Raw genomic sequence first — 72,089 nt, forward strand, 5'->3', positions numbered from 1 at the left:
AAAGTTATACAAGAAAGTTATGAAAAAGAAGTTAGGGGATTAAAAAACAAGTCATGGGATAAAAATAAAAATAAATAAAAGCAGGCCCCTGTCAGCAAAGCCTGGAGAAGTGGGGCTGGAGTCTCTACCCCACCATGTCCCTAACACCCCTTCCCAGTCACCCCTTTACCATTAGGGTAGCAAGATAAGACCCCTGTTTAATGGGGGCAGACAAACAGATCCTTTATCACCTTGACGAGGGCTGAGTCCTTAAATTTCTGGATGATGATGTTTGTTATTTACGAGCCAGAGGCTGGTGGAGTTGGTTTGTTTGGAGGAGGCCTAATGGCCTCCTTACTCTCATGGAAGCAACTTTTGCCTCTGGGGGGCTCCCATCTTCTTATTCAGAGGCACAGCTGAAGCAGGACAGTGGGGCTAACTGTAGACTAGGTGAGGGCATAGGCTGCTGGGGTGGCCCCACTTCCCAGTGTACATATTGTATCTGTGCAAAGTTTTGTATATTCTGGGGGTTAGGGCCGCCCCCTGTATTGTACCCAGCAGAGGTTGGAGCTGGTATACAGGGAGGAGGTTCTAATAATTATTTGTGGCTAGGAAACTTATTTATTGATAGCATAGGACAGGGGAAGGAGGTGGGGATGGGGTCGTGGCTCCCTGGTGATGTGACTCTTGTTTATTTTGCTTTTTGTTTTGGAATAAATGGATTTAGCCATACTGCTTGGCCTGGTGTGTTCCTGTTTCCCTCACTGGGTCCTGGAGTTTGTGCCACTGAACGAGGAGCCCCAGAGTGTCTGAGCATGTCCAGCTGGGCTGTTGGGACCTTCCAGGCCTGTTACCTGTATGCTGCCTGGTGACACCTGGGGGATTTCACAGGGACTGCCATGACACCTATGGGGTGAGCCCAGCCCTGACAGCCAACAGGCTCAGAAGCCTGATCTAGTGGTGACTGGGAAGGCAGGTACTAGTATCCAAGGGCACTGACTTCCATCCACCCCAGGCGTCTTCCGTTCCGTCCCCTTGCCTCCCTCTCCTGTCTGCACCTGGTGGTCTGTTCTGTCTGTCCCTCCAGAGTGCCAGCTGCCCCACAGGCTCCCTCCAGCCTGAGTTCACAGCCCTGCCCTCTAGTGGCCAGAACCAGCTTCACAAGATAAGAGCCAGCTAAGCTCCAGGGGCTTTCCAGGAAAAGTGTCCCTTGCAAAGGGTGTGGCCTTTTCACCACTCCCAACAGCACCCTAGAAATGGCTTGAACTTCCCCTCCCCAGAGCTCCGCAGAGAATACAGCCAGCAGAGGACACATTCCCTGTCATCCAGAAATGGGTTTGATTCTCAGCTGAGGGACAGCAGAACTGGTAGAGACTGTCAGGCCACACAGCTGCCTGCACTGCAACCCCAGGCTTGGTGGGGGGCAGGAGGGGAGGGATCGTGGGGGCTGGCTGTCCGCAGGCCAGGCATGACAGCGAGGCTCACTGGAGGTGGTGCACTGTGGAGGGGCAATGTCAGGGGACAGCTTTCTCTTGTTGGGCTACAAGACTCCACAAGGACAGCACAGTGACTGATTCCCAGCACTAGAGGTGAGGCAGTTGGCCAGGTATGTGTGTGTGTGTGTGTGTGTGCGTGTGTGTGTGTGTGTGTGTGTGTGATCTATAAATATATATATGCATATGAGTATTTATAGGTTTTTTCTTTTCTCTTTCTTTTTTTTTTTTTTTTTGAGCCGGACTCTCGTCGTTCTGTTGCCCAGGCTGGAGTGCAATGGCACGATCTCGGCTCAGTGCAACCTCTGCCTCCCAAGTTCAAGCAATTCTCCTGCCTCAGCCTGTGAGTAGCTGGGACTACAGGCACCTGCCACCAAGCCTGGCTAATTTTTGTAATTTTAGTAGAGACGAGGTTTCACCATATTGGCCAGGCTCGTCTCAAACTCCTGACCTTGTGATCTCCCTGCCTCGGCCTCCCAAAGTGCTATGATCACAGGCATGAGCAACCGCACCTGGCCAATTTATAGATATTTATAGAACAGGGCAGGGGCATACCACAGAGGGGGCACAAGTTTTCAGCAACAGTCACAGCTGGATGTGTCAGCTCTCCACTACAACAGACTAAGTCACAGATGAAGGGGGCTACCTTTGGGGCTGCGGGAGCCACTGTCAAGTCACAGAACAGCCGCCCAGGCAGACTTGGAAAGGGAGGTCTCTGAGAAGAGGAGGGATCTGTTTAGAGGTTGAAGTGGGGCCTCAGGCTCTCAGGATGGGACGGATTTGCCTGACCCGATCGATTAGCTGTCAGTTGCAGAGAAAGCAGAGAGAAAACGGGAGAGAGAAAAGTGGGCAGAGAGCTGGTGAGGCAAGCACAGAGCAGGGGCAAGCCGCAGCAGCTGTGGGAGGGCTGGGGAGAGGAGGGCACAGGTGTGGGTGTGGCAAGGTTCCTGGAAAAGAGGGGCTGGAAGGGAAAGGGGAGGAAGATGGAGGGAGGAGCCGGAGCTTCACAGGTAGGTCCTGGGGGCTGTGGTGGTCCCCCACACCCTACACACACTGGCCTCTCCCATGGCACCCAGGCAGTGTACCCACAGTTCAGACCAATGCTCAGCCCCCTCGGGCTTCCCTCTTCTCTGGTCACCCTGTCTTCCAACCCACTGGCCCAGGGCCGCCTCTCGCCTTGGGGAGCCCCACACAACAGCCACCAGGCCTGATAGAGAACACTGCTTGAACCAGGGTGGTGAAGCTAAAACGGATGGATGGCTGGAGGGTGTGCCTGAGGCCCATCTGGGTGGTCAGAAAGCCCAGGACCCTCTGAAGGGACCCTGGGGGAGGCAGGAAGAGCAGGCAGCCAGATGCCACTGGCCATAGACTTATAAGTCTAAGAGGGGAACCTCAGCTGGTTGGGAGGCTGCAGGTTGCATAGGTGAGGCTGGGCGCTTCCTGCTGGGAAAAGTGGAAGAGGGAGAGTCCATGGCAGGGAAGGCAGGCGGGCTCATTGGGCGGAGCTCAGCTGAGCCAGTAGGCACTGTGGTCCCCTTGGCTGAACAGCATAGGCAACCCCTAGGAGCAACAGGCCAAGGTGCATGAGCCCGCTGGCTGGCGGTAGTGCTTCAGCGGGGGCCAGGGACCCTGCCTTCAGTCACATGCTAGCAGCTATGATGGTACCTGGGAGGGAGGGAAGGGGACTGTGTGTCCCTGCCTGGCCTGTGAGGTGTGTTGTGGGATGACCATGCGCATGGGAGTCTCAAGGTTTTATCCTAGATCACCACTGGATTGCCGACAGATAGAGGAGGTGGGACCCTGACTATTACACCTGCTCTGCACTCCCAGGCTGGGAGCCGGATGCCCTGCCCTGCCAGCATGACTCAGACTGCACGACAGGTGTGCCCAAGATGATGTTCATAGGTCTCTGGCCGCCTCAGAGTCCAGCCCCACACACAACCCCTTCCAAGTTCCCAGCCCCTACACCATAAAACACAAGCTCTCTGCCCTCTCTGATCGTTCCAGAAAGCACCCATGCCTGCCAGGTTGGGCATGAAGTCTGTCCCAAGAGCCCCCAGGCTCAGCCATGGAGGCTGGTGGGCTTTGGGGCTGTGGGAGCCAGCCCTGGTACCTGCGTCCAGCTGGGATGCTCTGCACTTGCAGCCAGGAGTCGTCCACGGGTCCCCATGACTGTGCTGATGGTGTTTGTGCTGATGTCACTGATGATGCTGAGCGCCTCCTTCAGCACGTGTTGCATGCACAGCATCTTGTCATGCCGCCATGACTGCTCTGCGGACTCCTCCATCGGTGTGTTCTGGTCCCCACACGAGTACAGGTTGTCCAGCAGCTCTGAGAAGATGAACCCCTTGGTCTGAGAGTGGGCAAAAAGGTTGGGACCTGATGCCTGTGCCACTCTGGCCGCCCCGTTGGGCCCTGCTGGGACTGTGTGCTGGACTTGGAGCCCTGAGTATGGCTTTTTAGATGTGGCTTCTACACTGCTTAGACTCGAAGATCTGCCTCCCCACCGCCTTTTCTCATTCAGAAGGGGACACTGAGGTCCAGAGGAAAAGTCACTTGTCCAAGGTCACAGATCTGGGAGGGGGCCTAGGACCTATCATTCCACCAGGACACCTGTCTACTCAGTTTTTCCTAAATTGTTTTTGGAGATAGGATCTCACTCTGTCGCCAGGCTGGAGTACAGTGGGCGAGATCACCGCTCACTGCAGCCTCAACCTCCTGGGCTCAAAGTGATCCTCCAATGTCAGCCTGTCGAGTAACTAGGACTACAGGCACGTGCCACCACTGAGCCCAGCTATTTTTAAAATTTTTGTGTAGGTACCAGGTCTCACTATGTTGCCTATGCTGGTCTCAAACTCCTGGGCTCAAGCGATCCTCCCACCTTGGCCTTCCAAAGTGCTGGGATTACAGGCATGGGCCACTGTGCCCAGTCCCATGTTACATTTCTATGGGAGCTCTAGTCTGGACGGGGCCTCCCTCCCTGGACCTGGTCCCATAGGCCTGGTCGGCATCTCCCCCAGGCCAACATGGCCACCTGCATCCCCAGTGACACAGGAACCCCCTGCCCCCATGAGGCGGTGCATGCATGTTGTTGATCATAAGGTGCATGATGGTCTCGGGCATGAGACCAACCACGAGGTCCAGCAAGGTCTTGTTGACAATGGCCATGTAGGAGTCTACCAGGTTCTGGGTGGTCTCCATTTGCCACTCCAGCTGTGGGTCCATGGAGTGCATGAAGGTGTCGGAGGCATTCTCCTCAGCCTTGCTGGCCTGCTGTGGAGAACACAAGGGCATCAGAGTGGCCAGGCCATGCAGCCAGGCTCCAGGAATCCCCAGGATCTCAGCCCCTCCAACGGTACCGGGAACAGTGAGGCACAGAGAGCAGCAACTGGCCTGAACATACACCCAGCTCCCCACACACTCTAGAGCCCCAACCCCACCCTAGAGATTCTGAGCTAATTGGTTGGGGGACAGGCTGGGCACCAAGAGCTTTCAGAGGTCACCTGATGATGGCAACGTGTAGCCAAAGTTGAGAAACACTGCCCTGTGCTGTCTCCACATTGTGTCTGCCTTGGTTTCCCCATATTCCCCCAGGCTCCAGGCTCTGGGAGAACTACAAGAATTGAGAATTAGTCCTCCCATCCAGCCACTTTCCTCCCCTGCTGGGGAATCTCTGAGCCCTCCTTTTGGCTATAGGCCTCAATGTAAACTCATCAGTCCAGGGAGTGGGGGTAGGAATGGGGCTTTTGGGAGAGAGGAGAGTGTGAGCTTTACAGTTACACAGACCTGCGTTCATGTCCCAGCTCTGTGATTTTAGGAAAGGATCTGATTTGGTTACCCTGCAAAGTGGGAAAAGTTCCCCCTAGCAGGCGGGATCCTTTTAAGACTGAAATGAGAGAAAGCTGGGCAACAAGTGAGTCCCTTCTGCCCCACCTCTGTGAGCCGGCCTTGTAGCATCTCCTTGGTCCTTTGAGTTCTCAGCTTTAGCTCTCTTGCTCCTGCTCCTTCTCCTCACTCTCTCTCTCTTTTCCATCCTGGCTAAGAGCCCTGCTTCTCCCCACAGTTTAACCACCCTCCCCCGTGCCCAGTGGGTGATGAAAGTCTTCCCTGGCTGTGCCAGCATCTCCCTGATACCTCATTTCTCTCCTGCATTCAACCATGATGAAGCCCAAGACAGTCTCCCACTCTCCTGCCCCATTTCCACCACTAGGTCACTGTCAGCTCTTACGGAGACCTCCCCAGTAGCTTCCACTTTGGCCTCTTCCAACCACCCATTCTGGTATTATAGCCATATTCATCTTTAAAAGTCCAATATTATTAAGTGACTCTCTTGCTAAATTCTGCAATGGCCTTGACTCACCATTGGCCTGCAGGATCCGGCCCCTGCCTGCCTCTGCAGCCTCCTCTTGCTTTGTTCTTTCTCTTTCACTCACCTCAGATCCTTGAGGCACCCTTCCTCCTACTTCAGGACCTTTGCACATGCTGTTCTGTCTGCCAGAAGCACTTCTCTTTGACAGTGAACGCCCTCTCAAATATTCCTCATCTGGGGTGCTGACTACCCACCCCATCAGATTAGGTCCCTCACTATACTCTCTTATATCTCCTTATACTTTTTCAATTAAAAAACTTTTGATGACATGATTTATGGCCATCTCCCCAACTAGATTGTAAGCCCCATGATGTCAAGGGCTAGGTTGGTTTTTGTTCACCATTGTAACCCCAATGCTTAGCACTGTGCCTGACACAAACTAGGAGCCATTTGGACCAAGTGCATAGGCTGTGTAGGCTTGCAGCCCCTGTGGAAATGTATGGATAAACATGAGAAATAGGGCTGGGTGTGGTGGCTCACGCCTGTAATCCCAACACTTTGGGAGGCCAAGGCTGGTGTATCACCTGAGGTCAGGAGTTCGAGACCAACCTGGCCAACATGGTGAAACCCCATCTCTACTAAAAATACAAAAAGTTAGCCAGGCATGGTGGCGGGTGCCTGTAATCGCAGCTACCTGGGAGGCTGAGGCAGGAGAATTGCTTGAACTCGGAAGGCGGAGGTTTCAGTGAGTCAAGATCGCACCACTGCACTCCAGCCTGGGTGAGAGAGTGAGACTCTGTCTCAAAAACAAACCACCACCACCACCAACAAAAAAACCACGAGAAACGGAATGACTGCATGCCCAGCATGGCCTGAGTGCCTACTGGGTGTGTCCAGGCAGGTGTCACATGCTGGATAGCATCAGAGGACAGCCCTGTTTTTCTTTTATACGAGAAGGAAAGATTAGAGACTATGAACAGTCCGCTGTAGGATCATACAGTGTCTGCCCTGCCCCACTCAGGTCAGGGCCCCTGGGGACCAGGGACATGGGGCAGGGTGCAGGGGGTTGGGGGAGAGGCTTTTGGAGGAACAGCGGTGAGAAAGTTCATTCTTGGCCTGTGATGCTGCCTCTGCAAGCATGGAAGGTCATATTTCCCACTCTCATGCTCAGCCTGTTGGATACCTCTAACTTGAGCCTGTGTCACCTGTGGCATTTGGCATGTAAAAGATGCATTCCTGGTTTTTCAGCTTGGATCTCACGGTAGGTGGAGGTTCCAGGTTTGAGGAGGATGAGTGTTTCAGTGGAGATGTCTGGATAACTTTTAGGATAAGTATATCCCAAATATTACATAGCACATACTCATACAAAAAACTATTTGTGGTTTATCTGATATTGTAGGTTAACTGCCTATTTTATTTGCTCAATCTGGCAACCCTAATCCTGGGGCTTCTTCACTTCCCCATGTGCTGTTGTGCCCTCCATTCATTACACCACACTTGGCTCTCAGGGTACAAAGAGGAGTGAGACCTCCCTTCCCTCAGGGAACTCACGGTCACAGAGTTCCCATTCCTCAGGGAACTCACGATCTAACATAAGAGATAAGAATATGAACAGAGATCACCAAAGCAATGAAAACTCTATTTCTGAGAATTTGGGAGCCCTTGTTGGAATAGGGACAGCTTTAGAATTTAGAAAAGATCACCGATCATGGAACAGAATAGGAAGTCCAGAAACAAATCTGAATTTTTATAAGAACATACTTTTTAGCATGTGATAAAGGTGGAGTTAAGACCCTGTGAGCAAAGAAGAATTATTCAATAAATTTTGTTAGGGCAATTAATTAACTTCCTAGGAAAAAATCAAGCTAAAATTATTACTGCTTTAAACTTCATGCCAGAAACTAATTCAGTTGTTGTAAAGATGTTAACAAATAAAACTAAAACACACTAACAAACTAAGAGATAACAAAAAAATGAATATTTACCTGATCTTGGGGATTATGAAGGACTTTCTAAGTGTGATGATCAGTACTGTACAGAAGGTATAAAGAAAAATTGTTGTATTCATTGTAAATTTGTTTTTCTCAATAATTTCTTCTGTCTTTTCATTTGTTTTGATTTTTATATAATGAAGTATATCAGTGTGGGTATTCCCACTATATGAAGGTACTCATCAACAAATGGGAAAAAGACAAACACAGTAATAGAAAAAAATGAGTCAAGGAAATACGCCGGCAATTCAGAAAAGAAGAAATACAAATGGGCAATGAATATATAAAATAATATTCATCTAGTAATAACAAAAAAGAAAAAGCAAACAGAGTTAGTGAGTGTTAGTGAGTGCTATAACGAAATATCTGAGACTGGGGAATTTCTAAAGAAAAGAAGTTTAGCTGGCTCACAGTTCCACAGGCTGTACAGGAAACATGATGCTGGCATCTGCTAAACTTCTGGGAAGGCCTCAGGAAACTTACAGTCATGGTGGAAGGCGAAGGGGGAGCGAGACATCTCACAAGGTGCAAGCAGGAGCAAGAGAGAGTGAGGGGGCAGGTGCCACACTTTTAAATGACCAGATCTCATGAGAACTCACTCACAATCGTGTGGACAGTGCCAAGGGGATGGTGCTAAACCATTCATGGGAAATCTGCCCCTGTGATCCAATTACTTCCCAGCCCCATCTCCAACATTAGGGATTAGAATTCAACATGAGATTTAGTGGGGACACATGAGATTTGGAAACCATGAATATGGTTTCCAAACCATGAGGGTTTGGAAAAATGAGCCTTTCATAACTGCTGTCTGAAGGTAAACTGGAGCAATTTTTCTAGAAAGCAATTTGTTTTGAACATCTTAAATCTGACCAGTAACTTCTAGTATTTCATTATAAGGAAATAAAGTTGTATATCAGCTATGACTTAACTGGGGATATTGGCTACAATGTAGCTGATCATATTTTGAAAGCTGAAAACGATACAGATACCTACAAATAAGGTATTAGTTGAATGCATCAAGCACCATTCCCATTGTGAAACCCCATATGCAGGACAGCCCAGGCTTGAAGCCAGTGTTCCTCCCCTTGCTGGGCTTACAGTACCCCCCAGTTTCTGATATCCCTCAAATTTGTAATAAGGCATAAACAATATACCTTAGCTTGAAGACAAAACAAAACAGTACACCTTTGCATTAGGCCCTTCCTGCATTGCTGTAAAAAAATATCTGAGGCTGGGTAATTTACAAAGAAAAGAGGTTTAGTTGGCTCATGGTTCTGCAGGCTGTACAGGAAGCATGGCACTGGCGTCTGCTTCTGAGGAAGCCTTAGGGAGCTTATAGTCATGGCAGAAGGCAAAGGGGGAGCAGGCATGTCACATGGAGCGAGCGGGAGCAAAATTGAGGGGAGGTGCCACACACTTTTAAATAACCAGGTTTCCGAGAACACATCCAATTATCACCAAGGGGATGGTGCTAAGCCACTGATGAGGGATCCACCCCCATGATCCAAACACCTCCCACCAGGCCGCACGGCCAGCACTGGGGATTATATCTCAACATGGATTTGGTGGGGACACAGATGCAAACCATATCAACCTTATAAAAATAAGCATTTATTTCATTTTAAACATCAAATGCAAAGTTTTCTTTTCTGGAAGATGCAGGCCAGTGAGCTAGAAGAAATACCTTACAACAGAATAGTTCTATAAAAATAGCTACTTTCGACTGGGTGCAGTGGCTCACGTCTATAATCCCAACATTTTGGGAGGCCGAGGCGGGTGGATCACCTGAGTTCAGGAGGTCAAGACCAGCCTGGGCAACATGGTGAAAACCCGTCTCTACAAAAACACAAAAATTAGCCGGGCATAATGGCAGGTGCCTGTAATCCCAACTACTTGGGAGGCTGAGGCAGGAGAATTGCTTGAACGCAGGAGGCGGAGGATGCAGTGAGCCAAGATTGCACTAATGCATTCTAGCCTGAGCGACAGAGCAAGACTCTGTCTCAAAAAAAAAAAAAAAAAAAAAAGTAGCTACTGCCAAGTGGCTGGAGAACATTTTATTCTGCTAAAGGGATTAAATATCCCCCACAAAAATTAAGAAGTCCTCACATCCATCCCCAAACTCATTGCTTACACAGGACTTTCCTTGGAAGTGTCAAAGTAAAATATACTTGTATCTAACTTTGAGACTCTTCAACATCCATGTGGGAGTGGCAGGACTCTGTGTGGCCTGAGGGTGGCCTTGAGTGTATGTCCGAGTGGAAGGCCCAGGATCTGGGGACCCACCTGGGGTCAAATGGCACAGCCAACTTTTTTTTTTGAGACAGAGTCTTGCCCTGTCGCCAGGCTGGAGTGCAGTGGCACACTCTTGGCTCACTGAAACCTCTGCCTCCTGGGTTCAAGTGATTCTCCTGCCTCAGCCTCCCAAGTAGCTGGGATTACAGGTGCCCACCACCACATCTGGCTAATGTTTGTATTTTTAGTAGAGACAGGGTTTCACTATGTTGTCCAGGCTGGTCTCGAATTCCTGACCTCAGGAGATCCTCCCGCCTTGGCCTCCCAAAGTTCTGGGATTACAGGCGTGAGCCACCACACCCAGCCAGCACAGCCAACTTCTAATGAGGCCACCTTAGACAAGCTACTTACTATCTCTGAGCCTCCGTGTTCTCATCCATGAAATGGGTTTAATCACCCAGATTTGTTGAGATGATTAAAAAAGAAAATACCTGCAAGGCAATAGCACCATGCTAACACAGAGCTGGTTAGTCAGTTCCAGTGCTGGTTTGTCCTCTCTCATGCTCCGATTGCGAGGCCCCTTGCTTTCTTTTCACTTCCAGCAGTAGTGTGTTCCCCGGGGAGGCTGCCTTCAGTTGCAGGTTTCTTTGCACTGTTTCATATGTCCTTTTCCCAGGCACCCGAGCAAGGGCCACTGGTTAAGACACAGGCACTGAGGCAGAGCCTTGAATCAAGGGCACAGCTCTGACTTTAACCTTTGACTCCCCAGGTGTGACCTATAGCCAGTCCTTGTCTGATCTGTGCCCCACTTTCTCATGTCCAAAATGAGAAGACTGAACCAGTCCTCTCCAATGCCTTTCCTATGGCTTTAAGATGAGGTATGTACTTCTCACTTGGAGGAGGGGCTGGCAAAACCACTTGAATTTTAATTTGAATTGAGGCATATTGGCAGAGGTTGTAAAATGTCCTCACATGGTTCAAGGAAGAAGATGATGCCCTGCCTGCTCCTGGTGCCCCTTTCAGAGGTTAAAAGCCTTTCCATTATTTTAACTTTTTTTTTTTTTTGGGACAGGGTCACGCTCTTTTGCACAGGCTTAAGTGCAGTGGGGCGATCTCTTAAGTGCAGTGGCGTGATCTCGGCTCACTGTAACCTTCGCCTCCCGGGTTCAAGTGATTCTCGTGCCTCAGCCTCCCAAGTAGCTGGGATTACAGGCGTGTCATCACGCCCAGCTAATTTTTTTTTGTACTTTTTAGTAGAGACAAGGTTTCGCCATGTTAGCCAGGCTGGTCTCGAACTCCTGACGTCAGGAGATCCACCCACCTCAGCCTCCCAAAGTGCTGGGATTACAGGCATGAGCCACCGCGCCCGGGCTCTGGTTCTATTTTCATGATGCTATTTACAAGAGTAGGTGGCGCGCTCCTTCTGTGGAGCTTTTCATTTGGTAAACTGTATGACTGTGGAAGTAAACCATTTCTGAACGTTCAGGTATCTTCTTTTCGGTCTCAATTTCCTTTCTTTCTCTAAAAGCGAACTTCTTTCGCCTATTTTGACCCTCGAGGCTTCCCATTTCTTTTGCCCCCTGGGCGCATGCGCGAAAACGCCCTGACCTTTAAGCTTCGCGCTCGTGCTTTTTTTTTTTTTTTTTTTTTTTTTTTTTTTAACAATGGCGGTCCCCGGCGTGGGGCTCTTGACCCGTTTGCTCCTGTGTGCCCAGAGAAGAACTCGAGTCCAGCGGCCTAACCTCAGGCTTTTGAGTTGCCCAGGAACTGTGGCCAAAGACCTTAGGAGGGACGAGCAGCCTTCAGGGAGCGTGGAGACAGGTGATGGCGCCGTGGCCTCGGTTTACTCTGTAGCTCCGTCCCACAGCGGGCGAGGGAAGGGGGAAGAGTCTGGGATCACGGGGAAACACGTGGCCTGTGGAAACGGCTGTGGACCCTTTGGTAAGAGGGTGGGGCTATGTCCTGTCCTCCTCTCCTCTGATCTCTGTAGGGGAACACAGGGTCGCCGCCGTTGCTGAGGCAGAAGTGAGATGTGTGATGTTTCTTCGGGGCGACTGCTGTGTACAGTAATGGAGTTGTTTAGACTTACAGGAAATTCAGGTCAGGAACCCAGTTTGCTAGCACTTTACAGTTTGACGAAATAGTGTTCTCAATGATAGTAATGCTACACACCTCAGCCAGTCGCTGCATGATGTACGTATATTTCTGATTTTGATACATTAAGTTGTATCAAAGTTTGATACATTAAGTTTGATACATTAAGTTGTTGCTGGAGGCCGAGTTGTAGTCTGATGAATCAAGAGGATTCTTGGTTCCTAGACATAGGGTTCTGCCTATGAAATGTACTGCCGTTTACTTTATTCTTTTTGGCCATTTTGAACCAAATCAATCTGGTAACAGATTTGAATTCACTGCAACATGCTGTTGTTCCGCGTTCGTTCTACATTTATATACTTCTTTGTGTATTGAGAAGTCAGTGTTATTGAACCTCTCTTGTGATTCAAGAACTTGTGTATTCTATTTACAGTTCTTAAAACAACTTTGCACGAAATGTATCACTGTGTCCATTTTACAGATGTAGAAAATGGCTCAAAGGGGTAAATAACTTAGGCAAGGTCACTAGCTCAGTTAATGTAGACGTTTAGTCAAATTATTAAACAAAATGTATTGATTTCTACGATTCCTTGGAGCTATTTTTTCCCTAAAATAAGCTGGTGTCTTTACCAGACTGTATAAAAGACTTACATTGGCAGGCAGTGAGAAATCTTTATATATTTCATTGAAATATTGATTGGATTGTATTTGGTGGAAGCTACTTCTGTTGAAAATTTCTAAGTAACGCTGAAAATTTGAGTGAGGATTCTGCCAAAAAAGCTATTGTAATTTAACTTTGTATGGGTGTTTAAATTTGAGAGTGTGTTCATATGCTCTTTCATGTATGAAACAACCCTGTAGCGTAGATGTGGAAGGAAATACTGTTACTACATTTTATGAAGGAACAGGCTAGTCCAAGGATAGCTTGAGTAGTTCAAGCTAAACTCAGTTATTCGGTGGCAAAAATAAAAAAACCCACCGGTTTTTTTTTCTTTTCCGGGACGGAGTCTTGCTCTGTCACCCAGGCTGGAGAGCAGTGGCACGATCTTGGCTCACTGCAACCTTGGCCTCCTGGGTTTAAGTGATTCTCCTGCCTCAGCCTCCCGAGTAGCTGGGATTACAGGCACGTGGCACCACGCCTGGCTAATTTTTGTGTTGGCCAGGCTGATCTTGAACTCCAGACTCAGGTGATCTGCCTGCCTTGGCCTCCCAAAGTGCTGGGATTACGGGCGTGAGCCACCGCGCCCAGCCAGTAAAACCCACTTCTAATTCCAAGACTATACTCTTCATTTACTGTAGCTTTGCTGTTTTTTTTTTTTTTTTTTGAGGAAATGTTTCATTTTGTGTCATTAGAATAATACGACTAAATATTCAGGGATTCTTGCAGGAAATAACAAAATCCTCATTTGGATGTCTTTACCATTTTAAAAAAGGTCAGGTAAGTACACCTTATACTCACCTAGAAGCATGTGATTTTATAATTGGAAGGAACTTGAGAAATATCCAATTCAGTTTTTCATTCAGTGTGAGGATTCATTACCAGTTTATAGCAGTAAGGAACATTGTTTCATAAATCAGTCAATTCCATTTTTGGTCAGGCTCTGATGGTTGAAAAATATTTATGGTGAGCTAAAATCTATTAATTTCCCATTTCCACATTGGTCTTAGTTTTGACATAGGTTTCGTGTTAGTAGTGGAAAGAGCTGTAGTAGAAAGACAATAAGAGTATGTGGTGTATTATTCAGGATTCTTTCTGATACAGGTAACAGAAACTAACTCAAAATAGCTTAAGTAGAAGAGGGAGACTATACCAATCTGTGTAACCAAACTCCAGAAAGAGACATACATCATACTTTAAGGTCAATTGGATTGATGTGGTCAGTGTGAGATATTTTCATTTTCCGAAGCTATTTTTTGGTGGCCTTATAATCTTGGGCTCTTCTACGTGGGATGTTGATGGTGGGGGTGATGGTCACCAGCAGCTCCACGTTCACATGCTTGTGGCTTCTGATTGATCACATGCCCACCCTTTGGGTGAAGAGGAGGTGTCCAAAATAGTCTGATAATCCGTGTCTCATGGGGCGGGGGATAAGTGTGACAGTTCCACCACAACCACATAGAGTGGTTTTTTACTAGCAGGGGTGTGCTGTTTCCAGAACTGTTACCTGAACAGGTTTAGCTGTTGTTTGGATGCCAGCAGCCAAACCAACAACAGCTAAACTGCAGGAGTCTACTCAGCTTATTAGGTATTTGACTTTGGGCAGTTTTTTCACCTATAGTGCTACCTACTCTGTCTATCTTAAAAGGTTATTGTGAGTTTCAGAAGAGTGTATATGTGACAGTGCTTGGAAAACTGTTAAGAGAAGGTGCTATATTATGTTTAAAGCCAGTGCTCAGCTCTCAGATTCTTATTAGTTTTTTTTTTTTTTTCCAGGCTGTAAATCCTCTCTTTATCTGTAGTAGTTGTATATTAGAGTTTCTAAACTTTTTGTTATTCCTCTCTGGATGCTCTCTGGCTTCTTAATGTCTTTCATATCCATTACATCCAGAGCAGAACATATACTCATATACTCCATATATGGCCTGATTAGTAAGTAGCAAAGAAGTGCTATTACCCCTTAAATTTGGATTTTTAAAAACATTTGTCTTAATAAGGCCTGAAGTTCTGTATATGAATTCATTCTCTTCCTATCCTCAATCCAGAAGTTAAGACATTCCTTTGATGCATCAAACTTTCAGGCCTCTTTTATAAAACTATGCTAGGTTAATTTTTCCCCCATTATGTGCATGCATCTTTATTTTGTTTTTAATTCTAAATACAGGATAGTATTCCGTCTGTTTTGTTTTCTTTTGAGAAGGAATCTCTCAGTTGCCCAGGCTGGAGTGCAGTGGCACTATCTCGGCTCAGTGCAACCTCCGCCTTCAAGCGATTCTCCTGCCTCAGCCTCCTGAGTAGCTAGGATTACAGGCATGTGTTACCACACTTGGTTAATTTTTTGTATTTTTAGTAGAGATGGGATTTCACCATGTTGGCCAGGCTGGTCTCGAACTTCTGACCTCAAGCGATCCACCCTCCCTGGCCTCCCAAAGTGCTGGGATTACAGGCATGAGCCACTGCACCTGGCCTATTCAGTGATTTCTTAATGTTAGTTTTGTGCTTTACCATATTGTATTATCAAGACCATTGCACATTTCAGTCATAAAATATTAGCACTTATTAGTTCATCCTTTTAATTTGTTACAGATTTGATAAACCTTTGGTGAGGCAATAAATTACCTCAACTTTCTGTTCCTGCCTTCACAACTTTGTCATCGTGTCTACATCATTCTTAACCTACTGTTGTTTATGGCTCTAGATTCTACCTTTTTCATCTTCTCAAGCACATTGCTCCATTTTTTTAATCAAACTTTTCTGTCTCATTCTCAAATGTAATCCCTGCTCTTTGCCAGCAGTCCAACTGTAGGGATGTATTTGCATAAATGTGCAAAGACATTGCATACAGATGACACTGCAGTGTTGTTTGTAATAGTGAAAAAATGGTAAACCACCTAAATATTTATCAATAGAGATTTGGCTAAACTGTGATAAATACACATTTAAGAGTATATAATTTTTAAAAGAAAGTAAATATGTATCTTCTCATACGAGAAGAGGTCCACAATATATTAAATATCTTATAGCATGTTACAGAATATATAGTAAGATTTCAGTAAATTTCAGTTGTGTAAAGGATGTGTATCTGTGGATACAAGTGTATATGTTTACATATACTTTGAAAATGTCTGAAAAGGTAAGTACCACAACTTAATGATTGGCTGTTACGGTAAGAGGACTGGGAGAGGACTTATGCTTCTACTTGAGAAAATTCTACACTGTTTGGGCCGGGTGCCATGGCTCATGCTTGTAATCCCGGCACTTTGGGAGGCCGAGGCAGGAGGATCACCTGAGGTCAGGAGTTCAAGACCAGCTGGGCCAACGTGGTGAAACCCCTTCTCTACTAAAAATATAAAAATTAGCCTGGCCCAGTGGCATGTCCTGTAATCCCAGCCATTCGGGAGGCTGAGGCAGGAGAATTGCTTGAACCCTGGAGGTGGAGATTGCGGTGAGCTGAGATCACACCACTGCACTCCAGCCTGGGCAACAGAGTGAGACTCTGTCTGAAAATAAAAAAAGAAAATTCTACGCTGTTTGACTTTACTTTTTCAATAAGCAGTTGGACATCAGTTTAGACTCAGTAAAAATCACAGACGAGTGTGTAGGTGGCATTCACAACTGAAAAGGTGGTAAGGTGGTCTAGGCAGAGCCTGTAGCATAAGAGAAGGAAATAAGGACAACTTGGAGGAAGGATAGTTGGTAGACTGAGATCTAATTGAAAAGAATAGCCTCTGCCCTCAATATGGAAGAAAGTATTCTTCCATATTGTTAAATAAATATAACACTATGAATTACATTCTTTCATAGTTGTTAAGGTAATACAGAGGTGGAAGAGATTCTGCGATGGAGAGTCAGAAGTCTTCACAGACCTGAGCAAGATTTGGAGGGTGAATGGGAGTTTGCCAGACAGAAAATGAGAAGGTGGACATTCCAACCAGAAGGAAGAAGACATAGATAGTTCATAGCATGTGATAGTATTGTGTGTGTAGGGTACCATATATGAAAAGTACAACAGAAAGAAATGGTATAAGTGACATGAAAGAGGGGAGATGGGACATGGTGCAAGCACTTTATACCCATGCTATGGAGTTGAGATGTGATCTTAAAGGCAGTGGGGAAGCCACTGAAGGATTTAAGCAGGGAAGCCAAAGAATAAGACTTAAAAAAAAAGACCATTTTATAAAGAACGCTTTGGCAGTTATGTGGAGGATAGCTTGAGAAAAACAAAACTAGAGTGAATGAGACTAGTTTAGGAGTCAGATTATTGTGATACAGGCCTGAAATAAGAGATTGATGTTAAAGAATTGTCATTGGGAATGGAGGCGAAGGCACATAGTTAAAAGCTGTATTTTCAGGCTTGGCGTGGTGGCGTCATGCCTGTAATTTCAGCACTTTGGGAGTCCAAGGAGGGAGGATTGCTTGAGGTCAGGAGTTCAAGACCAGCCTGACCAACGTAGTAAAACCCCATCTCTACTAAACATACAAAAATTAGCTGGGCGTGGTGGCACACGCCTGTAATCCCAGCTACTGGGGAGGTTGAGGCATGAGAATCGCTTGAACCTGGGAGGCAGAGATTGCAGTGAGCTGGGATTGTGCCACTGCACTCCAGCCTGGGTGACAGAGGGAGACCTTGTCTCTTTAAAAAAAAAAAAAAAGAAGGAAAGAAAAAAGTAAGATAGTGGGTTTGGAGTATTTCCTTGATCCATCAGTTTCGTAGCCTTTTGGAAGAAAATGAGGCTAAAAGTTTCTGCTGATTTCTATACATCATTTACATTTTCTGTTCTATTTAATTTCTTTGGAATTTTAAGATTTTTTTTTTTTTTTTTTTTTTGAGACAGTCTCCCTCTGTCACCCAGGCTGGAGTGCAAGGATGCAATCTCGGATCACTGCAACCTCCCGGGTTGAAGTGATTCTCCTGCCTCAGCCTCCCAAGTAACTGGGACTACAGACACACGCCACCACGCCTGGTTAATTTGGCCAGGCTGGTCTCAAACTCCTGGCCTCAGGTGATCCGCCCACCTCGGCCTCCCAAAGTGCTGGGATTACAGGTTTGAGCCACCGCGTCTGGCCTTGTTAAGGGTATTGATATCAGACTTGGTGGCTTATGATCTCTAGAGTCTACCATTCCAGACTTTTTAAAGAAACACTTTAAACTACTTAACTAGAAGTTAAAATCTTGGGGGAAGAAAATTAGTTGTTAACATTCAGGTTTGTGCTTTAATAACTCTCTTAGAACCTGAATAATTTTTTTCTCTCTATACTTAGTTCATTTGTTGACCTTCCCACTGTGGCTAGTGCGTTATTAATATTTAATTCTTGACTGTCACAATTCTTGTCTTGATTCCCTGTGATTGTAAAACTCCTAGCCTCTTTCTTTCCTTAGTAAAATTATCAATGAGCTCTTCATGGGCAGCAACGAGGTTTTAAATTCTTTGATTTCCCTGATACAGAGCTCATGATAGTTGGTAACTCATTGTTAATTGTTTGAGCCAGATCAAGACCCTTGAGAAAGAAAAACGCCTTAATAGCTTACTTCAAAACATCGAATTTCCGAACTCATTGTCTGTTTACACTCAGGCTTTGGAGTGTTACAATTTGCACAATTTTGTATGTGCATATTTGTGCAAGTATTAAATAAGTGATTTTACTTTCCTGGTTTTTTTTTTTTTTTTTTTTTTTTGGAACTCCGTTTTCAGCACTTTGCATCAAGCATAGTAAATCAAAACAGAGAAAGTGGGCAGTTTTAATAGTAGTCATGGGAGAGTAGTCAAACGAACACTGAAAGTGCGGTAATTCCACCTCATCCATGTTTTCATTGTCCACAGTTTCAATTCCTCACAGTCAACCGTGGTCCACAAATAGGTGAGCACAGTACAATATGATATTTTGAGAGAGAGAGACCACATTCATATAACTTTTATTACAGTATATTGTTAGAATTGTTCTATTTCATTATTAGTTGTTGTTAATGTCCCTCTCTCTCTTTTTTGAGACAGTCTTACTGTGTTGCCCAGGCCAGAGTGCAGTGGTGCAATCTCAGCTCACTGCAACATCTGCCGCCTGGTTTCAAGTGATTCTCCTGTTTCAGCCTCCCAAGTAGCTGGGACTACAGGCACGCGCCACCATGCCTGGCTAATTTTTGTATTTTTAGTACAGATGAGGTTTCACCATGGTCAGGCTGATCTCGAACTCCTCACCTCAGGTGATCCACCCACCTCAGCCTCCCAAAGTTCTGGTATTACCAGCATGGGTCACCAAGCCTGGCCCATTGTTATTAATCTCTTACTGTGCCTAATTTATAAATTAAGCCTTATCATAGCTATATATGTGTAGGATAAAACATTACATATATAGGGCTTGGTAATATCTGAGGTTTTAGGCATTTACAGGCATCTTGGATCATAACCCCTGTGGGTAATGGGGAGACTACTGTAGTATAGTTTAACCCTTATAAAGGAAGAGAAAAAAATAGATTAGGTGAAGTTGGTTTTAGTCATATATAAAGTCTTTAAACACCTTATCAAAATATTTTTTAAATTTTGTGTGTGTGCATTTGGTGGAAATGTTTTTGTCTCGTTCATAGGCTTTGAAGACAAGATTCCCAAAAGGAGATTCTCTGAGATGCAAAATGAAAGACGAGAACAGGCACAGCGGACTGTTTTAATACATTGCCCAGAGAAAATCAGTGAAAAAAAGTTTCTTAAATATTTATCCCACTTTGGACCTATTAATAATCATTTCTTCTATGAAAGCTTTGTAAGTATTTGAAAAACAATCTAACTTAACGTTTATGCTTTTCAAGGGTGGAGGTCTCCGTTAGTTGTTTTTTGCTGTTGCCTTTTGCAATATGGTAGGTAGGTTCTCTTTGATATACTGCATCTTCCTTATCTAGATTTCTTTAATGAGTTTTGTTTTTGATATGGGACCAGAAATTCTTATAGCGGTATTTTAGGATTATAAGTCATTTATGACTGATTTCATTATTCAAATGCTTAATTTTATTTTTTAAGAGATGGGGTCCAACTATGTTGCCTGTGCTGGAGTGCAGTGACTATTGGCAGGTACGATCATAGTGCACTACAGCCTCGACTCCTAGGCTCAGGTGATCCTTCTGCGTCGGGAGTAGCTGGGACTACAGTCCTGCACCACCACACCCAGCTTGAATACTTTAGATAGTCCCTTTAACTTGTGGATGAAGGCCAATGGGAGGGGATCTTTGTTTTGCCTTTGGATTTTTCTGCTTCAGCATTCTTTTCAGTCTTTTCAGCTTCTCTTAACTAACATTGTTTTAAGGTTCCGTTTCTTTTCTTGAGATGGAGTCTCACTCTGTTGCCTAGGCTGGAGTGCGGTGGCATGATCTCGGGTCATTGCAACCTCTTTCTCCTGGGTTCAAGCGATTGTCCTGCTTCAGCCTCCCAAGTAGCTGTACTTACAGACACCCGCCACCATGCCTGGCTAATTTTTGTATTTTTAGTAGAGGTGGGGTTTCCCCATGTTGGCCAGGCTGGTCTTGAACTCCTGACCTCAGGTGATCTGCCCACCTCCACGTCCCAAAGTGCTGGGATTACAGGCGTGAGCCACTGCTCCTGGCCCAGTGTTCCTTTTCTTAATCTACTTAAATCGAATAAAATTAATGCTGTGTTAGAATCATATCATTTGTAAATTTTAAAAACTTGATATTTTGTAGCATTATGATAATTGTTTTAATATATGCGCTAAAATAGTATGTTAGATATATTGTGAAATGTGTTCTGTTTTTTCTTCTGTTTTTGGTATAGGGTCTCTATGCTGTTGTAGAATTTTGCCAAAAGGAAAGCATAGGTTCACTGCAGAATGGGACTCATACTCCAAGCATGGCCATGGAGACTGCAATTCCATTCAGATCACGTTTCTTCAATCTGAAGTTGAAAAACCAGACTTCTGAACGGTCACGCATACGGTCAAGTAATCAGTTGCCACCTTCAAACAAGCAGCTTTTTGAATTACTTTGTTATGCAGAAAGTGTAAGTTTTTAGGTGTACTTCAACTTTTAGAACTATGTATTTTTTTATGAACAATAAAGATTCCTATAAAATATTCAAGCTACATTATTGTTTAATGTGTATAGATCTTCAGTTTTACAAGGTGAAAAGAGTTACAGAGATGAATCGTGGTGGTGGATGCATAATGAGATGAAGGAAAGTTTTTTTCTTTTTCTAGCTTTCTAAGAATGTCATCATGCTCAACACATTGAGTAGATGTTGAGTTTTGACCTTTGAGATTGTATTGATGACTGGCATATGATCTTGAGATTATATGTGGTTTTTCTCCTAATGTCTTTTTCTTTCCCCTCCTAATGTCTTAATGTAGTGAATTGTAGATTCACTGTAGATTTCCTCATGTGAAGTCATTCTTGCATTCACAGAATAAACCCTACTTAGTCAAGGTGTATTTACAAAAATGCATTACTACATTTCTCATGCTAATATTTTTATTACAATTTTAATATCTCTATAAATGGATTGCTTTTAAAAAATTCAAACTGCAGGACATGTTGAATGAAAAGTGATAGTAATCCTTGTCTACTCCTTCCCCGCCATGCCCCATTTGTACTTACAGGTAACCACATTCTTCTGAAGTTTTTGGCCTTTTGAACAATTTAGGTTTTCTTTCTTTCCAGCATAATGACATAAAATTGTACATGGTTTTCTGTCAATTTTAAAATGTCTTCTTTCTGATTCTCTCTCTCTCTCTTTTTTTTTTTTTTTTTTTTTTTGAGATGGAGTCTGGGTCTTACCCAGGCTGGAATGCAGTGGTGTGATCTTGGCTCACTGCAACCTTTCCCTGATTCAAGCAATTCTCATGCCTCAGCCACCCAAGTAGCTGGGACTATAGGCGTGCACCACCACGCCCAGCTAACTTTTGTATTTTTAGTAGTGACGGAGTTTCGCCACTTTGGCCAGGCTGCTCTCTAACTCCTGCCCTCAGGTGATGTGCCCACTTCGGTCTCCCAAAGTGCTGGGATTATAGGTGTGAGCCACCACACCCAAGATTCTGTCTCTTCTCTGTTCAAATATTGCTTGTATTTGTCTTGGTGGTTTCTTTGTTTGTTTGTTTGTTTTTGTTTTTGTTTGTTTTTTTTTTGAGACGGACTCTTGCTCTTTCGCCCAGGCTGGAGTGCAGTGGCGTGATCTCAGCTCACTTCAAGCTCCACCTCCCGGGTTCACGCCATTCTCTTGCCTCAGCCTCCCGAGTAGCTGGGACTACAGGCGCCCACCACCATGCCCGGCTAATTTTTTGTATTTTTATTAGAGGCGGAGTTTCACTGAGTTAGCCAGCATGGTCTCGATCTCCTGACCTTGTGATCCGCCTGCCTCGGCCTCCCAAAGTGCTGGGATTACAGGCATGAGCCACCAAGCCCGGCCTGTTTTATTATTTTTGAGTTGAATGCTTAGTTCAGTTATTTTATTTTATTTTTTGAGATGGAGTCTTGCTCTGTTGCCCAGGCTGGAGTGCAGTGGTGCAATCTCAGCTCATTGTAGCCACAAACTCCTGGACTCAAGTGACCCTCCCACCTCAGCCTCCTGAGTAGCTGGGACTACAGATGCATTCCACCACGCCCAGCTAGTTTTTGTATTTTTTTTTTGGTAGAGTCAGGGTTTCATCACGTTGCCCAGGCTGGTCTCACTCCTGAGCTCAAGCGATCCTCCCACCTTGGCTTACCAGGAGTTTACAGGTGTGAGCCACTGTGCGCAGCCAGATGATATTTTCAATGTTGGTTTCAAATAAGAGCATTTGAAATTATGACTTTTTTTCACTTCAGATACTCCAGTACACAGTTTCAGCATGTGATCATTTTAATGTGAATCTTCTAGTGGATAGACAGGATTGCTATTCTGAGAAACTGAGAGGTCTTGGGCCTTCATTACTTGAATATTTCTAGTTTTTCTTGCCCTTTAACATTGGTCTTTCATCCCCTTGAGTTTAAAATGTCTAACATGTGGTTGTTTTAACCTCTTCTGGAGTACTTTACTACTTTCATTTTCTTAAGACAATACTTTATACTCATTGCTTACAAAGTTTTGATTCTAGCCAACTTTTATTTTACTAGTGGCATTCCTCAGAGCTTTTTAAAAATTTTAAAATACTATATAATTTATTTCTTTAGTGAAACAGAGACGAGGTCCTGCTGTGTTGCTCAGGCTGGTCTCAAACTCCTGGCCTCATGTGATCCGCCTCGGCCTCCTAATGTATTGAGATTACAGGCATGAGCCATTGCACCTGGCCTCCTCAGTGGTTTCTAAGAGTATTTTTTTTTTAATCCATTTTTAAGACTGAACAAGAAAATATTGCATATTTCTTTTTTTTTTTTTTTGAGATGGAGTCTTGTTCTTGTTGCCCAGGCTGGAGTGCAATGGTGCGATCTTGGCTCACCACAACCTCTGCCTCCCGGGTTCAAGCGATTCTCCTGCCTCAGCCTCCGGAGTAGCTGGGATTACAGGCATGCGCCACCACGCCTGGCTTATTTTGTATTTTTAGTAGAGATTGGGTTTCTCCATGTTGGTCAGGCTGGTTGCGAACTTCCAGCCTCAGGTGATCCACCTGCCTCAGCCTCCCAAAGTGCTGGGATTACAGGTGTGAGCCACCGTGCCAGGCTTTGCATATTTCTAAGGTAGGTCTCCAACGCCACCAAATCTTTGAAAGTAAAATGGTAACTCTTTTACATGACCTGTACTTTTTCTCTATTTTGTTGGTTTTGTTTTGGCTAGCTAGATAGACGATCAGCTGAACACTCTCTTGAAGGAGTTCCAGCTAACAGAGGAGAACACTAAGCTCCGATATCTCACCTGTTCTCTTATTGAAGACATAGCCGCTGCGTATTTTCCGGACTGCATAGTCAGACCCTTTGGCTCCTCAGTCAACACTTTTGGGAAGTTAGGATGTGATTTGGACATGTTTTTGGATCTAGATGAAACCAGAAACCTCGGCACTCACAAGGTAAGTCTATTTCTTTTGACCACTATGATCATTTAAAGTCAAGAAAGTATAAAAAGAAAAATCTTTGAACTTAATAAAACTGTTGATTTCTAAACTTATTAAACATTGTGGTTAAAGAATAAGGCATATTTGTTATTGATTCTTTGGTATTGTAAAGTCTTTCTTTGTATTCTACTCTGTCATCATTTTTGTGAATATTCTTTACATATGCAATCAAATAGTTAATTGTTTTCAAGGGTTCAGAAATTTTTCAGTTAAGTCAAAGTTGCCTATTGTGTTATTCAAATCACGTATCTTAACTAATTTTTTCTTTTTAACCTTGTGATCTAGTTACTGAGATGTTTTTACATCTCATAATTCTTGGTTTTGTTAATTTCTCTTTAAAATTCTTTTGATTTTTGTTTTATCCAAAGGCTATATTAGCCACATATAGGTATATGATCATTGTATTTCCTTAGTAGATTGTTTTATTATTATATCCCTCATACATGCTTTATTCATCTCTATAAATACTTTTTTCTGAAGTTCTATTTTATTTGTTAATATGGCCGCTTGATAGTTGTCTCACATGTCTTCTGTTTCTTTATTTTCAGCCTTTATATATGTTATTTTAGTTTGGGTGTATCTCTTATAAATAGCAGTATGCTTTTACTCCAGTCTATCAGTCTTTGAGTTCAATGTGTTTATTGTTACCACTGATAATTCTTGGACTAATTTCTCCTGTTTTATTTTTTATTTCCTATTTTCTGTGCTTTTGCTTTTCACTTTCTTTTTTTTTTTTGAGGCTGAGTCTTGTTATGTCACCCAGGCTGGAGTGCAATGGTGCAATCGTGGCTCACTGCAACCTCTGCCTCCTGGGTTAAAGTGATTTCTCCTGCCTCAGCCTCCTGAGTAGCTGGGATTACAGGCGCCTGCTACCATGCCCAGCTGATTTTTGTATTTTAGTAGAGATGGGATTTTACCTCCTTGGTCAGGCTGGTTTCGAACTCCTGACCTCAGGTGATCCACACCCCTCGGCCTCCTAAAGTGCTGGGATTACAGGCATGGGCCACTGTGCCCAGCAGCTTTTCACTTTCTTCCTTTTATTGGATTACTCCTACTTTATTCCTGCACTTCCTCCTTACCCCTTTTTTTCTCTTGCAAGTTTGGATATTATTTCTTCCATTTATGTTCTCTTTAACACGATGTCTAACGGTAAAATTAACCAGTATCTCTTCCATCCTCCCAAACAATATAGAGGATATCTTAATTTAATTACACTGTTGAAAAGGCTATTTATTTTTATTTTTATTTTTTTGTTGGAGACGGAGTCTCTTGCTCTGTTGCCCGGGCTGGAGTACAGTGACGTGATCTCGGCTCACTGCAACTTCCACCTCCCGAGTTCAAACAATTCTCCTATCTCAGCCTCCCAAGTAGCTGGGACTGCAGGCAGGTGCCACCATGCCTGGCTAATTTTTTTGTTTTAGTAGAGACAGGGTTTCATGTATTGGTCAGGCTGGTCTTGAACTCCTGACCTCAGGCGATCCACCCACCTCAGCCTCCCAAAGAGCTGGGATTACAGGCGTGAGTCACCACACCCAGCCAAGGCTATGTGTTTTTATAAAATATTTAGTTTCTATGGCTGTATCTTTCCTTACATCTTTCAGACTAGTAATGAACATCAGTCTTTATGTGGATGTCTAGTTGATACTTCAAACAATATTTTGAAACAACTTATATTCATCTTCCCACAAATGTTCTAAGTTCTTACAAAAGTTCTATATGTTTCACATGTTAATTAGTGGCATTTTAGCTTTGCTAGCCATCTTTTAATTCTGCTTCTAAGTTGTTATCTTTTGTATTCATAGTTTCACAGTACCTTATAAACTCTCACTTAGATTATTGTAACTACATTCTGTTTCCACTTCTTATTCCTTGTGTCATGCCTTGGTATTTTAATCTTCAGTCTTTGTTGGAGTTACTTCACTCACAGTTTGAATTTTCCCACAAACTTAGAATGCTTCTTTTCTTTAGCATAGTATTGAAATCCTCTGTCTCTTAATTAATTTTAGTCATCATTTCTTATTATATATTGTTACATACCCAATTTTCCAACTACATTGTTTTTATTTTTCTTTTTTTAAGAGCCTCACTCTGTCACCCAGGCTGGAGTACAGTGGCATGATCTCGGCCCGCTGCAGCCTCTGCCTCCTGGGTTCAAGTGATTCTCCTGCCTCAGCCTCCTGTGTAGCTGGGACTTCAGGTGCGTGCCACCACGCCTGGCTAATTTTTATATTTTTAATGGAGATGGGATTTTGCCATTTTGGCCAGGCTGGTCTGGAACTCCTGACCTCAGGTGATCCACACACCTTGGCCTCCCAAAGTGCTGGGATTACAGGCTTGAGCCACCATGCGCAGCCCCAACCACATTGTTTAATTACCATTTCCAGTAATAGAAGGTGCTTGTAAATATCATAATGATCAAACAGTTGTTCTGTGCCTTCACTCAGGAGTGCACTTTCCCTCCATTCCTTGACTATCATTCTTAACGCAGCTTTCAAGGTCTGGTTCTACTTCTACCTTCTTGAAACCACTCTTGATTTTTTTCTCCACTCTAGCCAAAATTAATCACTCCTTTTTTGTAGTATCTTGCTGGTATTTCTGTCTGTCTCCAAATTTCTTCTGTCATGTTTAGTGAGTAGCTGATGTGTGTATCTCCCACTATATAATAAACTTGGACAGATAGGAATCATGTCTGTTCATATACTTATTCCACAGTACCGTGTACTTAATCATCATGTGCTTATTGAATTGAAACTAGCCAGGCATAGGAAACAGATAAAAATTAAATGGGTCAGTTTTATTATTATTATTATTACTATTTTGAGATGAGGTCTCATTCTTTCGCCCAGGCTAGAGTGCAATGGTATGATCTCAGCTCACTGTAATCTCTGCCTCCTGGGCTCAAGTAATTCTCCTGCCTCACCCTCCCGAGTAATTGGGACTTCAGGCTTACATCACTGCTCCCGGCTAATTTTTTTAGAGATAGTGTTTCACCATGTTGCCCAGGGTGGTCTTGAACTCCTGAGTTCAGGTGATCCACCCACCTCCGCCTCCCCAAGTGCTGGGATTATAGGGATTATAGGCATAAGCCACCACATCCGGCCTGGATCAGTTTTATTAAGACTAACATGTACTTGAAAATGTATTAAGTTCCTGGCAGGGGCACTTAAATTACATTAGGCTGTCTTAAATAAAGGATTGTAACTGAATAATCAAGGAGCATAACAGTGTGTTGTAATAAAAAGCCTGGGTTCTGGCACCAAGCTGCAGAATTTTAATTCTACTTACTAGTAATGTGATCCCGGGTAAGTTATTTACCTTCTCTCTGCCTCAGTTGTCCAAACTATAAAATTGGAATGGTGTTATAGTACATATCTCATACAATGTTTGAGAGGATTCATTGAGTTAATATGTGTGAAACATTTAGAACAGTGCTTATGGGACATAGTAAGTGTTCAAATGTTGACCACCATCAACAGCAATATAATTTTACTGTTACATAAGTGGGAGGCACAATTTTTTCTTTGGTGGCAACAGGGAGGAGTTAGAAACTTTCTTCTTCTTTTTTCTAAATTTATTTTTAATATATTAATTAATTTTTTTTTTTTTGAGGCAGAATCTCGCTCTGTTTCCCAGGCTGGAGTGCAGTGGTGCCATCTCGGCTCACTGCAAGCTCCGCCTCCCGGGTTTACACCATTCTCCTGCCTCAGCCTCCCGAGTAGCTGGGACTACAGGCGCCCACCACCACGCCCGGCTAATTTTTTGTATTTTTAGTAGAGACGGGGTTTCACCATGTTAGCCAGCATGGTCTTGATCTCCTGACCTCGTGATCCACCTACCTCTGCCTCCCAAAGTGCTGGGATTACAGGCGTGAGCCACCACGCCCAGCTATTTTTAATTTTTGTTTTTTTGTTGACATGTTGTTTCACCACGGTACCCAGGATAGTCTCGAACATCTGGGCTAACGATCCTCCTGCCTCAGCCTCCCAAAGTGCTGAGATTATAGGTGTAAGCCACTGCACCTGGCCTAGAAACTTTTAATTGAGTCTTACTCTTAGATTTCTGAGGTATAGAAGTATTTAGAAAAAGATGTTTTAAAGACAGTGCTCCAGTCTTACTAAACGATTTGGCTTTTTGGGCCGGGCACAGTGGCTCAAGCCTGTAATCCTAGTGCTTTGTGAGGCAAGGCGGTGGATCACTTGAGGTCAGGAGTTCGAGACCAGCCTGGCCAACATGGTGAAACCCCGTGTCTACTAAAAATACAAACATTAGCTGGATGTGGTGGTGGGAGCCTGTAATCCCAGCTACTCGGGAGGCTGAGGCAGGAGAATTGCTTGAACCCGGGGGGGCAGAGGTTGCAGTGAGCCGAGATCATGCCACCTCACTCCAGCCTGGGCAAAAGAGCAAGACTCTGTCACACATACACAGAAATAACCAGAACTTGGCATTTTGTATGTCGGTTTAAATTAGGAAAGTGTTGTTACAAACATACATGTGCTTATTTAAGGTTTTTTTGGAAATATGTTTTTGTTCAAGATTATAATAGCTTTGCTAGTAAAATATTAAAAATAAGATACAATAAAAAATATAAGCACTCTTACATTCATCAGATTCATAAAACCTTCTTTGACTACTTTCTGCATTCATGAGCTCTTCTCTTACCTTTTGGTTCTTTGATACCTTTTCACACTACACCTTGCTTTATAATTCTTTGTGTGTGTGTTTTATTCCTCAACTCAATCTGAGAGGAGTTAGGAAGAGTGTGTTAGACTTTTTTGCATGTCTTATGGCACTATGTATGATATCCTATGCATGATAGGGACTAAAATTATTTGCTCATGAGTAAATGAAAGTTACTTACGGTTAGGCGTGGTGGCTCACGCCTGTAATCCCAGCACTTTGGGAGGCCGAGGTGGGCAGATCACCTGAGGTCAGGAGTTCAAGGCCAGCCTGGCCAACATGGTGAAACCCCATCTCTACAAAGATACAAAAATTAGCCGAGCATGATGGCGGGTGCCTGTAATCCCAGCTCTTCGTGAGGCTGAGGCAGGAGAATCGCTTGAACCTAGGAGGCAGAGGTTGTAGTGAGCCAAGATTGCACCACTACACTCCAGCCTGGGCAACAGAGCAAGACTAAAAAAGAAGGAAAGTTATTTACTAACTGAAATAGTAGATTTTAATGTTCATAAATTTTTTAGTGTGTAAAAGTTGGTTACATGTGAAATATGTCACCTGACTTATCACAAAGATCATGTTAGCACAAAATCCTAAACTAAAATCTGCCTTTGGTCTTTCCCTCAGTTTTGCTTTTTCTTACAGGGTTCTGTATCTTAGAGGACTTAGATAATAAAAGTAAGAATTAGTAGCTAAGTCTTGAGTACTGCTTTCTGTTATCTGAATGATTGCTGTGGACAGTGTGCTTAACTTCTGTTTTTTCTTTATTAGATGATTTGCTAATAAATAGTGCTATAGGAATAGCACACATTAATAGGAAGTATTTATGGATCTAACTGTCTCTGAAGAGTTTTTCTAGTTTTTATTTATTGAATAGAGGACAGTCATTTTTGAGAATATCTTTCCTTTGCTCATAATAAGTATAATTTTCATCTAAATTTTCCCTAAAAGCAGTGTTTTATTTCTGTACTGAGTCCATTGTGATTCTTCGTGGCTTGCATTTTTAATCAGTCAGGTTAGGCTAGGTGACGCTTTGGTAGCAAACAACCCCCATATCTCACAGATCTCAGTGGCTTAACACATCAGCTGTTTATCTGTTGCTGAGGTTATATGTCACAGCAGGTCAGCAGGGGCACTGTAGACATTGTAGTAGCTCAAGCACCCAGGGCTGACCAGTGTTTCATCTCCACCTGCGCTACCGTCACTGAATAGTGGAAAGGCAAAGTGAAGAATTGAGCATCGGCTCTTGAAGTTTCTGCCTGGAAGTGACACTTAAAACCTCTACTCACATTTCACTGGCCAAAGCAAATCACATGAGTTTGCTTAACCTTAGAGGGGCAAGAACATGAGATCTTCCAAATGCCAGAAAGGTGATACAGAACATTTGGTGAGCAGCTTCAATAACTACCACACTCCTGCTCATGGTTCACAGTTCACCAGTTTCCTGCACCCAGTTCCATTAATCAGAGCTATTTTTTCTTGTCATTTTCACTTCTGTTACCTCAAGATTTTATTCTCTCATTTATGGTACTTAATTTAAAAAATCTCTGTCACCTTTCTTCTGAGTGATTCTAATCCTTCTGTTGCTTCTGAGATTGAGTCCACCATGACTCCTCCCTGATGTACTCTAATACTGCTTTCTCACTTGACCTCCTTTTGCCATCCTGAGATAGACCCCAAATCTGTCCTTGCTTTTGTGTGGATTCCTATTCCTAACTTAAATTGTGTGTGTTTGTATTTTAAAATAGAATGGACAGGGAAATAGGTAATGAAGGTAAATTATAACAAAATGGCTAAGGAAGAATCTTGAAATTTTAATTTTTTAAAGGAAATTTATTTTTAGTCCTTTTAATATAAAAATATCTAAATGACAGATCAGTAGAGAAAATGCCACATGTTTATTTGTAGGGATTGTATACAGTGATTTATTTAATCTATTTTTTTCTGATTATAAAATGATAGATATAGAAATATATAACATAAGTATCTCTGATGGTCCCACTGCCTCCAGAGATAACCCGGTGAATAATTTAATATATTCTGGATTTTTTTTCCTGTGCGTATAGAAATGCTTTTTTTTTTTTTTAAAGAAAAAACCCAGAACATAATCTTTACATATAATAACTTTAATTATAACTTCATTTTTTTCCCCATTAGTAGTGTCTTGGCAGATCAATCTACTGTATCGCCCTCAGTGGCTGCAAAATACTCCATTGAATGGATGTACCATAATTTATTTAACCAGTCCTCTTTTTGTTGGATAATGAGGGTGGTATCTTTTTTTTTTCCTCTTTCAGTGAAAGTGCCAAATCCTAGGCACTGGACCACTAGGGAACTTTTCCCCTCTTTATTGCCAACTATATATTAGTTAATATTCTTCGATTATACATAACAGAAATAACACGAACTAGCTTAAACAATTAAAGAAGTAGAGGAGGCATCATAGAACCCAGGGCCAGGAATATGGATGAGTCTTAGGAAAGGACTAGAAGTAAGAAGTGTAAACCATCAAGAACCCAGGAAGTGGCCGGGCCCAGTGCTTCATGCCTGTAATGACAGCACTTTGGGAGGCTGCAGCGGGAGGATCACTTGAGTTCAGGAGTTCGAGACCAGCCTGGGCAACATAGGCTGGGGGAGACTGCATCTCTACTAAAAATAAAAAAATTAGCGAGGTGTGGTGGTGTGTACCTGTAGTTCCAGCTACTCTGAAGGTTGAGGCTGGAGGATTGCTTGAGTCTAGGAGGTTGAGGCTGCAGTGAGCTATGGTTGCACCACTGCACTCCAGCCTGGGTGGCAGGGTGATACCTTCTTCTTCTTTTTTTTTTTTTTTTTTGGATTCTCACTCTGTCACCCAGGCTGGAGTGCAGGGGGGCACAGTCTCGGCTCACTGCAACCTTGGCCTCCTGGGTTCAAGCTATTCTCCTGCTTCAGCCTCCTGAGTAGCTGGGATTACAGGCTTGCACCACCATACCTGGCTAAATTTTTTTGTATTTTTAGTAGAGATGGGGTTTCACCATGTTGGCCAGGCTGGTCTCAAACTCCTGACCTCAAGTGATCTGCCTGCCTCGGCCTCCCAAAGTGTTGGGATTACAGCCACCACAGGCAGCCTATGATACCCTGTTTCAAAAACAACAACAAAACAACCTAGGACGTGTTCTGTTTCTGTCTACACGTTTTTCCTTCATTTATTGCTCTCTCTCTTTGTCCTTAACTCCTTCCTCCCTGCCCCCACTGATTTTCTTTTCTTTTTCATGCTTGTATAAATATGGTTGCCCCAAAGCTTCTGAGTTAGATATTTTAGCCACATGGTTGCCTCTGAACCTTACTTAGTTCCTGTTCCTAGTAACCAGTTCCAAATGAATGTGGGGTACACTCCTACAGTGCTTAGATCAGCTGTCTTTGCCCAGTCCATTCAGCTGAAAGGAAGAGGGTAGATGTCCATGATAAACGTTGTTGGAGCCTTCATCCTTTTAGGAGGAATGAATTCTGGAAGAGGTAATAGTTGTTGATAGGGAACCTTATTAAACTAGATACAGCTCCCAAAAAGTGTATGCCACATGAATAGTACTGCAGTGAGTGAACATCTTTGTAAATTGGCTCATTTATGCAAAATTCCTCTGACATAATTTCTAACCATTTTAATAGTTAGCCAGCATATACAAGTTCCAGTAGATATGGACAAGTTCTACAAGAAGTATGTCCCTTGTTTACACTCCCGTCAACAGTGTATACATGTTTTCCCATGCCCATTAGTTCTGGTCACCAACCTGTTTGTCTTTACCAGGCTGAAAAATAAAAAATCTCATTGCTGTTTTAATTTCTGTTTAGTTTCTAGAAAACATGCACACTTTTACCATGGTTTTTTGCCATTTTTATTTTTTCTGTTAATTTTTTTTGTCTTTTTTGCCCATTTTTAGAATTTGATGGGTTTCTCCCTTTCATTTGCCTAAAACTGTCATAAATTACCCGTTTGTATGACGTGTGTTATTTGCTTTGTTCTTTAGTAGTGAATGGATGCTTTGCCTTAAGGTGGTTTTAATTTTTTATGCAATCATATTCTTTCGTGTCTTCTCTAATTTTATGTCATGCTTACAGAATCCTTCGCTATTCTAAGATTGTAAAAGCATTCACTCATTGTCTTGTAGTACTTTACTGATGCACCTTTTACATTTTAGTCTTTGATCCACGTTGAATTTACTTAAGTTTTTTTTTTTTTTTGAGATGGAATCTTGCTCTGTCGCCCAGGCTGGAGTGCAGTGGTGTGATCTCAACTCACTGCAGCCTCCACCTTCTGGGTTCAAGTGATTCTCCTGCCTCAGCCTCCCAAGTAGCTTGGTTTACAGGTGCATGCCACCATGCCTGGCTAATTTTTGTATTTTTAGTAGAGACGGGGTTTCACCATGTTGGCCAGGCTGGTCTCGAACTCCTGACCTCAAGTTATCTGCCTATTTCCACCTCCCAAAGTGCTGGGATTGCAGGCATGAGCCACCATGCTCAGTGAATTTACTTGAGTTTTAGTAATTTATTTATTTATTTTGAAATGGAATCTCGCTTAGTTGCCCAGGCTGGAGTGCAGTAGTGTGATCTTGGCTCACTGCAACCTCCACCTCCCGGGTTCAAGTAATTCTCCTGCCTCAGCCTCCCAGGTAGCTGGGATTATAGACGTCCACCACCACACACGGCTAATTTTTTTTTGTATTTTTAATAGAGATGGGGTTTCACCATGTTGGCCAGGCTGGTTTTGAACTCCTGACCTCAAGTGATCCACCCGCCTTGGCCTCCCAAAGTGCTAGGATTACAGGTGTGAGCCACTGCACCTGGCAAGTTTTAGTATTAAACAAAGGATCTGGTTTATTTTTTTTGATGGCCACTTAACTCATTTGTTGAATAGGAATTTTCCCCTAGTAATTTGCAGCCTTAAATATTACATTCCTATATACAAGCCTGTTTATACCATCTAGTCTACTTTCTTCTACTGATAAGCTCTTCTTGTGCCTGTATTTCCCTACTACTGTGGGTTTATAGCATAGATTAAAATATAATGGTCAACTAGGAAGGGGCAAGTATATGTTCACTGAATTTATAGAGTGAATGGTTCTATGCATACTATTACTTTATGATTCATATTATACTGTAGTTCATAAGTTAATTACAAAAACCAGTGATGGTTCAAGTTAGTGCTTTGTATTTCTCTATATTCCGGGGAAACAAAAGGCAACTGGGGATCTTTTAAGTTTGCTTTTGGCTGTGATTTCTTGAAGAGTTTTTATTTTGTGGGTTATTTTTTTCTTATTTTGTTTTGCTTTGCCAGCAGTGATTTAGAGCATCCTTTTACAAAAGCTTATTAAAAAATCATTTTTTTACCAAGAGCTCCTATTTAGAAATGTGTTATTTTTCAGACCTCAGGAAATTTTCTGATGGAATTTCAAGTGAAAAATGTTCCTTCAGAAAGAATTGCAACTCAGAAGATCCTGTCTGTGTTAGGAGAGTGCCTTGACCACTTTGGCCCTGGTTGTGTGGGTGTGCAAAAAATATTAAATGCCAGGTGTCCACTCGTGAGGTTCTCACACCAGGCCTCTGGATTTCAGTGTGATTTGACTACAAACAATAGGTATGATCTCTTACATTTGTTATTTTAAATATGAATATTCTGATGTATTAGCTTAGTTTTTCTCACACAGAAACAGTGTCTTTGTAATCTTAAACATGCTTGAATAATAATTTTTAAAAAATTTACCACTTGGATTGAAAAGTAGGAAATCTTTTCTCTTACATTATACCTGTTGATAATTTGGTGTTCCTAAACAGTGTTAGGATATTGTGTTAAAATGTTCACATATCTAACCTCTGAGAAAAAATGTATTTCATTATTCTTACTTGTGCAGCCTGGTAGTGTGTAATGTGAAAGATGCCTATTTTTTAGGAGAAATTTCTGATGGCAAAAAAATAAAAAAGTAAAAAAAGAAAGATGCCTATTTATAGTACAAGTCTTCTAAGAATACTTAGAAAATAAAATACCAACTTGAAGTTGACCTTTGAATTGCCTCCAGATATATAGTCAACTTTGTGTACTAGACAAATGTCCTCTTTACTTAGGTCCAAAAGTGGTTGGAAGAGCTTAAGACTGGATGGCTTTTGTTCAGCCCGTGTGCATTGTATTATCATAGTGATTTGTTTGCTTAAAAAAGTGGGGTGGGAAAAGTTCTTTTGTACTGATGACTTTTCCTGGTTTCACAACAGGGAAAATTTCTTTATTTCTTTTTTTTATTATAATTACTTTTGAGACGGAGTCTTGCTCTGTTGCCTAGGCTGGAGTGCAGTGTGGCTCACGATCTTGGCTCACTGCAACCTCCACCTACTGGGTTCAAGTGATTCTTGTGCCTCAGCCTCCCAAGTAGCTGGGATTATAGATGCATGCCATCACACTGGCTAATTTTTGTTTTTTTAGTGGAGACGGGGTTTCACCCTGTTGGCCAGGCTGGTCTCGAACTCCTGACCTGAAGTGATCTGCCTGCCTTGGCCTCCTAGAGTGATGGGATTACAGGCGTGAGCCACTGACCCTGGCCCACAGTAGGGAAAATCTCTTGAGAAGTTTATTTCTTAACTTCTCATTGCATGAGTTCAGTTTCACTATGTTATTTGTTAGCTAAATAATCATTACTGAAAATAGATTCAGAAAATCAACGCTAGAGCAGTTTTGATTAAACTTGAATCTTCACCCACAAGCCAATCCTAAGTACTTGTGGCTTTCTCTCAAGTAAAACTCATGGAGTAAAGTCTGTGATTTCTTGCCAAATTTTAGTATAAAAATATAATACTGTACTTTCTATCATTATTATATTTTCTTTATAGTATGTAAAATAGGACAAAATGACATTTATCTTTGTAATTATGTTATTTTCTTTATATCAGATACCTTATACTTTTTGATATTTATTTTTAGCTTAATTTAGCTTTATTTTCATACATAAAACACTTAATCACCATGAATTTCTAAGTTGCTGTTTCTTCTTTTTTTTTTTTTTGAGACGTAGTCTTGCTCTGTCGTGTAGGCTAGAGTGCAGTGCCGTGATCTTGGCTCACAGCAATGCAACCTCCACCTCTTGGCTTCAGGCAATTCTCCTGCCTCAGCCTTCCGAGCTGGGACAGGCACATGTGATCATGCTGGCTAATTTTTGTATTTTTGTGGAGACAGGGTTTCATCATGTTGGCCAGGCTGGTCTTGAACTCCAGACCTCAGGTGATCTGCCCACCTCGGCCTCCCAAGTGCTGGATTACAGGTGTGAGCCACCACGCCTGGCCTTGTTTCTTCTATTCTTTTTAAAGACAGTTTTAGAGACAGTTTTAACTTGATGCTGTTAAATTATTTTTTTGTGCCATCTGTTGGTTCTTGGAGAAATTACAAGACACGTTTTGATCAGTAGGGACTTAATATTTTTAATTTAATTTAATTCTATTTTTACTTTTTTAGAGACAGTGTCTCTCTCTGTTGCCCAGGCTGAAGTGCAGTGGTGTGATCATAGCTCACTGTAGCCTCGAACTCTTGGGCTCAAACAATCCTTTCTCAACCTCCTGAGTAGCTAGGATTACAGGTACATGCCACCACGCCTGACGATTTTTTTAATTAAATTTTAAAAATTTTGTTTTTCTTTTATATATACATTTTTTATTTTTATAGAGACAGGGTCTTACTGTGTTACCCAGGGTGGTCTCAAACTCCTGGGCTCAAGTGATCCTCCTGCTTTGAAATGCTGGGACTACAGGCGTGAGCCACAGTGCCCAGCCAATAAATGCCTTTTTGTCTTTATTGATTTTATATATATATATATATATGTGTTTGTGTGTGTGTGTTTGAGATGACACCTTACTCTGTCACCGAGATTGAAGTCCAGTGGCTTAATTTTGGCACACTGCAGCCTCGACCTTCCTGGGCTCAAGTGATCCTCCCACGTCAGCCTCCCAAGTAGCTGGGCCTACAGGTGTGCAACACCACACCCAGCTAACTTTTGTATTTTTTGTAGAGACCGGGTCTTGTCATGTTTCCCAGGCTGGTCTTGAACTCCTCGGCTCAAGCTATCTGCCCACCTCAGCTTCCCAAAGTTCTGAGATCACAGGTGTGAGCTACTGTGCCTAGCCGTTTATTAATAATTATAAAGAGACTTTGTGTGTTTTACATATTATTTAAATCATGTTTAGAAACTGATTTAAAAATTCTAAGTTCTAGGCCGGGCGCAGTGGCTCACGCCTGTAATCCCAGCATTTTGGAAGGCCAAGGTGAGTGGATCACGAGGTCAGGAGATTGAGACCATCCTGGCTAACACGGTGAAACCCCATCTCTACTAAAAATACAAAAAAATTAGCTGGGCGTGGCGGTGGGCACCTGTAGTCCCAGCTACTTGGGAGGCTGAGGCAGGAGAATGGCGTGAACCGGGGAGGCGGAGCTTGCAGTGAGCCAAGATCGCACCATTGCACTCTAGCCTGGGCGACAGAGTGAGACTCCATCTCAAATAAATAAACAAATAAATAAATAAAGAAATAAATATTCTAAGTTCTAGATTGACATTTTCTTTCTTTCTTTTCTTTTCTTTTTTTTTTTTTTGAGGCAGGGTCTTGCTCTGTCACCCAGGCTGGAGTGCAATAATGCTTTCTCGGCTGACTGCAGCCTCCACCTCCCGGGTTCAAGTGACTCTCCTGCCTCAGCACCCCCAGGTAGCTAGAATTACAGGCATGCGCCACCACGCCCAGCTAATTTTTGTACTTTTGTTTAAGACAGGGTTTCACCATGTTGGCCAGGCTGGTCTCGAATCCTGACCTCAGGTAATCCACCCACCTTGGCCTTCCAAAGTGCTGGGAGTACAGGCATGAGCCACTACGCCTGGCCCTAGATCTACAGTTTGTTTTTTTGTTTTTTGTTTTTTTTTTTGAAACAGAGTCTTGCTCCGTCTCCCAGGCTGGAGTACAATGGCATGATCTTGGCTCACTGCAACCTCTGCCTCCCGGGTTCAAGCAATTCTCATTCCTCAGCCTCCTGAGTAGCTGGGATTACAGGGGCACGCTACCACGCCCAGCTGAATTATTGTATTTTTAGTAGAGAAGGGGTTTCACCTTGTTGTCCTTGAACTGCTGGTCTTGAACTCCTGGCCTCAAGTGATCCGCCCACCTCGGCCTCCCAGAGTGCTAGGATTACAGGCATGAGCCACCGAGCCTGGCTTACATTTTAATTATCAATTTTAAGAGGATGTTTTAATGGGAATGAATGTATTTGATATTCAGCCATTCATATTAAATTTTATATTGCAAATTCATAATGCTTTTGATTACCTAATCATGATGTTCTGAATACATTCAGATATAGTAGGATATTTAGATATGTTTCTTGGTATAAGTTTAATTTTACCCTTGGTTTATAATTTGGGGATTTGAAAATTTTTCTTATTTTTATTTTTTGAAGGATTGCCTTGACAAGTTCCGAACTCCTTTATATATATGGTGCCCTAGACTCAAGAGTGAGAGCCTTGGTGTTCAGTATACGGTGCTGGGCTCGAGCACATTCACTAACAAGTAGTATTCCTGGTGCATGGATTACAAATTTCTCCCTTACAATGATGGTCATCTTTTTTCTCCAGAGAAGATCACCCCCTATTCTTCCAACACTAGATTCCTTAAAAACCCTAGCAGGTAAGACTAGAAAGAAACTTCTGCATTTTCTTTTTCCAATGTTATGAGTAAATATAATTACCATGTGTTACCAAAGTCCAGTCTGTTTGTTTATTAGTCATAAAATTTGTCTTGACTTTTTTTTAAAGCCTACCAGAGTCACGAGAGCAGATGATTTGGGAAGCTAGGGCCTTTAGCATTTTTTGAGAGTTCTGTTTTCTTTGTATCAGTTGGCAAGGTTGTTTACAGCAGTTGTGAGATAGCTGGAGCTTCTTCCCTAGTTGACCAAGTCTAGAATGACCTTTTCCAGATACAACTTGTTCAAATACAACTTTTGATTGGATCACAGTCTCAGAGATGACTTTCAAATCTGAACTTATGTTTAGACTTGTATTAGAGATACTAAAACTGTTTCGTGATGTTTCAAAGATTCTAAATGTGTTTTTAATGAAAAGCATATAAGCAGTCTTAGGTGCATTATTTTGAATTTGACATACTATATTGTTTGTATTATAAATGATGTTATAAATGCTCCCAGGTTCAAGTGATTCTTGTGCCTCAGCCTTGCTGAGGCCTGCTGGAGAAGTTACGTTATAAAATCTTGAAATTGTAAATGCTAAAGGGAAGATAATTAAGGGGTACATACACACAAATGCATAGCATACTCTGTCTTCTACCCATCTTACATAATTGCTGCCTGATAATTCGATTAAGTGCTTTCTTGAATCTTCCTGTTTAAAATGACCTTAAAAGGCAAACTATTTATGTAGCTTGTTGTTTAAAATCTTTAGCTGTCTAGACACGGCCCAGTTTTCTATCCTCTTCCCTACTCCTCTTTATGTGTCCCACATTCCAGCCAGTGCTGTGATTACCCTTGGAACATTTCATCTTAGCTCTTCGTTCACACTGTTTTTCTGCCTGGAATCTGCTTTCTCTTCTCTCAGTCTAAATTATTTCTTCCATGCTACCTTCCCTTATCCATATTAGAAGTGATCTCTTCCTGTTAACACTGTAAGTGTTGATATTGTTTGAAATTGACCTTAAAAAAAACTTGATTTGTGTTTACAACTAATTGATCACAACCAGTTACAAATTTCTCTGTTCCTTCTCCACTCTCACTACTTCACTTGAGTAGCCTAAAGAAATAAAGTAAAATGAAATAAAATAAAATAAAGCTAGATTTGATAGGTTAAGGGAAAATGGGAAGTTTTCAGTGGTGTAGAGTGGTGGTCACTTATCTCACTTTTGAGATTAAAATAAAGGGCAGCATCAATATCTGTGCTCATTTCATCCCTTAGTGTCATTCATTCAGTATTTACTGATTACTTCCTATGCGTCAGGTGTTATTGGAGCAGTGGGGGTATGAACAGTGTTCCCAGATAACTCACAATCTAGTGGAGAGGTAAGCCATACATAAGCTATGGGCAGATCTTCACCACTAAACTACCTGTAAGTAGCACTTCCTTTTCCACTCCTGCTGTGTGCAGTGATGCTTAATGCTACTCTCATAGAAACCATCGTGGGGAAAAATCATGGAACTTTGGGAGTTCAGGAACTAAGAAACAGTAGAAGCTGTAAAAGAAGGAAGAGAAGAAAGTTGAACTTGGGGTAGACTACTCCTGAGCATCTTGATTGCTCCCTTCAGTCTTACAAGTACTGGTACCCCTGCCCATGTCAAGGCCCTGTTGTCCTCTGTCTGGGAAGGCTTATATTGTCTTTCCCCCTTATCTCCAGTTGGGTTCTCACCAGTCTATTCTTAGTTAAGAGAGTGATTTTCACAAATACATATGATAATATTACCCTCTTTTGCAGTCCTTCAGTACCTTTCTATTATCTTTTTTAAAAATGGCCACTTTTTTTTTAAAGTTTTGTTTATTATTTATTTATTTATTTTAAGAAAGGGTCTTGCTCTGTTGCCCAGGCTGGATTACAGTGGCACAATCTCGGCTCACTATAGCCTCGACCTCCTGGGCTCACGTAATCTCACTTCAGCCTCCTGAGTAGCTGGGACTATAGGCATGCACCACCATACCTGGCTAATTTTTAAATTTTTTGTTGAAATGGGGTGTCGCCATGTTTCCCAGACTGGACTTGAACTGGGCTCAGGGGATCCTCCCACCTTGGTCTCCCAAAGTGTTGGGATTACAGGTGTGAGCCACTGTGCTCTACCCTGTAGGCAGGCTGGAGTGCAGTGGTGCGATCTTAGCTCACTGCAACCTCTGCCACCCAGGCTTAAGTGATCCTCCCACCTCAGCCTCCTCGATAGCTGGGATATACAGGCTTGTGCCACCACTCACTCAGCTAATTTTTTTAAAAACTTTTTGTAGACATGGTGTCTTACTGTATTGCCCAGGCTGGTCTCAAACTCCTAGGCTCAAGCAATCCTTCTCAGCCTCCGAAAGTGCTGGCTCACACAAGGTGTGAGCCACTGTGCCTAGCCTCCACTAATTATTTTAGGAAAAGAATATGATATGTGGACAAATATTAAATGACTTGTTGAGTTTTTAATTCCAAATCTACATTAAAATACATTTAAATATGTTCACATCGTATAGCATCAAAACAGGCAAAACTAGCTTGGAATTCTTTAATATTTCACTTGAAACATCAAATTTGATTGTTTTTAAATTTTTGCAGTAGCTTTTAAATATGGTAAGAGAATTTTTCAGGCTAGTTTTTGCAATTGCTTCTCGGCATATAGCACATTGTAGGTGCGAATTGCCAATAAATGCCAAGCAAAATTTGATACACTTTTTGCCTTCCATCACCTATGGTTTTTGAAGTTGCTATAAAAGAGGTTGTCTTAGGTTAATGTATATTAAGAATTTGGTGAAGATCATTTTGAGGAGAATTTATCAATATTTTCCTTTTTTTTTTCCCCAAAATCCATGGTTTTTATACTTTCTAATTTTGACCAGTAGTTCAACTTTGGTAGACATTAAACCTAAGGAAGAAAACAATTTTAAACTGTGAAACAGTCAAAACCATCTTGAGTACTCGGTGTTTAATCATCTAAGTGACTTGAATCTTGTGTACAATCATTTCATTTCTTCTAAGCTGTACCTCTCATTTGATATACAAATAAAGTATCAATTTGTTCTTTTTTAAAAGAAAAAAATATTTTGTTTGCTTCCTTGCTTGTTTATTAATAGAAGGCAACGTGAATTCCTAGAATACCTTCCAGAACTTCTAGGATTTTGTAAACTACTATTTAGAACCTAAGCTAAGATAAAGATCAAACTTTTTCACATTGTGTGCAGGGCCCTTTATCAGCTTCCTTTTTATCCTCTTCTCTTACGTTGATTCCTGTATACCAGTCTATACCAGTCGGGAGCTTTAGCCACTCTTGAACTCCTTGATGATCCCTGATGTTTTGTGCTTTTTTTCATTGCTCCATGCTTTTGCCTGAAATGGCCTTCTCCCGGCCTCCCCCTCCCCCCTCCCCCCCACCCCACTTTTTTTTATGGAGAATCTCAAGATTAAGCCAGAGAAGACAGACAAACCTAGTACAGGATCTCATTTGTTAGGTCTTCTCTTGCTGTCCTCTCTGCCTCCCGGTGGGTAGTGCTTTGTTGGTTTCCAAGCTCTTGGTACACACCTGTATTGTAACAACTGTTAGATTGTTGTAGTTCTTTCATGTGCCTGCCTCAGCATTGTGAAGCTTTTCTAGGGCAGGCTGTCTTTGCTTCATCTCTGCGTCTTCTGTTCCTGGCATAGTATTGGGTTCATCGTAGGAGTTCACTATGTAGATTTCAAAATGATTGGATAACATTTTAAAGTTGAGGGCTGTTTGTACTGGGCAAGATGGACCATGATATTAACTTTCATATTTGGTTCCTCTTGAATTGCCCTGTTTCTTTGTGTTTTCTTATAATCTCCACTGTGTTCTCTCATATGTCTCATTTTCTTGTGTTTTCCATGCTTTCTGGCTTTGCTACTTTTGTTACATTTACTTCTGTGCTTAGTGCTTTAATTGAAGATTCATTCCTGAAAAAAGACACAGCAGCTAAAAGAGCATCAATATATGTCACTGATACTGCATCACAAAAAAAACATAAACTGTTAATTACTTGAAATAGTAAAACATGTGCCCAGGTTCCTTAAAAATAGATCTAAGTAGAAATATATATACATACATACATTTTATATAGCTCCTTCAACATATTATAAATTGTATAGTAGAGCACGTAAAATGTGCTATTAAAATGTTAAAACCTAGAATAATTTTTGAGAAATTATGCAAGTAACCAGGTCTTGACAAAAAAATAACAAAAAACACAAAAAATGGGAGACAAATTTATAGGAGGCTTATTGATCTCTCTGGTGATTATAGGCGTTTAAAATCAAATATCAGGGCCGGGCAAGGTGGCTCACGCTTGTAATCCTAGCATTTTGGGAGGCCGAGGCGGGTGGATCACTTACGGTCAGGAGTTTGAGACCAGCCTGGCCAACATAGTGAAACCCTGTCTCTAACTAAAAATATAAAAATTAGCCGGGTGTGGTGGTGCTCGCCTGTAGTTCCGGCTACTCAGGAGGCTGGGGCAGGAGAATCACTTGAACCCGGGAGGCAGAAGTTGCAATGAGCCAAGATCACGCCACTGCACTTCAGCCTGGGTGACAGAGCCAGATTCCATCTCAAAAAAAAAAAAAATTAAAAATTAAAATATCAGCAATCATCCAGATTATTGATTATATACCTGCTATATGCTAGATGCTCATTGGGGGCAGGTCGGTGGTGGGGAGTTGGGCAATAATGAATAGGATAGTGGCCTTTGTAATTCCTGACTGGGGCAGAGGAGTGGACAGCATACAGTCACAGTGCAGTCAGATAAGTCAAATGGTGAATGGAACAAAAAGGATGGAGAACCAGTTTGGAATTATGAAATGCTTTCAGATAGGAAGTAGCCATTGATGAGATTTCTGAAGAGTGGGAATTTGCTCTTGAAAACAGCATATTATCTGTTGCAGATAGTGTGGGCCAGGGATTTTATGGTAGTTGTATATTTATGAAAATTATTACCTCTTAAGATATAAATACTAGTAGAAAAGGTGAATATCCGAGTCTACTGTGCTGTTTTTGAGTTTGTTTTGCTGAATTACTGAATTCCAGTTAGTCTAGAGTGCTACATTTTAGAAATTACCTGAAGCTTTTTTAGTTAGCATTCAGTTTGTGTCATGTATGAAGATGTTAAGAATGGAATTGGAGATGTAAATTAAGTATTGACTAGAGATAGTGCTGAAATTTGGTTTGGTGAAAGATGGAGATGGGGGAACTTCCTACATTTCCATCTACTATTAGAAAACTGATTACCTCAAAAATTGATTAGGAATCATTGGGTTGTTGAAAGACAATAATTCTAGTATGCTAAATTAAATGTAATGTTAATTTCACTGTGGCATAACTAGTCTCAAATCTTTTTTTTAAATTTAACTCCATTAAGAGAAGATAAAAAGATTTGAGATTAGTTATACCATGGTGAAATTAACATCATTAAATCATAGACAAGAAATTATAGATTTAAATCGTTATTAAATCATTCAATCATAATTATTCAATCATTTATAAAATCTATGATTTAAATAAAGACTAGAGTAGAAATTTACTTTATTTGTTTTGTTTTGTTTTGTTTTTTTGAGATGGAGTCTTGCTCTGTTGCCCAGGCTGGAGTGCAGTGATGTGATCTCAGCTCATTGCAACCTCCGCCTCCTGGGTTCAAGCAATTCTTGTGCCCCAGCCTCTTCAGTAGCTAGGATTACAGGAGCAAGCCACCATCCCTGGCTAATTTTTGTATTTTTAGTAGAGACGGGGTTTCACCATGTTGGCCAGGCTGGTCTTGAACTCCTGACCTCAGGTGATCTGCCCGCCTCAGCCTTCCAAAGTGCTGGGATTACAGGTGTGAGCCATCACGCCTGGCCTTAAACTTATTTAAATCATAGATTTGTATTCTGAGGTAGGGAATATCTTTGAAATATGTGAAATAGGCTGGGCGCGGTGGCTCACGCCTGTAATCCCCGCACTTTGGGAGGATGAGGTGGGTGGATCACCTGAGGTCAGGAGTTCGAGACCAGCCTGGCCAACATGGTAAAACCCCATCCCTATTAAAAATACAAAAATGAGCTGAGCGTGGGGGCATGTGCCTATAATCCCGGCTACCCGGGAGGCTGAGGCAGGAGAATTGCTGGAACCTGGGAGGTGGAGGCTGCATTGAGCTGAGATCATGCCGCTACACTCCAGCCTGGATGACAGAGCGAGACTCCGTCTCAGGCAAAAAAAAAAAAAAAAAAAAAAAAAAATTGTGAAATATTTTTTGTTTGTGTTTAAGATGCAGAAGATAAATGTATAATAGAAGGCAACAACTGCACATTTGTTCGTGACTTGAATAGAATTAAACCTTCACAGAACACAGAAACATTAGGTAAGTGTCTTTTTGTTTACTTGATCCTTTCTGGATTGAAACAGGCTTTCCTCTGATTGTCCTTGTTTTATTTTCTTACAGAATTACTACTGAAGGAATTTTTTGAGTATTTCGGCAATTTTGCTTTCAATAAAAATTCCATAAATATTCGACAGGTAAATAATGTTTTACTATTCAGTTATTAGTATCTGGTCTTCCACTGTACTAATTTAATTAACTGTTTTCAAAACACTCTAATAAATGTTATTTATTTCTTTTCTGTAGTAATTTGTAGTAACAAGGAGGTTGATGTCCAGAGAAGTTACATGACTTGACTAAGATCAGTCATCCCTTTATGCCAAATAGCAAAAGCCAGTTCTTTAGCATCTGCCTTGTTATTATGCCATGGGACTTCTGTCCTCACTTAGTGTAATACTGTATCCTTCATGATATGGAATACATTCCAGAAAGTTTCCTGAAAAATATTATTTACATACAGCTGTTTTTAAACTGGATTTGTGTCTATGGAATAAATTTAAGTCCCAAAGATAGATTTCAGTGATTCCCTCAATTTGAGCCCTTAGGATTTAGGGTTTTTCTTTGTTTGTTTTTGAGCAAACGAACTTATGATTTGGATTCCTCTGAGCAGCTGGGATGAAAGACATTTTCTTTTCAAAAAGAAAGTCAGGCAGAAGTCTAGACAAAATTTGTTTACAAGCGGGAGATAACTTGGGATAGCCCTCTGTTTGGGTTTATTCTGCTTAGCATTTATCTACTTGATTACAAACCTTACAAGATTGGCTTCATAAAACACAAACCCAGATATACTTTCTCCTTATTTCTTCACCTCTCCTTTTTTCATCCTTCCCTCTTACCCTGCTCATGGACTCTTTGTTAAAATAAAAGATTGGGGAGAGGAGACAGAAAGGATTCATTCAGAAAGCTTTGTAAATGCAATCTAGAAGGAAAAAGTCATAAGCATACAAAGTTCGTCACCTTTTTTGTACTCCAAAGCTCAGAGATGCCAAGCATGAAATAAGTTAGGGAATATAACAGCTGCTGCTCACATTGGGGAATTTTGACTATTGGCTGTGTAATAGTTAATTAAATTTATGGTATCATTTGAAAGAGGAAAAGATATATAGACTAATGGCTTATGTTGGTCATATGATTCATAGCTTTAGCTTTTCTTTTTTTCTTTTCTTTTTTTTTTTTTTTGTTTTTTGAGACAGAGTCTCACTGTATTGCCCAGGCTGGAGTGCAGTGGCACGATCTTGGCTCACTGCAGCCTCTGCCTCCTGGGTTCAATTGATTCTCCTGCCTCAGCCTCCTAAGTAGCTGGGATTACAGGCGTGCGTCATCACACCTGGCTAATTTTGTATTTTTAGTAGAGATGGGATTTCACCATGTTGGTCAGGCCTGTCTTGAACTCCTGACCGCAGGTGTTCCACCTGCCTCAGCCTCCCAAAATGCTTGGATTACAGGTATCTTTTTTATTTCTGTGAGATACTATCTTATGTGGCAGAGCCCTTTTGTTGGATCTATAGGAAGATAATGGAAACTTTTTAGTGTTTTAAATAAATAATGAATAATCCTTTGTTCCTCCTCTTTTTTCCTCATCTCATATTTGGGAAACATTAATTAATATATTTAATTTAAGGGTTCTAATTTTGTGTGTTTCTGTTTCTACCATAATAGGTATGCTTTTAGCAAGTCTCAGAAATAAACGTATTTTCATCTTACTTTCTGTGTTTTTAATCATTTTTTCCCCTTTCATGCTCTACCTTGTTAGGTAAAAGTTATATTATTTTAAAAAATACTTTTGTTAGTTGACTTAGTCCAGATACCTCTTCTCTGAGCAATGACATCCTCATCCATAGATGATAAGCCCTAAGTTATTTCTCCAAAGAACACTCATAAAACTTACAACAGGGAAAAAAAAAAACAAAAAATGAGAAGTACACACACCCACCATGCATACATACTCAGTCCCCTGAGAAAGAAATTCTTTGCTGTGTAAAGTTAATGCTGGTGTTTTATGTGTTTTGACATTTTATTGAGTTAACTGTTTTTATATCTAAGCCCTTCATGTACTTACTCATTTTTTCTTCTGTGTAATAATCTATAGGGAAAGGAGCAAAACAAACCTGATTCTTCTCCTCTGTACATTCAGAATCCATTTGAAACTTCTCTCAACATAAGCAAAAATGTAAGTCAAAGCCAGCTGCAAAAATTTGTAGATTTGGCCCGAGAAAGTGCCTGGATTTTACAACAGGAAGCTATAGATCGACCTTCCATATCAAGTAATCAGCCCTGGGGGCTGGTATCCCTATTGCTACCATCTGCTACAAACAGAAAGTCCTTTACCAAGAAGAAAAGCAGTAAGTTTGCAATTGAAACAGTCAAAAACTTGTTAGAATCTTTAAAAGGTAACAGAACAGAAAATTTCACAAAAACCAGTGGGAAGAGAACAATTAGTACTCAGACATGATGGCTGCTACATTGTGTAAAGAACTGGGCTTACCCTATCAAATGGTCTGTGGACTTACTTGGAAAAACTGGTTTGAAACTTTCACAGATCTCAGCTTTCATCTGATGTCACTTTTCATGATCTTCTCATTGGCCCCCTTAACCTGGTCTGAAGTTCTGGGATGTTTTCACTCTGATCAGTCTGATACTCAGTGGCACTTTATTAAAACATCAGCTCTGGAGTGTGGTGGTGCACACCTGTAGTCCCAACTGCTCAGGAGGCTGAGGCAGGAGGATCTCTTGAGCCCAGGATTTTGAATCCATCGTGGACAACATAGCAAGATTCCATCTCTAAAAAACATGAAAATAAACATAAGCCACAAGGAATGAGTGAAAGATTATTGTAATGTGCTTTAACTAAATAGGTAAATATACTGAACAAATGCTAAAACTCAGTTTTAGGATGAAACCATTGTTGATATCCACATCAGTCCCTGTTTAGAAAACATTTAAAATGACTTTTAGTTATGTACAATACACTGGCAATGAATACATTAAGCTTCAAAATTTGGTAGTGCTCTCGAATATGTATATTTGTATTTTTCAAGCGAAGTTCTCTTATTCACATATAAATTAAAGTGGATTGGTACTGATATCAAAAAATGTTTATGTTTTTAGAACAGACATTTCAGTCACTGCATTCTTAGGTATTCCAAACCAAATATGATGACATCAATAGATTGCATTTTAAAAATATTGTTTGATTTTTCTGTTTTCAAAAATAAAATTCTGTTTCTAACTAAAATGTGATATTCCCAGTATTCCTTCGCATCTCTTTTGAGAACTCCCCTCTTCCTGCAGGAAAGAGACATACTTGTCTCTCAGTATATGCAGAAAATTGGTTCCAGGACCATTCACGTACACCCAAATCTGCACACACTGAACTCCTTCAGTCCTGTGTGTAGCCCATGCATGGGAGAATTCCACCTTGCACATAAGCAGATTTTGCATCCTGTGAAAATACTGTATTTTCTTTTTTTTTTTTTTTTTGAGACAGAGTCTCGCTGTGTCGCCCAGGCTGGAGTGCAGTGGCGCGATCTCGGCTCACTGCAAGCTCTGCCTCCCAGGTTCACGCCATTCTCCTGCCTCAGCCTCTCTGAGTAGCTGGGACTACAGGCGCCCTCCACCACGCCTGGACAATTTTTTTGTATTTTTAGTAGAAACAGGATTTCACCATGGTCTCGATCTCCCGACTTCGTGATCAGCCCGCCTCAACCTCCCAAAGTGCTGGGATTACAAGCGTGAGCCACCGCGCCTGGCTGGGAATACTGTATTTTCAATCCAAATTTGGTTGGAAAAAATCTGTGTGTAAGTGGACTTCACAGTTGAAACCCATGTTGTTCCATGGGCAACTGTATATTGATATTTAATTTCCATTACATTCTCTGTGGAGCAACTTTTTTGCTTTGTTTCGTTTTTGAGACGGAGTTTCGCTCTTGTTGCCCAGGCTGGGGTGCAATGGCACAGTCTCAGCTCACTGCAACCTCCGCCTCCCGGATTCAAGCGATTCTCCTGCCTCAGCTGGGATTACAGGCACCCACCACCACGCCCAGCTAATTTTTGTAGTTTTAGTAGAGACAGGGTTTCACCATGTTGGCCAGGCTGGTCTCGAACTCCTGACCTCAGGTGATCGCCCACCTTGGCCTTCCAAAGTGTTGGGATTACAGGCGTGAGCCACTGCACCTGGCTTCTGTGGAGTAACTTTCTATTTAAGAAGCAAGTAAGGCCCAGGCATAGTGGCACACGCCTGTAGTCCCAGCTACTTGGGAGGCTGAGGCGCAAGGACTGCTTGAACCTGGGAGACAGAGGCTACAGTGAGCTGAGATCACAGCACTGTACTCCAGCCTGGGCGACAGAGTGAGACTCTCTCAAAAAAAGGAAAAGAAGCAAGTAGTATAGTGTTTAAAAACAGACTTGAGCGAGACTGGCTCGATGACAAGTTACTCAGTCTCCTGGGGCCCCTGTTTGATCTGTAAAATGGGGATCATGATCAGATCAACGTGAGGATTAAGCGAGGGATGTAGGAAAATGCTAGGTCAGTGCATTTTCCTGGCGCGAAGTAAATGTTACTTCTCTTTAACTGTTGCCTTTCGGTGTTTGTGGTATGTAATTACCTTTTTTGCTACTCAAAATTCAGATTTAGAGTTTGTAGTACTTTAAAAATTTTTACCATTTAAATTTTATGTCAGAAATTATAATGGGTTCTGCATGGGATATTTTAAGAAACTCAGCATTGTTATGAAGCAAATGAATTCTGTGTCCTTGTGTCTATGCTATTGGATTGCACATTTGACACCAACAAGTATCAGTGTTCTGTACAGGCGTGTCTTTAAAAGCCATTTTTCATTTATTCTTTATTTTGTTGGGCTAGAAATCCATATTGATTTAAAAGCTTAAAAAGCATTAACCATTTAAGGGTTTCTAAATGAAATTTTTTTTTTCTGTTCACAGATATTTAGTCAGGTATTTTCTTTTTTAGGTTGGTACTAGGTGTAAAATGGTTATTTAAGCACATAAAGTATGTGTATGGGTTAGCATTTTCTTTTCTTTTTGGTAATTTGTAGGACAGCCTTGACACTAGGCTGTTGTACTTTTCAGAATCAGATTTAATTATGTGATTAATTTTAAATCTACAAAGTCTTTTTTTTTTTTGAGAGCAAATCTTGCTCTGTCACCCAGGCTAGAGTGCAGTGGTGCGATCTCGGCTCACTGCAACCTCTGCCTCCTGGGTTCAAGAGATACTCCTGCCCCAGCCTCCCAAGTAACTGCCTGCCACCATGCCTAGCTAATTATTGTATGTTAGTAGAGACGGGGTTTCACCATGTTGGCCAGGCTGGTCCTGAATTCCTGACCTCAAGTGATCTACCCATCTCAGCCTCTCAAAGTGCTGGGATTACAGGTTACAGGTGTGAGCCACCGCACCTGGCCTACAAAGACCCTTTTTTTTTTTTTTTTTTTTTTTTTGAGATGGGTCTCACTCTGTCACCCAGGCTGGAGAGTGCAGTGGAGTGATCTTGGCTCACTGAAACCTCCACTTCCCAGGTTCAGGTGATTCTTCTGCCTCAGCCTCCTGAGTAGTTGGGATTACAGGTGCATGCCACCACACCTGGCTAAGTTTTCTATTTTTAGTAGAGATGGGGTTTTACTCTGTTGGCCAGGCTGGTCTCGAACTCCTGACCTCAGGTGACCTGCCCACCTCGCCCTCCCAAAATGCTGGGATTACAGGCATGAGCCACCACGCCCGGCTGCAAAGAGCTTTTAATACACAGTTTTAAAGTCTGTTCAACTGAATATAGACTACAGACAAATATATTTTCTCATAACTTCAGTGTATCACACCCCAGATTTTTAAAATATTTTTATTATGTGATAGTGATAACTAGCAATTATTTGTCATTGCTGTTTCTTAATTAAAAATAATTGCAATGATAAGGAAAACTTTTTTCAAGTTTTTTTCTTTTACAACTATTACTAGGCTTTCATTCAGTAGCTTTCACCTGTAATGAGTTTTACTAAGTATGTGAAAGTAATTTTGATATGAGACTAACCAGATCAAAACGATTTCAGCTATAGCCCGCTAGTATAATTCTTGGAGCTATTATCCATCTTTAGAAAATTTGAGAATTGGCCAGAGACTTTCTAGGAAATAACGATTAGCCTGAGACATTATAGGAAAACTGTGTGTAATTATCTCATTCACCAAGCCTTCAGTTACCATAAAGGAGAAGGGAAAATAAAGAAAGTTGAGTATAAGTAAGACTTTTTTCTGCTGTCATTTCCTATTGGCGTCTTTCTTTTTTTTTTTTTTTTTTTTTTTGAGACAGAGTCTCGCTGTCGCCCAGGCTGCAGTGCAGTGGCGCAATCTCAGCTCACTGCAAGCTCCGCCACCCGGGTTCATGCCATTCTCCTGCCTCAGCCTCCCAAGTAGCTGGGACTACAGGCGCCCGCCACCTTGCCCGGCTAATTTTTTGTATTTTTAGTAGAGACAGGGTTTCACTGTGTTAGCCAGGATGGTCTCTATCTCCTGACCTCGTGATCTGCCCGCCTCGGCCTCCCAAAGTGCTGGGATTACAGGCGTGAGCCACCCCGCCCGGCCTGGCGTTTTTCTTTTGCTATAGTCAGGTGTAGAGCTCTAGTCAGGTGGCTTACACTGTAGTCAGGTGAGAGCAGAATTAGATTGTTCCACCTCATTTCATGCTCCTAGAATTTCCTTGGCCTTCCAAGTACAGCCATATTCAGCCCTTTAGAGCCTCCTGGTGCCATGGTAGGGAAATGCAACATTTGCCTGTGTAAAGAAGCAAACACTGAATATCTGCAGCAAAGCCAGAAGGAGCATCCAAGCAGATGCATCTTGTTGAAGTAGCAACAACACTTTCCAGAGTTTGACATTCAGTTGGTGAGTAGCTGTCATATGTCTGGAGAACTAGGGATCTAGATTGGCTAGGATGTAGTTTTTAATGTGATACTCAGAAGTTAAGGTTGAGCAAGATGGGGAAGAACTGCCAATTTCAAGTTAAGGAGGTTGAGTATATCTTCACTGGTAAATCATTGATGATTTGTTGTTGTTGTTTTTGAGGCAGAGTCTAGCTCTGTTGCCCAGGCTCGAGTGTAGTGGTGCGATCTCACCTCACTGCAACCTCTACCTCCTGGGTTCAAGCAATTCTCAGGCCTCAGCCTCCTGAATAGCTGGGATTACAGGCACACACCACCTCACCCAGCTAATTTTTGTATTTCTAGTGGAGATGGGGTTTTGCCATGCAGGCCAGGCTGGTCTCAAACTCCTGAACTCAGGTGATCTGCCTGCCTCAGCCCTCCAAAATGCTGGGATTACAGGCGTGAGCCACCACGCCCGGCCCATTGATGATTTTCATGCAAAGGGATAATTAAAAAGCAATGCTTTTAGATGATTCATCTGTTGATACCTAGTAGTTTTAGATCATGGCTTTTTTGTTGTTGTTGAGACACGGTCTCAGTTTGTTGCCCAGGCTGCACTGGACTGCAGTGGCACAATCTCAGCCTCACTGCAAGCGTTCCTCCCACCTCAGCCTCCTGGGTAGCTGGGACTACAAGTGTGCCCCACTACTCTCAGCTAATTTTTGTATTTGGTTGTAGAGACAGGGACAGGGTTTCACCATGTTGCTCAGGCTGGTCTTGAACTCTTGGACTTAAGTAATCTGCTCACCTCAGCTTCCCAAAGTGCTGGGATTACAGGTGTGAGCTGCCATGCCCAGCCATGATTCCTTTCTTTTAAAAATAACAAATTTGGCCGGGCACGGTGGCTTACGCCTGTAATCCCAGCACTTTGGGAGGCCAAGGCGGGCAGATCATGAGGTCAGGAGTTCAAGACCAGCCGGGTCAACATGGTGAAACCCTGTCTCTACTAAAAATAAAAAAATTAGCCAGGCATGGTGGCGAGTGCCTGTAGTCCCAGCTACTCAGGAGGCTGAGGCAGGAGAATTGCTTGAACCCAGGAGATGGAGGTTGCAGTGAGCCGAGATTGCGCCACTGTACTCCAGCCTGGCAACAGAGCAAGACTCCATCTCGGCAAAAAAAAATAATAATGATAACAAATTTGAGTACTTGAGTATAGATTTTATTATTAAGTTAGATAAAATTTGGCTGTTAAATTTTCCACAAAAGGCCAGAAGGTGACTGTCTCTTATATGCCTCAGAAGAGTCTTTCTCCTTAGTGTTTAATAAGAAAGTAAAGCTTAAGTAGTTTAAAGCTATCAGCAGGAAGTAACAGCTCATGGCTTACATATGATTGTATGTAAAGCCTTATTAATGAAAAATTCTTTACATATATACTTGGAAAGGAATGAAAACATGACCAGAAATCACTTTTCATCTTGGCAAATTTATTTTAAATACTTGAAAGAGTTATTTGGGTTTCCACAATGAATTCAATTACTTGTGGATACAGATTCCAAAGAATATAAACATTACAAGGTTCCTCTGGAATTCCCATGTAGCAACTCTCAGAAAGTACTGTAGATAGAATCTTTAATCTATAGTATCTGTAATACAGGATATATCAAATCACCACAAATTATTAAAAAATGTACTTTATCTTTTAAATGTGATTGCTCGTGTTTTATGTTATCTGTGTGTGTATCCACCCCCTTTCATTACTCAGTGGAGTCAGAGCTAGATTGAAAGCGTTATTCATGTTTCTAAGATGAATATGTTGCAAAAATTTTCCCCTATAGCAGAGTTTCTAAGCTTCTAGAATGTGGTGCTAAGGCATATTTTAGAGAGAGTATTAAAAAGGTCTAACTTGGCCGGGTGCAGTGGCTCACGCCTGTCATCCTAGCACTTTGGGAGGGCAAAGTGGGTGGATCATTTGAGGTCAGGAGTTTGAGACAAGCCTGGCCAACATGGTAAAACCCCATTTCTACTAAAAATACAAAAATTAGCTGGGCGTGGTGACAGGCACCTGTAATCCCAGCTACTCGGGAGGCTGAGGCAGGAGAATCGCTTGAACCTCGGAGGCGGAGGTTGCAGTGAGCTGAGATTGTGCCACTGCACTCCAGCCTGGGTGACATCATGACTCTACCTCAAAAAAAAAAAAAAAAATCTAACTTGAAACTCTAGATACTATACTATGATGAATACATGGTATGGGGAAAATACCTAATTTGGAACAGGCCAAGTCTAAATTAATGAAAAGTAGGCCAGGCCCAGTGGCTCACTCCTGTAATTCCAGTATTTTGGGAGGCCAAAGCAGGTGGATCACTTGAGGTCAGGAGTTCAAGACCAGCCTGGCCAACATGGTGAAACTCTGTCTCTTTTAAAAATACAAAAATTAGCTGGGCGTGGTGGCACATGCCCAATCCCAGCTACTTGAGAGGCTGAGGCAGGAGAATCATTTGAACCTGAGGGTTGGAGGTTGCAGTAAGCTGAGATCACTCCACTGCACTCTGGCTTGGGTGACAGAGTGAGACTCTGTCTCAAAAATAAATAAATTTAATTAATTATTAGTGAAAAATAAAATCGTAGGTTGTTACTTTTGCCTGGGTTTATTTTGAAGTGTGGCACATTGAAAAGTTACTGTAATGGATGCTGTCAAATAAAATGGAGCAAACTAATGAAAAGATTGCACATTAAGCCTGCATCATGCTCCATGTCGCTAAAATTCTTTAACATGTTAAACTTGTTAGGTACAATGGAAGTCTTACATTTCTGAAGCTTTTCCTCTTATAAAATTAAAGCATATTGACATTTCTCTCTAGTTCTACCCTGTCTTGAAAGCTAGAGTAAAAGGGGTGGGTTATGAAACTGGCTGATAAGCAAGGAAAGCAAGCTCACTAATAATTGTATGAAACTTTACTATGGAGAATTTTGAACACAGGCAAAAGTAAATTGAAAAGCGTAATGAACTTGGCACACATCCATCACCTCTTTGGACAATTAATTCATGGCAAATTGCCTTTAATTTATAACCCCATTAACTTACCACTTCTGTATTATTTTAAGCAAATTCCATTCTGCCATTTCATCTGTAAATATGTAATATTTCTAAAAGATAACTTTTGTTCTAATACAATCACAAAATCATTGTCAGACCAAAATGGAACAGACAAAAACAGTAATTCTCTAATAATATCATCATTTTCGATTACTGTTCAAGCTCCCCATTGTCTTGTGGATATCACAGTGGCTTTTTCCTAGTGCAATTGTTTGAATCAATATCCAGTTAGAGTCCACATATTGTGATTGGATGGTCTGTTTCTTAACTCTCTTAGACTCCAGGTTTCTACTTCATCTCTTTCTTCACTTGCAATTTATTGAAGATAGGGGATTGTCTTAGGGAGTTCCTACAACATAGATTATGCTGATGATGTCAGCATATATGATTGTTCAACGTTGTTCACATGAGCTGTTCAACATTACTTAATGACTTGAAAATATTTTTTATTAGTTTTAGAAAACTCAACAATTTTCAAATATTGCTTTGGCTACATTCGCCTTCATTCCTCTGGGATTCCACTTAACATTTATTAGGTCTTTTTGCTTAATTCCCTATATCTCTTCTATACTTTCCTGTATTTTCTACTCTTGTGTCTCTCTTCACTCCAAGAATTTACTTCTTTTTTGTTTGTTTGTTTTTGAGACAGGGTCTCGCTCTGTCGCCCAGGCTGGAGTGCAGTGGCATGATCTTAGCTCACTGCAACCTCCGCCTCCGGGGTTCAAGCAATTCTCCTGCCTCAGCCTCCTCAGTAGCTGGGATTACAGGCGCCCACCACCACACCCAGCTAATTTTTGTATTTTTAGTAGAGATGGGGTTTCACCATGTTGGTCAGGCTGGTCTTGAACTCTTGACCTCAGGTGATCCACCCGCCTCGGCCTCCCAAAGTGCTGGGATTACTGGCATGAGCCACTGTGTTTGGCCAGAATTCCGACCTGTATAACAGTTTATCAACTTTTTTCATCTGTGTCTAATTTTAAAAATCCATTTATTGAATTCTCAATTTCAGTATATTTTTTTCAGTTTGACACAGTTATTTTAAAGCCTGTGTCTGATAAGTTGATCATATGGTTCTCCTATGGGTCTGTTTGTTTTTCATGATGTTGACTTCTCTCCTGGTATACCTGGTGGTGGCAGTGGTGGCTTTGTATGCTGATATTGGATGGGAGAAATAGTAGGAATTACTTCGAGGGAGGATGATGTTTTCTCTTCCTTCAGAAAGGATTTACTTTTGTTTTTGGGAGATGGGTAGGGGTATTTATGATCCTCGATCACTTTAATCCAGAAAGGGTTTGAGATTTTGAAGTTGGATTCAATTCCAGATTCTAGTTCATTGTTACTCGCACTGTGGTGGGGAAGATCTCAAGTCCAAAACCTGGAGTGCTGACCAGGGTCCCTTTTCCTTGGTGGGCCCTGAAGTCATTTTTGTCTCCTATCCCTGCAAGTCTTTTGAAACCTCTCTCCCCTCTGATCTACTTCATCAGCAGATATCCCTAGGGGGTAGCAACCCCAAATGCTAGGCTTACCTGTTTAAGTCTACTTCTTCACAGTTTTGTAATTTTTCACTCCTTTGTTAGCAGTCTGATGCTTTCAAGCAGCTGTTTTTGTTTTTCCAAGCTTCTCTCTCTCTCCCCTTCCCTTCCCCTTCCCCTTCCCTTCCCTTCTCCCCCCCCCCGTCTCTCTCTCTCTCTCTCTCTCCCCCGAGCAGCTGTTTTTGTTTTTCCAAGCTTCTTTCTCTCTTTCTCTTTATTTCTCTGTCTCCCTCCGTCTTTTCTTTTCCTTTTCTTTTCTGTTAAGATGGATACTCACTCTGTCGGCACATACCACCACACCCAGCTAATTTTTTATATTTTTAGTGGAGACAGGGTTTCGCCATGTTGGCCAGGTTGGTCTCGAACTCCCAACCTTAGGTGATCCACCCACCTCGGCCTCCCAAAGTGCTCGGATTACAGGCCTGAGCCACCGCGCCTGGACTGTTTTGCCAAGCTTTTCTGGTTGTTTTCATTCAGTGAGAGAGTTGATGGATACTACCTAGTCTGCCATTACTGGACATCATTCTTTTTTACTCCAGCTTCTGATCCTTATATATATTTTATCTTATAGGAATGTATACTATTTAGTTTGCTTCCTTGTAAGAAGCTTTCAAATGTCTCACTTGCTGGTGCCTGTTCAATTAAGCTTTGGATAACAGTACAAAATTTGGCCGACATGAATGCCTAGTTCACCACTAATGAAAGCTGGGCACTGCAAATGTTCTGCTATGCTTCAGAAATCAGAAGTTGCCAGCTTTTATATCTAGACTGTGATTTCCTCATAGAGGATTTTGTACATGCCAATTCAAAGTTTAAATTTGTGCCATGTGTGAATAAGTGCACAAAATGCCCAAATAAGAATGAGAAAAATATCTCCTTTTCCCATCCACATTGAGATACCTGAAACAACTATGAAATACAATTTTTCTTCCAGTTTTCCAAAATACTTATCTGGGTTGAGATCAAGAATGGAGCATTTTAGGCCAAATTGCTTTTTCAAAATTTTATGATTTATGAGTTTAGAAAAAATCTCTTTTGGACTTTAAGCATATGTTATTTTTAGGATATCTTATTCATGAATAAAACAAATTTTTTACATAGGTGAAATAATTTGGGTGTTTGTATATTATGAGTCAGTTATTTCTATAATATACGACTAATTTATATTTGTAGTTTTTCAGTTACATTCAGTAGCCCACATTTGTTTAGTAACAGAATTAGCAAAAATTGCTGTCATTATTTTGAGTTAATTTTCAACTCGTATTTTTAATTTGCTAAATACATTCTAGCACTATTGTATTGTCAGAGACCTTAATTCAAGTCTTTAAATATTTAATAAAATTATGTGAAAAACTGAAATTATTTGATGTTTTAATTTTGATTGCTCTGGACAAAGTATTTCCATCTTGATGCTTCAGGATAAAAATTGCATTAAACAATACTTGAATTTAAATGTGGTTTAAAATGTTTCTTAATTCTAAAGCTTTCTGTAGTTCCTATTTTCTAAGCAATATTAGCTATATTGGATCTTCTAGATGAAGAAAGATTTGACCATGATTAAATATGTGCAGTGCCATCCTGGAATAGATTTTATTCATAGATTAATAAAATATGTGCAGCATGATTTAGGAGAAAATATTTTAGGACATTATATTTAGTTACATAAGCTACAGTCTGTTTTAAATTCTGTGCAACCAAAATCTGTTTTGCTTTAAAAAGAAAAAATGTTCAAATTTCACTGGGAAATGTAGAGTATTTGTTTTCCAAGACCATCAAAATCATACCCAATCATACTTTTAGGAAATTTTCAAAATACTAGATTTAGCCTTTCAACTTAATGATGATTGTTATTGCCTAATTTTCTTACCTGCACTTACTAGTATTAAGAATACTCTGATTTGGTTACATGTTTCTTATAGTACCTCCTTGGTTCAAATGTAATTCTTTTCTGATATTGAATAAACTGTAATGTCAAGGACCTAGCACAATGCCTGATACATATTTGGTAATCAATACACATTACTTTCCTTCCCTTATCATGTTCTTAGCTACTGATTTCTAAAGGTATTGAGAAATGGTAGCAATAAAAATTTAGGAGCTCAACTTCCATTCTAAATCTTTAACTTCTTTTTCTAAAAGAAAGATTCAAACTAATGCATGATGTTTTAGGCATAATTCTGTACTGACCTCCGAGACTTCTATCCTCTGGAGCACCCACCCTGGCAAATCTCCTCCCCATGAGTGTGATTGCAATCTGAATTTGATGGAATAGTCATTCCCTTGATTAGGTTGCATTAGATTGCAAAGGTGATGGAATAATTATTCCTGTGATTATGTTATATAATATGACTCCTTCTTAGTAGGCTGGAGAGAGAAATTCCTGCTGGCTTTGAAGAAGTAAACTGCCATGTTTAAGAGGGCCATATGGCTAGGACCTGAGGGTGGCTTCTAAAAGTTCAGAGCAATTTCTGCTGACAGCCAACAAGAAGTCAAGGGTATCAGTCCCAGCCAAAAGGTGACTGTGAGAGCTTTATTCATAACAAATATGCCACCAAAATATATGTATTGTGAAAACCACCACTAAACTAACCCATTTATGCCTAATGTTCCATTATTGGAATGCTAAGCTTGTGGGAGTTATTTATATCCTGCTCAAAGTCATTGCCAAGGTCTGATTCCACCCCCAACCCCCACCACCCAAAATTTGCAACCTTTGGCATAAAGGGGTTAAGGCCAAAATGGGAAAAACAAAGGATCATATCAACACTGCCGTCACTGGACATGTAGATTCAGGCAAGCCCACCATCTGATTGACAAAAGAACCATCAAAAAATTTGAGGGGGAGGCTGCCAAGATGGAAAAGGGCTCCTTCAAGTATGTCTGAGTCTTGTAAAAACTGAAAGCTGAATGTAAGCATGGTTTCACCATTGCTAACTCCTGTGGAAATTGGAGACCAGCAAGTATTTTGTAACCATTGCTGATGCTCCAAAACAGACTTTTTAAAAAGCTTGATTGTGGGCACATCAGAGAAACATTCTCTAGAGCTTCCATAGGAATACAGCTCTTCCAACACCCTGATTTTAGGATTTCCAGCCTCCAGAACTGTAAGATAATGAATTTGTGGTATTTTAAGCCACTAAGTCTGTGAGAATTTGTGCAGCGGTAGAGAAATAATGCACTCAATATCAGAAGAGCCTCTTAACATGGAAGAAACCAAAACAAAGTAACTCGAAGGACAGAAACTATACAGGAACAAGAGCCTCTCAAAGATAAAAGCTTTTCCTATACTTGGAGAGAGAATATACTTGGAGAAACAAGTGAATATATGCATCCGTTAAAGAACAGAGTCATACATATACATAGTAAACACTCAGAACAAAAAATTCTTGAAAAATGAAATATAATAATGGAATTTTAAAACACAATATAAGGGCTGGTGGATAAAGTTAAGGAAATTTCCCCCCCAAAAAAGATTAAAGAAAGATAATAGGAGAGAGAAAACAAGAAAGAAAATGTAAGCAAATTAAAGGAGCAGAGCAGTAGGTCCAAAATCTGAATAATAGAGGAAATCATCAACAAAAAAATTTGTCAGAATTGAAAGATACGCACTGTCAAGTTGACAGCATTCACTGAGTAACCAGCACAATGTGTAAAAATAAACTCACACTAAAGCACATTACCATGAACTTTGATGGGTGCAATTAGAAGATTCTATAGGTCTCCGGGGAGATGGGGGATGGGGAGAGAAGGAAAGATTATGTACAAAGAAACCAGAGGGCGTATGAAAAGGAATATATCAGGAATCAAAATAGGTTTGATCTTTTTAACATCATCATGGAGTAGTAAGATAATGGTCAATGCCTTCAAAGTTCTGGTGGAGAAAGAATTCTAACCTGGAATTCCATACCTAGCCAAACTGTCATAAATTGATGCTGGAAAAAATATTTTTACAGAAGTACCCTTATTATTTCACTGAGGAGTGTCTTCCATCAAAATGAAAGAGCAAATCAAGAAAGAGGAAGATGGAATTCAGAAAAAAAAAGGAAATTGAAGATAATATCTTATGATAGGAGATCTCTGAAATGCCCAAGGAACGGTCCTTGAAGCTTTTTTTTTTTCTTATGGATTTATTTATTTTTACCATCCCCATGGATACCATGGATGAAGCTCTTTTCTATCAACAACAACTCGCCATGAAATTATTGCCTTTTTTCAAATTGAGTATAATTGGCATATCAGAAACTGTGCATATCTAAAATTTACAATTGTGTAAGTTCTGACATGTACACCAATCACCAAAATCATGATACTAAATATGTTTGTCACCTCCAAAGTTTTCGTGATGCATCTTTGTATCCCTCCCTCTTCTTCCTTTCTGCCTCTGCTCCATTCCCAACCCAGGCCCTAGGCAAGTACTTATCTGCTTTCTATAACCATAGATATTTGTATATTCTAAAAAATACAAGGGGAAAATGCAGTATGTATTCAGTCTGACTTCTTTTAATCGCTTAATTGAGTTTCATCCATGTTTTTGCATTTATTGATAGTTTAATTTTTTTTTTTGAGACAAGGTCTCGCTCTGTCTCTTAGGCTGGAGTGTAGTGGCACGATAATGGCGTAGTTCAATCTTTTATTGCCGAATAGTGTTCCATTTTATTAATCATTTGGGTTGTTTCCAGTTTGGGGCTGTTATAAGTAAAGCTGCTGTGACCGATCATATACAAGTCTTTATATGAACATATGCTTCCTTTTTCTTGGGCAAATGCCTAGGAGTGGAAGCAATGCATCACATAGTATATATATATTTGGCTTTTCAAAAAATTGTCAAATTGTTCTCCAAAGTGGTTTTAAATTTCACTTTCTCATTATATGTGTATTAATAGTTCAACTTCCTCCTCACCTTCACCAACATTTAATATCGTCAGGCTTTTAAATTTTAGCCATTTAATGATGTTATAGTCACTCTTTATAAGAAGGATGGACCCTCACCCAGAATTTGGTTCAGATTCCAATATTGATAATGCCACACACACACACATACACACACCCCAAAAGATGTGAAAGGACTTGTTACATAATGAGTCTCTGAGAAGATCAGGGAAGGCTTCCCAGCTGGTTTGAAAATGGTTTGAGTGCCTGCTTCAGCAGCACATGTACTAAAATTGGAGTGATACAGAGAAGATTAGTATAGACCTGTACAAGATGATAGGCAAATTCGTGAAGCATTCCATATTTTAAAAAAAGAAAATAAAATGGCTTGAGAGGCCGGGTGCAATGGCTCAGGCCTGTATTCCAAGCACTTTGGGAGGCCAAGGCAAGCAGATTGCTTGGGCCCAGGAGTTCAAGACCACCTTCGGCAACAGTGAGACCCTGTCTCCACAAATAATAATTAATTTTTTTTTTTTTCGAGACAGAGTCTTGCTCTGTCGCCCAGGCTGGAGTGCAGTGGCATGATCAGGGCTCACTGCAGCCTCGAATTCCTTGGCTCAAGCAATCCTTCTGCCTCAGCCCCCCAAGTACCACTAAGTAGCTGGCACTATGGGCACACAGCACCATGCCTGGCTGATTTTTCGGAATTTTAATAGAGATGGGGTTTTGCTATGTTGCCCAGGCTGGTTTTGAACACCTGAGCTGAAATGATCCTCCTGCCTCAGCCTCCCAAAGTGCTGGGATTACAGGCGTGAGCCACTGCACCTGGCCTACAAATAATAATTTTTAAAAATTAGCCAGGCATGGTGGCATGTGCCTGTGGTCCCAGCTACTCAAGAGGCTGAGGCAGGAGGATCATTGGAACCAGGGAGGTCAAGGCTGTAGTGAGCCGCTATTGTGCCACTAGACTCCAGCTTGGGTGACAGAGTGAAACCCCATCTCAAAAACAACAACAACAAAGAAAATGGCTTGAGAGAGCAAGGGAAGGAGACTGGCTTGGGGATTCAATGGTGATTAAGAGGCGGATGAAGAAGTGAAGATTCTTAAACATAGGTCAAGGTTGTGTGGTTTAAACTTCCCTAGCATTAAAGAAGGGAACACCAGTTTTCTTATCAGCTTTCCCGGTTGTTTGGCAAGAGAGGGAGAGGTGAGCTTCAAAGCTATTAGCTACCAAAATCAAAATTGGAGTCAGATACTTTATTACAAATGAGCATGTAATGGGGTCTGGTTTTGGTGTCAATCTGCATTTCCCTGGTAACTAATGATGTTTACCATCTTTCAACGTGCTTACTGGCCATATTTACATCTTTTTTATTGAGGTGTTTCGTCAAATCTTTTGCATTAAAAAATGAGTTCTCAAAGTAATAAAAGCCGTATATGACAAACCCACAGCCAACATCACATGAAATGGGGAAAAGTTGAAAGCATTCCGTCTGAGAACTGGAAAAAGACAAGGATGCCCATTTTCACCACTTCTGTTCTATTTAACATAGTACTGTAAGTCCTAGCCAGAGCAATCAGACAAGAGAAAGAAATAAAAGGCATCAAAATTGGAAAAGAGGAAGTCAAACTGTTGCTGTTTGCCGATGATATGATTGTATACCTAGAAAACCCTAAAGACTCATCCAAAGCTCCTAGATCTGATAAATGAATTTGGTCTCGGGATTCAAATTAGTAGGATTGCTTTATACCACCAATCAAGTTGAGAATCAAATCAAGAACTCAATCTCCTTTACAGCAGCTGAAAAAATAAAATAAAATACTTAGGAATACACCCAAGGAGATGAAGTATCTCTACAAGGAAAACTGCAAAACACTGCTAAAAGAAATCATAGATTTCACAAACGGAAACACATCCCATGCTCATGGATGGGAAGAATCAATATTGTGAAAATGACTGTGCCGCCCAAAGCAACCTACAGATTCAATGCAATTCCCATCAAAATATCATCATCATTCTTCACAAAACTAGAAAAAAAAAAACCCTAAAATTCATATGGAACCAAAAAAGAGCCTACATAGCCAAAGCAATGCTAAGCAAAAAGAACATATTTGGAGGCATCACATTACCTGACTTCAAATTATACTACAAGGCTATATTTACCAAAATGGCATGGTACTACTGGTATAAAAGTAGCCACATAGACCAATGGAACAGAATAGAGAACCAGAAATAAACCCAAATACATACAGCAAACTGATCTTCGACAAAGCATACAAAAACATAAATTGTGGAAAGAGGACCCTATTTAATAAGTGGTGCTGGGAAAACAGGTGAGCCACATGTAGGAGAATGAAACTGGATCTCCATCTCTCACCTTATACAAAAATCAACTCAAGATAGATCAAAGACTTAATCTAAGACCTGAAACCATAAGCATTCTAGAAGATAACATCGGAAAAACTTTTCTGGACATCAGCTTATGCAAAAAACTCATGACTAAAACCCCAAAAGTAAATGCAACAAAAATAAAAATAAATAAATGGGACTTAATTAAACTAAAAGTCTTCTGCACAACAAGAGAAATAATCAGCAGACAACCCACAGAGTGGGAGAAAATATTCATAAACTGTTCACCCAACAAAAGACTAGTATCCAGAATCTACAAGGAACTAAAACAAATCAGCAAGAAAAAACAAATGATCCTATCAAAAAGGGGCAAAAGGACATGAATAGAAAATTCTCAAAAGAAGGCGTACAAATGGCCTAGAAGCATATGAAAAAAACCTAACATCACTAATTATTAGGGAAATGCAAGTGAAAACCATACTGAGATACCACCTTACTCCTGCAAGAATGGCCATAATTAAAAAGTCAAAAAACAGTCGATGTTGGTGAGGATGTGGTGAAAAGGGAACACTTTTACACTGCTGGTGGGAATATAAATTAGTACAACCGCTATGGAAAACAGTATAGAGATTCCTTAAAGAACTAAAAGTGGAACCACCATTTGATCCAGCAATCCCACTACTGGGTGTCTACCCAATGAAAAGAAGTCATTATATGAAAAAGACACATGCACATGCATGTTTACAGCAGCACAACTCAACAATTGCAAAGACATGGAACCAATCTAAGTGCCCATCAACCAACAAATGGATAAAGAAAATGTGGTATATATATACCACAGAATACTACTCAGCCATAAAAGTAATGAAATAATGTCTTTTGCAGCAACTTGAATGGACCTGGAGGCCATTAGTCTAAGTGAGGTAACTCAGGAATGGAAAACCAAATATCATATGTTCTCACTTATAAGTGGGAGCTATGCTATGAGAACACAAAGCCATAGAATGATACACTGGACTTTGGGGACTTAGTAGGGAGAAGGTTGGGGGGAGTGAAAGATAAAAGACTACATATTGGTACTGCTCAGGTGACAAGTGTGCTAAAATCTCAGTAATCACCACTGAAGAACTTATCCATGTAACCAAAACTCACCTGTACCCCCAAAACTATTGAAATAAAAAAATGAGTTCTTATTGAGTTTTGAGTATTATTCATATGTTCTGAATACAAGTCCTATATCAGATAGATAATTTGCAGGTATTTTCTCCCAGTTTGTAGCTTATCTTTGAAGTCTGTTATCAGTGTTTTTTGAAGAGCAGAAGTTATTAATTGTGATGAAGTCCAGTTTATCATCTTTTTCTTTTCTAAGTCATGATTGGGATCCTATCTTTGCCTAACTCAAGGCAGCAGATTTTCTCATTTATTTTCTTCTAGATGTTTTACATTTTATATTTAGGTCTATAGTTCATCTGAAGTTGATTTTTATATTTGATAAGGAGTATGGAATGAAGTTCTTATGAGATGCAGCAAAAACAGTTCTAAGAGGAAAGTCCATAGCTATAAATGCCTACATTAAGAAAAAAGAGGCTGGGTGTGGTGACGCACTCCTGTAATCCTAGCACTTTGGGAGGCTGAGGCGGGCTGATCACTTAGGTCAAGAGTTCGAGACCAGCCTGGAATACAAAAATTAGCTGAGTGTAGTGGTGTGCACCTGTAATCCCAGCTACTCAGGAGGCTGAGGCAGGAGAATCACTTGAGCCCAGGAGGCTGAGGTTGCAGTGAGTAGAAATTGCACCACTGCACTCCAGTCTGGACGACAGAGACTCCATTTCAAAAAAAGAAAAAAAAAAAAGGATCTCACAAAGCAGCCTAACTTTACACCTAAGAGAAATGGAAAAGGAACAAACTAAGCCCAAAGTCAACAGAAGCAAGGAAACAACAATCCGAGCAGAAATCAAAGAAACTGAGATGAGGAAAACAATTGGAAAGATCAGTGAAACTAAGAGTTGTCTTTAGAAAATAGAATTAAGGTTGGCCAACCTTTAGTTAGACTAAGAAAAAGAGAGGACTTCGCAGGACAGTGGCCTCTTCAGAGTGGTCTTGGACCACCTAATTTTTTCCCTGTCTCACTTGCAGTTCTCAAGAATAACTATAGAATGTGGTAGGAACTCGTTACCCTGAGGCAGGAAGAAATTGCCTGAAACAATCTGCACCTTAGTCCTGTCCTTCCTAGGGAATGTAACTTTGTAAGTTAGGGAGAAAGCACTTGAGACAGCCTGGACTTTTTTCCTCCCTCCCCTGGAATCAGGATGTCCTTCAAAGCTTTGCCCAGGATGTCATGTGGTCCTTGAGATATATAACCTGAGGTGGGCTGCCTTTCAAGGTCCCTCTGCTGTGGTGCAAACGAGGACCATGCAGTCCAGATATTATCCATCCCATCCTATGCAGCTTTCATGAATGTTGGGGGACTGGCCCACAAGGGATTCTAGGCTTTTTTGATTGGTCCCTTGCTGTCTATCTGGAAGCAATCCATCTGCTTCATATGACATGTGTTTGTTATGTCTTACCAGACTCAGGGAAATGGTAGTTATAGACTCAAACAAATAAAATTAGCAGTGAAAGAGGAGAGCTTACAACAGATGCCACAGAAAATACAAAGGATAATAGACTAGTATAAATAATTATATGCCAACAAATTGGATAATCTAGAAGAAATGAACAAATTCCTAGAAACATATGTACAAACTAGCAAGACTAAATTATGAAGAAATAGAAAAATCTTAACAGACCAATAACAAATAAGGAGATTAAATCAGTAATCAAAAACCTCCCAACAAAGAAACGCCTAGGACCAGATGACCTCATTAGTGAATTGCATCACTCTTTTAAAGAAAAATTAATGCCAATCCTTCTTAAACACTAACAAAAAAATTGAACAGCAGAGAATGCTTCCCAACTAATTTTATGAGGCCAACATTACCCTGATACCAAAGCCAGACAAAGACATTACAAAAAAAGAAAATCAAAGGCCAATATCTCTAATGAGTAGATGCAAAAATTCCCATTGAAATACTAGCAGACCAAATTCAACAGCACATTTAAAGGGTCATCCACCATGATCCAGTGGGATTTATCCCTGGGATACAAGGATGCTTCAAATAAACAAACTAATAAATGTGGTGCACCACATTAACAGACTGAAGGGTAAAATTATATGATCATCTGTTAAAGGACAAACTTCAGCCGAATTACATTTAAAGGAGTTTAATTGAGCAATGAATGATTCACGAATTGGGCAGCCCCCAGAATCACAGCAGATTCAGAGAGACTGCAGGGGTGCCTTGCAGTCAGAACAAATTTATAGACAAAAATGTAAACTGACGTACAAAAATTGGAAGCAAGGTACAGAAACAGCTGGATTGCTTACAGGTTGGTGGTTGCCTTATTCGAACACAGTTTGAACACTTGGCAATGTATGAGTGTTGAAGTACAAGTGCCAATACTTAGCTATTGTTACAGGTGCATACTCTTAAGTTATGTTTTCAATGTTGTCTGCCTATTAAATTAGGTTACAGTTCATCTACAAGGACTCAAATATAGAAGTATGGAGTCTTTCTCAGGCCATATTTAGTTGGCCTTAATAATCTCAATAGATGCAGAAAAAGCATTTGACAAAATTTAACTTCCTTTCAGGATAAAAACTCTCACCTGGCCAGGCGCGGTGGCTCATGCCTGTAATCCCAGAACTTTGGGAGGCCGAGGCGGTGGATCACTTGATGTCAGGAGTTTGAGACCAGCCTGGCCAACATGATGAAACCCTGTCTCTACTAAAAAAGCCACAAATTAGCTGAGCATAGAGGCACCCACCTCTAATCCCAGCTACTCGGGAGGCTGAGGCAAGAGAATTGCTTGAACCTGGGAGGCTGAAGTTGCAGTGAGCCGAGATTACACCACTGCACTCCAGCCTGGAGGACAGAGCGAGACTCCTGCTAAAAAGAAACAATAAAAAAAAAAAAAAAAAAAAAAAAAAAAAAAAACTTCTCACCAAATTGGATACAGAAGGAATGCACCCCAGCATAATAAAGGCCATGTATGATAAGCCCACAGCTAAAATCATTCACAAGGGTGAAAATGTGGAAGTTTTTCTACTAATATTATGAACAAGACAAAGGTACCCACTCTCATGCTTTCTACTCAACATAGTACCTGAAATCTTAGCCAGAATAATTAAGCAAGAGGAAAAAATAAAAGACACCCAAATTGGAAAGAAATAAATTAAATTATTTCTGTTTGCAGATGAAATGCCATGATCCGAAATATATAAAACCCAGCACACACCACCAAAAAACCTGTTAGAACGATCAACTTCAGTAAAGTTGCAGGATACAGAATCAACATACAAAAATCAGTTGTGTTTTTCTTTTATGTTTATTTATTTATTTATTTATTTACTTTTTTGAGATGGAGTCTCACTGTCACCCAGGCTGGAGTGCAGTGGTGTGATCTTGGCTCACTGCAACCTCCACCTCCCAGGTTCAAGTGATTCTCCTGCCTCAGCCTCCCAAGTAGCTGGGATTACTGGCTTGTGCCACCATGCCTGGCTAATTTTTGTATTTTTAGTAGAGACGGGGCTTCACCATGTTGGTCAGGCAGGTCTTGAACTCCTGACCTCAGGTGATCCATCCACCTCGGCCTCCCAAAGTGCTGGGATTATAGGCGTGAGCCACCTGCCCCTGTCCAGTTGTGTTTTTATACACTAACAATGAACTATCCAAAAAAGAAACTAAGAAAACAATCCCATTTACAACAGCATGAAAAACAATAAAATAGGAATACATCTGATTAAGGAAGTGAAAGATCTGTACACTACAAACTATAAGACACTGATTAAAGAAATTTAAAGTACAAATAAATGAAAAGATATCCTGTGTTCATGGATTAAAAGAATGATCATTGTTAAGATGTCCATATTACTCAAAATGATTTGGAGATTCAATGCAATCTCTATCAAAATTTCAATAATCTTTTTCACAGAACTATAAAAAAATTCTAAAATTTTTATGCAAACACAAAAGAATCTGAATAGCCAAAGCAAAACATCCCACTATCTGATTTCAAAATCTACTACAAAGCTATAGTAATCAAAGCAGCATGGTATTGCAGTAAAAGCAGACACACAGACCAAGGAAATAATAGAATTTCTTTAAATACAATCTCTTCTTTGGGACCTTTTATATTGCTGCTCTTTTTTCTTTCTTCCTTTTTAGTTATCATATGCAAGCCTGGCTGGAACATTCCTGTAGATGTTTCCTGATGCACATATGAAAGACGTTTTCCTAGAGCATGTACCTAGGAGTGTAGTTGCTGGTTCAACTTGATGAGGTATTTCCAAATTGCTTTCGAAGGAGGTTTACCAATTTGCTCTCCTATCAGCAGGATATGATTCTGCATCCTTCATAACATTTGCTTTGGTCCTGTCAGGCTTCTTTCTTTTATTAAAAAAAAAAAAAAAAGTTTTTTTTTTGACTGGGCAAAACTTTCAAGTGCTGCAAAATTCAAAACTATAAAAAAAATGGAATGTAGGCCAGGCACGGTGGCTCACGCCTGTAATCCCAGCACTTTGGGAGGCCGAGGTGGGTGGATCACGTGAAGTTAAGAGTTCAAGACCAGCCTGGCCAACATGATGAAACCCCCTCACTACTAAAAATACAAAAATCAGCTGGGCATGGTGGTGCACACTTGTAATCCCAGCTACTCGGGAGGCTGAGAAAGGAGAATCGCTTAAAGCTGGAAGGCAGAGGTTGCAGTGAGCTGAGACTGCACCACTACACTCCAGCCTGAGTGACAGAGCAAGATTCCATCTCAAAAAAAAAAAAAAATAGAATGTGAGCGTTCTATGACCCTGATCTCCAGGCAGCCCATTTACAGTTTACAGTAGAAGTTCCTAATGGAATCTTACATGGGTATTTTTATGTGGACACCAGCAAGTGTGTGTGTGTACATGCACATGCATGTGTGTGTGTGTGCTTTTTTGTTTTTTGACTTCTCAATCATTGTCTCATTGACATCCCTTTTGTCCCATCTGAAAAAATATCTTGGAGATCATTCCACATCAGTACACAGAGCTTCCTCAGTCTTTGTTTTTTTAAAACATTAACTGCTACTTGATTCTTTTTTATTTTTTAAAATTAATTTATTTATTTTGAGACGGAGTTTTGCTCTTGTTGTCCAGACTGGAGTGCAATGGTGTGATCTAGAGTCACTGCAACCTCTGCCTTCTGGGTTTAAGCAATTCTCCTGCCTCAGCCTAAGCTGGGCTTATAGGCACCTGCCACCATGCCTGGCTAATTTTGTATTTTTAGTAGAGACGGGGTTTCATCATGTTGGTCAGGCTTGTCTTGAACTCCTGACCTCAAGTGATCACCTGCCTCAGCCTCCCAAAGTCTTGGGATTACAGCGTGAGCCACCATGCCTGGCCGTGACTGTTTTTTAAATTAAAAGAATAATTTTTTTTTGTGAAATATATCATGCATAATAGAATAGAAAACATTTATGTAAGAGCAGAAGAATAAAATTAATTCCTGCATACACTTATCTCAGGCTCAGAAGAATCATGTCAGTAGCTTAGAAGCACCCTTTGATCGTGTTCTCTATGACAGCCCTGAGCCTCCACCCCAAGGAAATTCCTCTCCAAACCTTTGTGTTAGTAATTCCTTTGCCTTTCTTTATAGATTTCCAACTTGTTTGCATCCTCAAAGGATACATTGCTCAGTTTTGACTGAATAGCAAATACAAACTTAACTGCAATAAAATGAGTTAATTGCCAGTAGGTTCCTGGGATAAGATAAGTTCAACTGAATCTCTGGGTTTAGATTCCCTGAATGTGTAAGAGCATCCTTTCTGGAAAGGTCAGGGGCAAGGCCATTGTTGAAACCTGGAAACATGGGAGCACATCACTGAGGCATCCATTTGTGGAGCAGGGTCTGGATTCAGCAGTGATGTGGTCAGGCAAGTAGGCTACCCAGAACTTCCTGGGTCCAAACTTCCCATAATCTGCTTCCAGCTCCCAAGACTAGGTCAAAGAAGAACATTTCTCTGGGGTTGAAATGAGGATTCTCAGCTGATCCAAGTAGTAGGTCATAGAGAAGAAAAAAGAAAACTTCTCAGTACATAGACAAGATAGTCAATGAGCTCCATTGGACATGTGACCTTTGGTTTTAAAAAATGGCAGTGTGGATGTTGCTCCTGACCTCCCAGGACATCTCTGGATGGCGGTGCTTCTGTTTGGACTAGGTTCCCTCTGTCTGGTCATTTTGATCCCAGGGATGCTCTTTGTCTCTCTTTTTGTGGGATTTCCCATGTTCCCATGCCTCTTCTTTCTTGGTTTACTCTTATTTTTGTGGAGTGCTTCCTCTACTAGCTTTCTGAGAAAGGATATTTGGGCGATACATGTTTTGAGGGCTTGCATATGTTAAAATGTGTTTATTTTACCCTCCTATTTAATTAATAGTTTTGCTGCATATAGCATAATAGGTCAGACATCATTTTCCTTTAAGATATATTCTTGCTTCTGGTGTCTCAAGAAGTCTAAAGCCATGAATATTAATTCTATGCATGCCCTGTGTTTTATTCTCTGGAAACTTGTAGGATCATCTCATGCCTCCCAGGACTTGAAATTTCACATGATGGGCTTTGGTGTGAATCCCTGTGGGCTCTCTCAATCTGGCTACTCAGGTCCTTCAGTCCTGAGAATTTTCTTGACTCATTTCATTGATGATTTTCTTGCCTCATTTTTTTTCTAATATATTTCTGGAACTCCTATTAAATATCAGCATTGGACCACCTGGACTGGTCCTCAAATTTTGTTATCTTTGCTATTCTATTTTTCATCTTTTTGAGGTTTTGACTACTCTCTGGGAGATTTCCTCAAATTTAACTTTTTTTTTTTTTAAGACAGAGTTTTGCTCTTGTCACCCAGACTGGAGTGCAATGGTGCGATCTCAGCCCACTGCAACCTCCACCTCCTGTGTTCAAGCAATTCTCCAGCCTCAGCCTCCCAAGTAACTGAGGTTACAAGCACCCCACTATGTCTGGCTAATTTTTTATATTTTGGTAGAGACGGGGTTTCACCATGTTGGCCAGGCTGGTCTTGAACTCCTGACCTCAGATGATCCTCCCGCCTCAGCATCCCAAAGTTCTGGGATTATAGGCGTGAGCCATCACGCCCGGCCCAAATTTTACTTTTATTTGTTCTATTGACTTTGTCGTTGTTGTGTTTCTGCAATCATATTTTAGATTTCCAAAAGCTCTTTTTCAATTTCTGAATGCCTGAATGATCTTTTTTTAAAAGACTCTGTTCCTGTGTCATGGATGCAAAGATTTCTCTTATGTCACTGAGAATATTAATTATATATGTAATTATATGTAAGCCGAGTGTCCATTGGCTTCTGTTCTTAGGTTCCCATGAGATCCCTGTTTCTTTTTTAACTCATATGTACATATTTACAAGGGACCCCTGCTTCTTGAAGAAACTTGAAAGAGAATATGTTCTAGCAAGCAGAAAAATCGAACACACCTCTTGTCTCTAAATAGTCTATATTTGAACACAAGGCAGGTGCTGGATCCTTCATGTTCTCTAGCTGCTGAGTAGGCATAATTAATTTGGTTTACAGTTTTAGGAACAATAATTAGCTCATGATTCACACTGAAGAAAACGTTCCTATCTCTTAGGCTCCTTAAGGGTTTAAGTTTCCTGATTGTTTATGTTGAGAGTTCCAAGATCCATTAGCTAAATGAAATGCACAACAAATCCACTGTCTAAACAAACAGCACCTTTCACTGGG

The 72,089-nt window shown here is 41.2% G+C and overlaps 1 protein-coding gene and 1 non-coding gene across 2 annotated transcripts; both read left to right on the top strand.

Moving 5' to 3' along the window:
• The first annotated feature begins 11,586 nt into the window (after positions 1 to 11,586).
• MTPAP (mitochondrial poly(A) polymerase) lies at positions 11,587 to 47,772 on the top strand. Its single transcript, XM_030798582.1, has 9 exons — positions 11,587 to 11,825; positions 19,337 to 19,509; positions 20,532 to 20,756; positions 23,506 to 23,730; positions 33,846 to 34,057; positions 37,898 to 38,124; positions 44,427 to 44,519; positions 44,601 to 44,674; positions 46,627 to 47,772. Exons 1-9 carry the CDS (start codon positions 11,669 to 11,671, stop codon positions 46,987 to 46,989), a joined length of 1,749 nt encoding a protein of 582 aa, XP_030654442.1. The 5' UTR covers positions 11,587 to 11,668; the 3' UTR covers positions 46,990 to 47,772.
• Positions 47,773 to 61,159: 13,387 nt separating this feature from the next.
• On the top strand, positions 61,160 to 61,264 carry LOC115831326. Its single transcript, XR_004026846.1, has one exon. It is a non-coding gene; the product is annotated as a U6 spliceosomal RNA (small nuclear RNA).
• Positions 61,265 to 72,089: the final 10,825 nt, after the last annotated feature.

Source organism: Nomascus leucogenys, chromosome 18 (assembly GCF_006542625.1).
Source record: "Nomascus leucogenys isolate Asia chromosome 18, Asia_NLE_v1, whole genome shotgun sequence".
NCBI lineage: Eukaryota > Metazoa > Chordata > Mammalia > Primates > Hylobatidae > Nomascus > Nomascus leucogenys.

Bases quoted from the DNA above. Each gene is read 5' to 3' on its own strand.
- MTPAP (XM_030798582.1), top strand. From the start codon at position 11,669: ATGGCGGTCCCCGGCGTGGGGCTCTTGACCCGTTTGCTCCTGTGTGCC. The intron at 20,757-23,505 runs GTAAGTTTTTAG...TTGGCTAGCTAG, and splicing joins TACTTTGTTATGCAGAAAGT to ATAGACGATCAGCTGAACAC. The intron at 38,125-44,426 runs GTAAGACTAGAA...TTTGTGTTTAAG, and splicing joins TTCCTTAAAAACCCTAGCAG to ATGCAGAAGATAAATGTATA.